Source organism: Aegilops tauschii, chromosome 7, assembly GCF_002575655.3.
Source record: "Aegilops tauschii subsp. strangulata cultivar AL8/78 chromosome 7, Aet v6.0, whole genome shotgun sequence".
In the NCBI taxonomy this organism is placed as follows: domain Eukaryota; kingdom Viridiplantae; phylum Streptophyta; class Magnoliopsida; order Poales; family Poaceae; genus Aegilops; species Aegilops tauschii.
In genome coordinates this window covers 196,655,180-196,726,581 of record NC_053041.3, presented here as the reverse complement: position 1 = coordinate 196,726,581, position 71,402 = coordinate 196,655,180, and the positions used below count along the sequence as shown (strand labels likewise).

Below are 71,402 nucleotides of genomic sequence, written 5' to 3'. Positions count from 1 at the left end.
CGCATCCGCGACGAGCCCTTCCCCAAAGGGTTCTCGCTCCCCAGAGACATGCCCAAGTACAACGGCTCAGTGAAGCCGGAAGATTGGCTCATCGACTACTCCACTGCTGTCAGCATAGCCAACGGCAACCGACGCGTCGCCGTGAAGTACGTCCCCCTCATGCTGCAAGGCACGGCGCGCACCTGGCTCAACAGCCTCAAGCCCTACAGCATCAACAGCTGGCTGGACTTCACGGAAGTCTTCGTCCGCAACTTCACCAGCACGTACAAGCGACCTCCCAAGCCTCGCCAGCTCTCCCTATGCGTCCAAGGGCCCGACGAGTCGACCCGCGACTACCTCACGCGGTGGGCCGAGCTCCGCAACTCCTGCGAGGGGGTGCACGAGGTTCAGGCCATCGAGTACTTCACCTCCGGGTGCCGAGAGGGCACCCTCCTCGAGTACCGACTCCTCTGCGACGAGCCGGCTACCCTCGACGAACTCCTTTTCATCGCGGACAAGTACGCCACGGCCGACTCCTCGATGAAGACCGAGCTCCGAGTGGACGCCTTTGGGAAGGTGATTGCTCCGGCTCCCAAGACGCCGGCTAGCGATTCCAATCGGCGCCCCTACCAGAACGATCACAAGCGCAAGGCCCCCATGCCGACTCCCATCAGTCGACAGGTGGCCACAGTTGAAGATGAGCAGCCCGAAGAGCGGCCCGCTCCCAAGAAGAAGGGTGGCAGGCCGGCTTGGCAGCCGGCTTTCTCTTACGAGCAGGCTCTTGACGCCCTCTGCAAGTTCCACAGCGGCGCGAAGCCGTCTAACCATACGACCCGAAAATGCCACTGGCTCACACGAATCTCCAAGGGCGAAGGGTTGTTGCCGCCTCCGCCTCCCGGCCCGCCGCCTCCAGCCCCCCAGCAGCCGGCGGCTCGGCCGGCAGTCGGAGCCATCCAAGACGAGTTCCCTGAAGAGCACGCCGCCTACGTCGTCTTCACCAGCCAAGCCGATGACAAGCGTAGTCGGCGCCGACAGCATCAAGAGGTCAACGCAGTCGCCTCTAGCGCCCCCGAGTTCATGCACTGGTCAGAGAAGCCAATCAGCTGGAGCCAGGCCGACCACCCAGAGGTGATTCCATCCCCCGGCTCCTATGCACTGGTCCTGGATGTTACCCTCGCGACGGAGAGGCGAGCTGCCCGATTCTCCCGCGTCCTGATAGATGGCGGAAGCAGTATCAATATACTGTACCGCGATACCATGGAGAAGTTGAACATCAAGGCGAAGCAGCTTATGCCAAGCCGAACCGTGTTCCATGGTATCGTCCCCGGCTTGTCTTGCTCCCCAACCGGCAAGATTAAAATGGATGTTCTCTTCGGAGACAAAGATCATTTTCGCCGAGAAGCGATCTGGTTCAAGGTAGTGGATCTGGAGAGCCCCTATCATGCTTTGCTTGGCCGACCCGCTCTGGCCAAGTTCATGGCTGTGCCCCACTACGCCTACCTGAAGATGAAGATGCCGAGTTCGAAGGGGATCATCACGGTAGCCGGCGATTACAAGAAGTCCATCGAGTGCGCCATGGACAGTAGCCGGCTGGCCGAGTCCCTCGTAGTGGCAGAAGAGAAGAAGATGCTGGAGAGGGTCGTGGCCATGGCCGGCAAGCAGCCGGCCCTGTCCCCCAACCCCAAGGATTGTGATGCGCAGGGCTCCTTCCAGCCTGCCAAAGAGACGAAGAAGATACCTCTGGACCCGGAGAATCCGGAGAGGTTCGCCGTCATAGGGGCAAACTTGGACAGTAAATAGGAAGGCGAGCTCGTCGACTTCCTCCATGAGAATCGAGACATTTTTGCATGGTCCCCAAAGGACATGCCGGGTGTCCCGAAGGATTTCGCCGAGCACAAATTACATGTCCGAGCTGACGCGAAGCCGGTCAAGCAGCCCCTCCGCCGACTGTCAGAAGAGAAGCAAAGAATCGTGGGAGAAGAGATAGCCCGGCTCCTTGCCGCTGGCTTTATTATGGAAGTGTTTTTTCCAGAGTGGCTTGCCAACCCAGTTCTGGTATTGAAGAAGAATAACAAGTGGCGTATGTGTATAGACTACACCATCCTGAACAAGGCCTGCCCCAAGGATCCGTTTGCTCTGCCACGGATTGACCAAGTGATAGACTCCACAGCCGGATGCGAGCTGTTGAGTTTTTTGGATGCCTACTCAGGGTACCATCAGATCAGGTTGGACCCAGCAGACCGCCTGAAGACTGCCTTCATCACACCGTTTGGAGCTTTCTGCTACCTGACTATGACATTCGGCTTGAGGAATGCCGGTGCCACTTTTCAGCGTTGCATGCAGAAATGCCTCCTGAAACAACTCGGCAGAAATGCCCACGTCTATGTAGACGACGTTGTGGTGAAGACAGAAAAACGCGGCACCCTGCTGGAAGATCTCAAAGAAACATTCGCCAACTTGCGCCGATTCCAAATCAAGCTCAACCCCGAGAAGTGCGTGTTCGGAGTACCAGCCGGCCAGCTGTTAGGCTTCCTGGTCTCCGAACGCGGCATCGAGTGCAACCCTGTGAAGATCAAGGCCATCGAGATGATGGAGATTCTCACCAAACTGCGAGATGTGCAGAAGTTCACCGGGTGCTTGGCCTCCCTGAATCGCTTTATCAGCCGACTAGGAGAGAAGGCTCTCCCCCTGTACCGACTCATGAAGAAGTCCACTCACTTCGAGTGGAATGACCAAGCCGACCAAGCCTTCCATGAGTTGAAGAAAATGCTGACCACTCCGCCTGTCTTGGCAGCGCCGACTGAAAAGGAGCCCATGCTCCTCTACATCGCCGCGACTAGCCGAGTGGTCAGTACTGTTGTTGTGGTCCAGCGCCCGGAAGAAGGCCGAGCCCAGCTAGTCCAGAGGCCGGTGTACTATCTAAGCGAAGTGCTATCCAGCTCAAAGCAGAACTACCCGCACTACCAGAAGATGTGCTATGGGGTGTACTTCGCTGCCAAGAAACTGAAGCCCTACTTCCAAGAGCACCCCATCACGGTCGTGTGCACCGCCCCGCTCGCCGAGATCATAGGCAGCCGGGATGCATCCGGCCGGGTGGCTAAATGGGCCATTGCACTGGCGCCCTACACGATCTTCTACCAACCCCGCACCGCCATCAAGTCCCATGCATTGGCCGACTTCCTCGTCGACTGGGCCGAGACCCAGTACCTACCGCCGGCTCCCGACTCTACCCATTGGCGGATGCACTTTGACGGGTCCAAGATGCGCACCGGCTTGGGAGCCGGCATCGTCCTCACCTCTCCCAAAGGCGACAAGCTCAAGTACACGCTGCAGATCCACTTCGCCGCCTCCAACAACGTGGCCGAGTACGAGGCGCTCGTACATGGGCTCCGGCTAGCCAAAGAGCTCGGCATACGCCGGATCCTGTGTTACGGCGACTTAGACTTGGTGGTCCAGCAGTCGTCTGGCGACTGGGACGCCAATGACGCGAACATGGCGAGCTATCGGTTCCTCGTCCAGCAGATCAGCGGGTACTTCGAAGGGTGCGAGTTCCTTCACGTGCCAAGGGCCGACAACGACCAAGCAGATGCCCTAGCACGGATCGGCTCCACCCGACAAGCCATACCGACTGGCGCCTCCCTCCAGTGCCTCCTCAAGCTGTCCATCAAGCCGTCTCCAGAGTCGGACTCTATCTTCATACCGCCTGTGCCAGATGCAGCCGGATCCGACTGGAGGAACCCCGCAGGCGGCACGGGGACTTCGACAACTGGCCCGGGGACTGCCGTAGTCGCACCCGGCCCGGGGACTTCAGAACCCGGCCCGGGGACTTCAGAACCCAGCCCGGGGACTGCAGCAGTCGGCCCGGGGACTGCAGCAACGCAAGAAGCGGTGGCCGACTCCAACTCCACGCCACCCAACCCACCCACCCGAGTCATGATGGCTACACTAACAGAAGAAGAAGTCACAGCTCCATCATGGGCCCAGCCCATTCTCAAGTTCCTAGTCAGCAGAGAGCTGCCGGCTGACGAGATCTCAGCAAGACTAGTGCAACGACGAGCCGGAGCATATGCAATAATCAACAGAGAGCTTGTCAAGCGCAGCGTCACTGGAGTCTTCCAGCGCTGTGTCGAGCCAGAAAAAGGAGTGGCAATCCTCAAGGATATCCATCAAGGCGAATGCGGCCACCACGCAGCCCCAAGATCACTTGTGGCCAAGGCTTTCCGCCACGGCTTCTTCTGGCCGACTGCCTTGGAAGATGCCAAAAAGATAGTCAAGAGTTGCAGAGGATGCCAAGTTTTCAGTTCCAAGCAACACCTGCCGGCTTCTGCACTCAAGACCATTCCCCTCACCTGGCCCTTTGCCGTCTGGGGACTGGACATGGTGGGCCCTTTCAAGACAGCCCGCGGCGGCTTGACACATCTACTGGTCGCCGTGGACAAGTTCACAAAGTGGATCAAAGCGAAGCCAATCAAGAAGCTGAACGGGCCGACTGCCGTAACATTCATCACCGACATCACCACTCGGTACGGCGTGCCGCACAGCATCATCACCGACAACGGCACAAACTTTGCCAAAGGAGCACTAGCACGTTTCTGCGTGACGCAGGGCATCCGACTGGACTTAGCGTCCGTTGCCCACCCGCAGTCAAACGGCCAGTTCGAGCGAGCAAATGGACTCATCCTCTCCGGCATCAAGCCCCGACTGGTTGTGCCACTGGAGCGCTCGGCCGGCTGCTGGCTTGATGAGCTACCGGCTGTCCTCTGGAGTCTGCGCACTACACCCAATAAGTCAACCGGCTTCACTCCGTTCTTCCTTGTATACGGTGCCGAGGCTGTCATCCCTACCGACATCGAGTTCAACTCGCCTCGGGTCACCATGTACACGGAGGCGGAGGCCAAGGAAGCAAGGGAAGACGGCGTCGACCTGCTAGAAGAAGGCCGGCTGTTAGCACTCAGCCGGTCCGCCATCTACCAGCAAGGGCTGCGCCGCTACCACAACCGCAAGGTCAAGCCAAGATCCTTCCAAGAGGGCAACCTTGTGCTTCGGCTGATCCAGCGAACAGCCGGCCAGCACAAGCTCTCGGCCCCTTGGGAAGGCCCCTTCGTCATCAGCAAGGCACTAGGCAACGACTCCTACTACTTGATCGACGCGCAAAAACCAAGAGCACGCAAGAGAGATGACTCCGGCAAGGAGTCGGAGCGACCATCGAACGCGAACCTCCTGAGAAGATTTTACAGTTGAAAGCAGTATGTATCATGCTACCCTTTTGTATTAAGTACGAACCAACAGGCCCCCCGAACAGTACTCGGGGACTGCCTTCATTTATCTATGAATGACGAGTGTCATATCCATGAATGTATCATTACATTTGATTTCTTGTCTGGCACCGGGTTTGACTAGTCGGCCCGGGGACTGGCGGCCTTGAGCTATATTAAAAGTTCTACCTGAAATCAGACAAGTAGTGTGCCGGCTCCCGAGTCCTCTCTTGTTGAAAGTCGCAGCTCGAAGAACCGACTGTCCGACTAGCAAGAGACAAGGCAGAAAGGATGCCCACACGAAAACGGCTAAGGACCAACGAACTTATATAGCAAAAAGACGGCCTCCAACCACGCTTGCCGGCTGTCAGAACAGCCGGCTGGCCGGCTTCCTAAACACTTAGCTCTGATCCAACAAAGTTAGAGTACTTGCCCTCCCAATTGGCCAAGCACTCTTCCAGCCACAGATTGCAGAGCAGCTGTCTGACTGGGGAGGCGGCAACCAAGGGAGGGCGGCAAAGGAAACAGCAGAAGGATGAAAAGCAAAGAACGAGGAAAAGCCAAACGCATGCATAAGTCGTATATACATATAAAGCCCCCAACAGGCCGGCAATAGACATAAGTTCGATTACACCCCCATTGGGTGGAATTGTGCAGACTTAACAGAATATTGTTCCAAAAGTGACAAGACAGGAAAACAAAAGATAGCAGACTAGACTAAGGCGCGGTGCGGGAGCCAGGCTGGTCGGTGGAGATGGCGTCGCCGGCTGAAGGAGTGGCCGGCTGGCGGGTCTCGGCTTGGTCACCACCGGTGGCAGGCGACGCACCCGCGCGTGACGTGGTGCTGGAGGCGCGGTCAGGCTGAGGCCGGTCGGCCGCTCCACCATCCGGCTCGGCGTCTTCACCCTCCTCCTCCTCCTCCTCGCCCTCGTCGCTGCAGTCGATCTCCTCCGCCGAGTCTTCACCGTCTGCCGGGTTCAGCCCGAACCACTCCTCCGGTTGGGCGACACCGTTGTCATCTACCTCAGGGGCGAAGACGCTGGTGTCGGTGTAGTCGGCGATCGCCGAAGCCCGCCAGATGATAGCCGGCCGCGCTGGCTCCAGCTCCGTGTCGGCTTGCTGCCTCCAGGTAGCCAGCTGGTCCAGACTCAGGCCGGGGTACCAGGCCTTGACGAACTCCAGCGCCCGCCTGGCGCCGGACCGAGCTGCCGAGGCCTTCCAGGCTTCGAAGCGACCGACCGCCACCTCCAGCCGGTCGGCAGTCCGACTGGGGGTGCGGGGAACCACTACGCCGGGCCAGAGGGCGGCCAATACTTGCGCCCCGGCATGCTGAAGCCGGCGGAGCAGTCGGTGAGCCGGCTGGAGACGGGCCTGGATCGCCAAGAGCTGCTCCTCCAGCGAACGGCCAGCGCTTGGTGCAATCTCGAAGCCAGCCTGCCTTCACGCTTGGCGGCGGGCCTCGATGATCTGGTTGGCGGCGGTAGAGTAGCCAGGGAAGTACTCTGTGCAAGAAAGAAAGAGAAAGAAGAGAAAACACCAAGTCAGAAAACGAGCCAAAAGCGGCAGACGGCAAGAAAGGGCAAAGAAGTAGGCGGCTTACCGTCAACCAGATCTTTGATCTGACCATAGCCAGTGATCAGAGTCTGCCTTGCTTCAGCCCAGCCAGCCGCTTCTGTCTCGTACTCGGCCTGGAGGACGGCTTTGCGGTCCTGCACCGCCTTCAGAGCCGCCTTGTGGCCCTCCTCCTGGTCGGCCAACTTCTTGGCCAGGCGGTGGCGTTCCTGCACCAAGGCGGCAAGCTCGGCCTCCTTGGCACGAAGGGCAGTCTGAGACTCTCCCAGCTGTGCCCTCAGATCGGCGTTGGCCGCTGCAGAGACGGCAGAAAAAGAAGAAACAATAAGAGGAAGTCGTCAAGGAAGATCCGACCCGACTGCTCAGCAGTCGCCCCGAATCTCGGGGACTACACCCAGTGGGTGCGCTGACGCGCCCCCACGTGAGATAAAGAACAAAGCACTTACCCCGGCTCTCAGTTAGGTCGGCGGTCTTCTGGGTCAGCTCCCGAGCCTGGGAGTTGAAGGCGGCCGCACGAAGATTGTGGTAGTCCTGCAAGATAGGCAGACGATCGAAGTAAGAACAAGAATAGCAAAGCCAAATCCACTAAGAAAGTTCCAAGCCGCCTGCTCAGCAGCCGACTCGGAACTCGGGGACTACACCCAGTGGGTGCGCTGACGCGCCCCCACGGAAGAAACCAAGATCAAGAAGAAGCAAGATAAGAAGCCTAACCCGGATAGCCGCCCGCGTCGCAAGGAATTCGTCGGTATATTGCCTCAGCGCCGTAGCCTGGGCTTGGAGCCGGGTCCGGACGTCCTGCGCGGCCACGTTGATCACGGCTGTCCCTCCGCCCGGCATCCACCCTGAGGTGGCGCTGGCCACCTCCACATCCTGGGCCGACGAGCTGGAGCCCGCGGCCGGCTGCGGCTCCGACGCCGCCTTCTGTGGCTCTGACGCAGCCTTCCCCGCGCGCCGGCTCGGCGGCATCCAGACCGCCAGCTCAGTCCTCGCGGCCGGCTCGCCCCCCGCCGACTGCGCAGGCGGCAGATCAGGCCGGCCGCCTTGAGCCGCCCCAGTCGGCGGAGTCGGCACCGGCGCCCTCTCCAGGATGACGACGTCGTCATCCCTCTCCAGCCCCGGCTGGTCGCCGCCGGCCTCTTCTGGCGGGGGCTCCGGGGCCCCGGGCGCTGCGACGCGTAGTGGGGTGACCAACAAGGCCCCCTCCGCCATCGCCGCAGCTGCAGCCTCCGCCTGGGCCTTGGCTCCGGCGTCGACGCGCGCCTTCGCCGCCTCCTCCTCCTGCGCCGCCTGGGCGGCGGCCGCCTGTTGGAAATATGCCCTAGAGGCAATAATAAAAGGTTATTATTATATTTGTTTGTTCATGATAATCGTCTATTATTCATGCTATAATTGTATTGTCCGGAAATCGTAATACATGTGTGAATACATAGACCACAACGTGTCCCTAGTAAGCCTCTAGTTGACTAGCTCGTTGATCAACAGATAGTCATGGTTTCCTGACTATGGACATTGGATGTCATTGATAACGGGATCACATCATTAGGAGAATGATGTGATGGACAAGACCCAATTCTAAGCTTAGCATAAAAGATCGTGTAGTTTCGTTTGCTAGAGCTTTTCCAATGTCAAGTATCTTTTCCTTAGACCATGAGATCGTGCAACTCCCGGATACCGTAGGAGTGCTTTGGGTGTGCCAAACGTCACAACGTAACTGGGTGATCATAAAGGTGCACTACGGGTATGTCCGAAAGTGTCTGTTGGGTTGGCACGGATCGAGACTGGGATTTGTCACTCCGTGTGACGGAGAGGTATCTCTGGGCCCACTCGGTAATGCATCATCATAATGAGCTCAATGTGACTAAGGCGTTAGTCACGGGATCATGCATTGCGGTACGAGTAAAGAGACTTGCCGGTAACGAGATTGAACAAGGTATTGGGATACCGACGATCGAATCTCGGGCAAGTAACATACCGATTGACAAAGGGAATTGCATACAGGATTGATTGAATCCTCGACACCGTGGTTCATCCGATGATATCATCGTGGAACATGTGGGAGCCAACAAGGGTATCTAGATCCCGCTGTTGGTTATTGAGCGGAGAGGCGTCTCGGTCATGTCTGCATGTCTCCCGAACCCGTAGGGTCTACACACTTAAGGTTCGGTGACGCTAGGGTTGTAGAGATATATGTATGCGGAAACCCGAAAGTTGTTCGGAGTCCCGGATGAGATCCCGGACGTCACGAGAGGTTCCTGAATGGTCCGGAGGTGAAGAATTATATATAGGAAGTCCAGTTTCGGCCACCGGGAAAGTTTCGGGGGTTACCGGTATTGTACCGGGACCACCGGAAGGGTCCCGGGGGTCCACCGGGTGGGGCCACCTATCCCGGAGGGCCCCGTGGGCTGAAAGTGCAAGGGAACCAGCCCTTAGTGGGCTGGGGCGCCCCCTTGGGCCTCCCCCCTGTGCCTAGGGTTGGGAACCCTAGGGGGGAGTTCCCCCTTGCCTTGGGGGGCAAGGCAACCCCTTCCCCCCTTTGTGGCCGCCGCCCCCCCTATGAGATCTCATCTCTAGGGCCGGCGCCCCCCCAGGGGCCTATATAAAGGGGGGGAGGGAGGGCAGAATACTACAGCCTTGGGCGCCTCCCTCCTCCCCTGCAACACCTCTCTCTCTCGCGCAGAAGCTCGGCGAAGCCCTGCCGGAGAACCGCTACATCCACCACCACGCCGTCGTGCTGTTGGATCTCCATCAACCTCTCCTTCCCCCTTGCTGGATCAAGAAGGAGGAGACGTCGCTGCACCGTACGTGTGTTGAACGCGGAGGTGCCGTCCGTTCGGCACTCGGTCATCGGTGATTTGGATCACGGCGAGTACGACTCCGTCATCCACGTTCATTGGAACGCTTCCGCTCGCGATCTATAAGGGTATGTAGATGCACTCCCTTCCCTCGTTGCTAGTATACTCCATAGATGCATCTTGGTGAACGTAGGAAAATTTTAAAATTATGCTACGATTCCCAACAGTGGTGTCAGAGCCAGGCCTATGCGTAGTTACTATGCACGAGTAGAACACAAAGCAGTTGTGGGCGTTGAGTTTGCCAATTCTTCTTGACGCTACTAGTTGTTTCTTGTTTCGGCGGCATCGTAGGATGAAGCGGCCCGGACCGACCTTACACGTACGCTTACGTGAGACAGGTTCCACCGACTGACATGCACTAGTTGCATAAGGTGGCTAGCGGGTGTCTGTCTCTCCTACTTTAGTCGGAACGGATTCGATGAAAAGGGTCCTTATGAAGGGTAAATAGAAATTGGCAAATCACGTTGTGGTCATACGTAGGTAAGAAATCGTTCTTGCTAGAAACCTACAAACCACGTAAAAACTTGCAACAACAATTAGAGGACGTCTAACTTGTTTTTGCAGCAAGTGCTATGTGATGTGATATGGCCAGAAGATGTGATGAATGATATATGTGATGTATGAGATTGATCATATTCTTGTAATAGGAATCACGACTTGCATGTCGATGAGTATGACAACCGGCAGGAGCCATAGGAGTTGTCTTTATTATTTTGCATGACCTGCGTGTCATTGAATAACGCCATGTAAATTACTTTACTTTGTTGCTAAACGGGTTAGCCATAGAAGTAGAAGTAATCGTTGGCGTGACGACTTCATGAAGACACAATGATGGAGATCATGATGATGGAGATCATGGTGTCATGCCGGTGACAAAGATGATCATGGTGCCCCGAAGATGGAGATCAAAGGAGCATGATGATATTGGCCATATCATGTCACTATTTGATTGCATGTGATGTTTATCATGTTTTTGCATCTTATTTGCTTAGAACGACGGTAGCAAGTAGGATGATCCCTTATAATAATTTCAAGAAAGTGTTCACCCTAACTGTGCACCGTTGCGAAGGTTCGTTGTTTCGAAGCACCACGTGATGATCGGGTGTGATAGATTCTAACGTTCGAATACAACGGGTGTTGACGAGCCTAGCATGTACATACATGGCCTCGGAACACACGCAATACACTTAGGTTGACTTGACGAGCCTAGCATGTACAGACATGGCCTCGGAACACGGAGGACCGAAAGGTCGAGCATGAGTCGTATAGAAGATATGATCAACATGGAGATGTTCACCGATCTTGACTAGTCCGTCTCACGTGATGATCGGACACGGCCTAGTTGAATTCGGATCATGTTTCACTTAGATGACTAGAGGGATGTCTATCTGAGTGGGAGTTCATTAAAAATTTGATTAGATGAACTTAATTATCATGAACTTAGTCTAAAATCTTTACACTATGTATTGTAGATCAAATGGCCCATGTTGTCCTCAATTTCAACGCGTTCCTAGAGAAAACCAAGCTGAAAGATGATGGCAGCAACTATACGGACTAGGTCCGGAACCTGAGGATCATCCTCATAGCAGCCAAGAAAGATTATGTCTTAGAAGCACCGCTAGGTGAAGCACCAATCCCTGAGAACCAAGACGTTATGAACGCTTGGCAGCAGCGTGCTGATGATTACTCCCTCGTTCAGTGCGGCATGCTTTACAGCTTAGAACCGGGTCTCCAAAAGCGTTTTGAGAAACATGGAGCATATGAGATGTTCGAGGAGCTGAAACTGGTTTTTCAAGCTCATGCCCAGGTCGAGAGATATGATGTCTCCGACAAGTTCTTCAGCTATAAAATGGAGGAGAACAGTTCTGTTAGTGAGCACATACTCAGAATGTCTGGGTTGCACAACCGCTTGTCTCAGCTGGGAGTTAATCTCCTGGATGACGCGGTCGTTGACAGAATCCTCCAGTCGCTTCCACCAAGCTACAAGAGCTTTGTGATGAACTTCAATATGCAGGGGATGGAAAAGACCATTCCTGAGGTATATTCAATGCTGAAATCAGCTAAGGTAGAAATCAGAAAAGAACATCAAGTGTTGATGGTGAATAAAACCACTAAGTTCAAGAAGGGCAAGGGTAAGAAGAACTTCAAGAAGGACGGCAAGGGAGTTGCCGCGCCCGATAAGCCAGTTACCGGGAAGAAGTCAAAGAATGGACCCAAGCCCGAGACTGAGTGCTTTTATTGCAAGGGAAGTGGTCACTGGAAGCGGAACTGCCCCAAATATTTAGCGGACAAGAAGAAGGCCGGCAACACCCAAGGTATATGTGATATACAAGTAATTGATGTGTACCTTACCAGTACTCGTAGTAGCTCCTGGGTATTTGATACCGGTGCGGTTGCTCATATTTGTAACTCAAAGTAGGAACTACGGAATAAACGGAGACTGGCAAAGGACGAGGTGACGATGCGCATCGGGAATGGTTCCAAGGTCGATGTGATCGCCGTTGGCACGCTACCTCTGCATCTACCCACGGGATTAGTTTTAAACCTCAATAATTGTTATTTAGTGCCAGCTTTCAGCATGAACATTGTATCTGGATCTCGTTTAATTCGAGATGGCTACTCATTTAAATCTGAGAATAATGGTTGTTCTATTTATTTGAGAGATATATTTTATGATCATGCCCCGCTGGTCAATGGTTTATTTTTGATGAATCTCGAACGTGATGTTACACATGTTCATAGTGTGAATACCAAAAGATATAAAGTTGATAACGATAGTCCCACATACTTGTGGCACTGCCGCCTTGGTCACATTGGTGTCAAGCGCATGAAGAAGCTCCATGCAGATGGACTTTTGGAGTCTCTTGATTACGAATCATTTGACACGTGCGAACCATGCCTCATGGGTAAGATGACCAAGACTCCGTTCTCCGGAACAATGGAGCGAGCAACCAACTTATTGGAAATCATACATACCGATGTGTGTGGTCCAATGAGTGTTGAGGCTCGCGGAGGATATCGTTATGTTCTCACTCTCACTGATGATTTAAGTAGATATGGGTATGTCTACCTGATGAAACACAAGTCTGAAACCTTTGAAAAGTTCAAGGAATTTCAGAGTGAAGTTGAGAATCAACGTGACAGGAGAATAAAATTCCTACGATCAGATCGTGGTGGAGAATATTTAAGTCACGAGTTTGGTGCACACTTAAGGAAATGTGGAATAGTTTCACAACTCACGCCACCTGGAACACCTCAGAGAAATGGTGTGTCCGAACGTCGTAATCGCACTCTATTGGATATGGTGCGATCTATGATGTCTCTTACCGATTTACCGCTCTCATTTTGGGGTTATGCTTTAGAGACTGCCGCATTCACTTTAAATAGGGCTCCGTCGAAATCCGTTGAGATGACACCGTATGAATTATGGTTTGGGAAGAAACCTAAGCTGTCGTTTCTAAAAGTTTGGGGATGCGATGCTTATGTCAAGAAACTTCAACCTGAAAATCTCGAACCCAAATCGGAAAAATGCGTCTTCATAGGATACCCTAAGGAAACTATTGGGTATACCTTCTACCTCAGATCCGAAGGCAAGATCTTCGTTGCCAAGAACGGGTCCTTTCTGGAGAAGGAGTTTCTCTCGAAATAATTGAGTGGGAGGAAAGTGGAACTTGATGAGGTGATAGTCACCCCTTCCGAACCGGAAAGTAGCGCAGCGCGGGAAAATGTTCCTGTGGTGCCTACACCGACTAGGGAGGAAGTTAATGATGATGATCATGAAGCTTCGGATCAAGTTACTGAACTTCGTAGGTCCACAAGGACACGTTCCGCACCAGAGTGGTACGGCAACCCTGTCCTGGAAATCATGTTGTTAGACAACGGTGAACCTTCGAACTATGAAGAAGCGATGGCGGGCCCGGATTCCGACAAATGGCTAGAAGCCATGAAATCCGAGATTGGATCCATGTATGAAAACAAAGTATGGACTTTGACTGACTTGCCCGATGAGCGGCGAGCCATAGAAAACAAATGGATCTTTAAGAAGAAGACAGACGCGGATGGTAATGTGACCATCTATAAGGCTCGACTTGTCGCTAAGGGTTATCGACAAGTTCAAGGGGTTGACTACGATGAGACTTTCTCACCCGTAGCGAAGCTGAAGTCCGTCCGAATCATGTTACCAATTGCCGCATACTATGATTATGAGATATGGCAGATGGACGTCAAAACGGCATTCCTTAATGGCTTCCTTAAGGAAGAGTTGTATATGATGCAGCCGGAAGGTTTTGTCGATCCTAAGAATGCTAACAAAGTATGCAAGCTCCAGCGCTCAATCTATGGGCTGGTGCAAGCATCTCGGAGTTGGAACATTCGCTTTGATGAGATGATCAAAGCGTTTGGGTTTACACAAACTTATGGAGAAGCCTGTGTTTACAAGAAAGTGAGTGGGAGCTCTGTAGCATTTCTCATATTATATGTGGATGACATATTATTGATGGGAAATGATATAGAATTCTTGGAAAGTATAAAGGCCTATTTGAATAAGTGTTTTTCAATGAAGGACCTTGGAGAAGCTGCTTATATATTAGGCATCAAGATCTATAGAGATAGATCAAGACGCCTCATTGGTCTTTCACAAAGTACATACCTTGACAAGATATTGAAGAAGTTCAATATGGATCAGTCCAAGAAGGGGTTCTTGCCTGTATTGCAAGGTGTGCAATTGAGCACGGCTCAATGCCCGACCACGGCAGAAGATGTAGAAGAGATGAGTGTCATCCCCTATGCCTCGGCCATAGGGTCTATTATGTATGCCATGCTGTGTACCAGACCTGATGTAAACCTTGCCGTAAGTTTGGTAGGAAGGTACCAAAGTAATCCCGGCAAGGAACACTGGACAGCGGTCAAGAATATCCTGAAGTACCTGAAGAGGACTAAGGATATGCTTCTCGTTTATGGAGGTGACGAAGAGCTCGTCGTAAAGGGTTACGTCGACGCTAGCTTCGACACAGATCTGGATGACTCGAAGTCACAGACCGGATACGTGTATATTTTGAATGGAGGAGCAGTAAGCTGGTGCAGTTGCAAGCAAAGCGTCGTGGCGGGATCTACATGTGAAGCGGAGTACATGGCAGCCTCGGAGGCAGCACAGGAAGCAGTCTGGATGAAGGAGTTCATTACCGACCTAGGGGTGATTCCCAATGCGTCGGGCCCAATGACTCTCTTTTGTGACAACACTGGAGCTATTGCCCTTGCGAAGGAGCCCAGGTTTCACAGGAAGACCAGGCATATCAAGCGTCGCTTCAACTCCATTCGTGAAAGTGTTCAAAATGGAGACATAGATATTTGTAAAGTACATACGGACCTGAATGTAGCAAATCCGTTGACTAAACCTCTCCCTAGGGCAAAACATGATCAACACCAGGACGCAATGGGTGTTCGATTCATCACAATGTAACTAGATTATTGACTCTAGTGCAAGTGGGAGACTGTTGGAAATATGCCCTAGAGGCAATAATAAAAGGTTATTATTATATTTCTTTGTTCATGATAATCGTCTATTATTCATGCTATAATTGTATTGTCCGGAAATCGTAATACATGTGTGAATACATAGACCACAACGTGTCCCTAGTAAGCCTCTAGTTGACTAGCTCATTGATCAACAGATAGTCATGGTTTCCTGACTATGGACATTGGATGTCATTGATAACGGGATCACATCATTAGGAGAATGATGTGATGGACAAGACCCAATTCTAAGCTTAGCATAAAAGATCGTGTAGTTTCGTTTGCTAGAGCTTTTCCAATGTCAAGTATCTTTTCCTTAGACCATGAGATCGTGCAACTCCCGGATATCGTAGAGTGCTTTGGGTGTGCCAAACGTCACAACGTAACTGGGTGACCATAAAGGTGCACTACGGGTATCTCCGAAAGTGTCTATTGGGTTGGCACGGATCGAGACTGGGATTTGTCACTCCGTGTGACGGAGAGGTATCTCTGGGCCCACTCGGTAATGCATCATCATAATGAGCTCAATGTTACTAAGGCGTTAGTCACGGGATCATGCATTGCGGTACGAGTAAAGAGACTTGCCGGTAACGAGATTGAACAAGGTATTGGGATACCGACGATCGAATCTCGGGCAAGTAACATACCGATTGACAAAGGGAATTGCATACAGGATTGATTGAATCCTCGACACCGTGGTTCATCCGATGATATCATCGTGGAACATGTGGGAGCCAACAAGGGTATCCAGATCCCGCTGTTGGTTATTGACCGGAGAGGCGTCTCGGTCATGTCTGCATGTCTCCCGAACCCGTAGGGTCTACACACTTAAGGTTCGGTGACGCTAGGGTTGTAGAGATATATGTATGCGGAAACCCGAAAGTTGTTCGGAGTCCCGGATGAGATCCCGGACGTCACGAGAGGTTCCGGAATGGTCCGGAGGTGAAGAATTATATATAGGAAGTCCAGTTTCGGCCACCGGGAAAGTTTCGGGGGTTACCGGTATTGTACCGGGACCACCGGAAGGGTCCCGGGGGTCCACCGGGTGGGGCCACCTATCCCGGAGGGCCCCGTGGGCTGAAAGTGGAAGGGAACCAGCCCTTAGTGGGCTGGGGCGCCCCCCTTGGGCCTGCCCCCTGCGCCTAGGATTGGGAACCCTAGGGGGGAGTTCCCCCTTGCCTTGGGGGCCAAGGCAACCCCTTCCCCCCTTTGTGGCCGCCGCCCCCCCTATGAGATCTCATCTCTAGGGCCGGCGCCCCCCCAGGGGCCTATGTAAAGGGGGGAGGGAGGGCAGAATACTACAGCCTTGGGCGCCTCCCTCCTCCCCTGCAACACCTCTCTCTCTCTCGCAGAAGCTTGGCGAAGCCCTGCCGGAGAACCGCTACATCCACCACCACGCCGTCGTGCTGTTGGATCTCCATCAACCTCTCCTTCCCCCTTGCTGGATCAAGAAGGAGGAGACGTCGCTGCACCGTACGTGTGTTGAACGCGGAGGTGCCGTCCGTTCGGCACTCGGTCATCGGTGATTTGGATCACGGCGAGTACGACTCCGTCATCCACGTTCATTGGAACGCTTCCGCTCGCGATCTACAAGGGTATGTAGATGCACTCCCTTCCCCTCGTTGCTAGTATACTCCATAGATGCATCTTGGTGAACGTAGGAAAATTTTAAATTATGCTACGATTCCCAACACCGCCTTCCGCGCCTCCGCCTCCCGCTCCTCCCGCACCTCCCGCGCGTTCCGCTCCGTCGCCGCCTGAAGGTCGGCACGGGGGTCCACGCGGCGAGTGGTGCTCCCAGATCCCCTCGGCGACTCAACGATGGAGGCGGCAGCCGCCCGCTCGAGCGACAACGGAGCTGTGGTTGTTTGGAGAAAAAGACAAGGATTCAGGAACCACCAGAGAAAAGAAAAAAGAGTACACGAAGGAGTTTGAACTTACGCCGACACCGTCTGCGGTTGCTTCACCGTCTTGCGGAAGCGACCGCCTTCGCGGCCGCCTCCTCCCGCCTGGTCGCTGCCGCCCCGCCCCTGGGCTTCTTCGTCCGACTGCCGAACAAACCCTGCGTGGCACGACGCTTTTGCCCGCCGCCCCGAGCAGGCAGTGCAGCGAAAGAACCCGCGCCGCGGCCAGACGCGGGCTGACGGCGCGGGACGACTTCGGCCTCGTCGTCGTCCGGCCAGTCGTCGAAGCCGACTCCATGCCCGGAGCCGCCCGCTTCGCCGCCGGCTTGGCCACCACCCGGCTCGGTGTTGTCGTCCATAGCGGCCGCCCCCAAGTCGGGGTCTTCCAGATCGTGCTCCGTCCGGTCGGGGGCGAATCGGCGCTCCGCGTCCGACCCGCCTGCTGGCCGAAGAAGAGGGCTCTGTCGAAAACAAGCCGACTAGTCAGAATCGGCCAAAAGGAACTCGGCAACAAAACTAAGAGAAGAAGAAGAGACAACGAGAACATACCGTAGGCGGCGGATTGGCTCGGCAATATGGCTCCTTGCCGAACTGCCACTCTTCGGAGAGTTTGCAGTTCGCAAGGTAGTTCACCATACAGGCCACCTCGTCATGCGGCATGTCCTTGGTACACATCCGGCTCGGATCGAGCTGGCCACTCATCTGACAGATCAGATGAGGGCGGCTCTGGAGCGGGAGTACCCGGCGCGTGACGAAGGCGGCCAGCAGGTCGGACCCCGACAAGCCCTCCGACTGGGTCATCGCTCGCACTCGGGCAACGGCTGCGGTTCCAGCCGGCGTCAGCGTCACGGCCCGGTAGGACCACTGGGGCCGCCTGCCAGCCGGTGGGCCGGCTACGTAAGCCGGCAGATTGACGTAGTCGCCCTGCGGGGCGACGTTCTTCACGTAGAAGTATGACTTTTGCCATAACTTCACCGACTGGATCAGCGTGATGATGGGGAAGGGGTTGTCGGCAGCCACCCTCCGCATCGCGATGAAGGCGCCAGTCTGAGCCGGCACGCCCTGCATGCGCGTGCCCAGCTTGGACTGGAAGAACTCCCCCCAGAGCTCGAGGGTAGGCAGGACGCTGAGGTAGCCTTCACACAAGGTGACGAAGGCAGACAGCAGCACCACCGCGTTCGGGGTGAGGTGGTGCAGCTGGAGCTGGTAGAACTCGAGCCAAGAGCGGAAGAAGGCGCTCACGAGCAGGCCGATGCCGCGCAAGAAATGCGAGCGGAAGACCACCCGCTCGCCCTCCCGCGGCTCCGGCGTAATCTACTTCGCCGGAGCGAGACGGACCTCCACCTTGTCCGCGCCGGGCAGCCGCCGCGTCTTGCGGAGGAATTCGACGTGATCCTTGTGGACGTTGGAGCCGTCCCAATCCCCGCCGTACTGCTCCGTGGCGGGAGGCATGGCGAAAACGAGCGCGGCGGCGGAGGAATGAGTGGTGGAAGAGCGCGGCGGCGAGGCGCTGTTGCAAGAAACGGCAGGAAGAAGAAGATGGTGGAAGGAGGAGGAGCGTGCGAGAGCCTGCCGCTCTCCCTCTCCCCCTACTTATAGCGTCGCGAGGTGAAGCCAGGGAGGCCGGACGTGGGGTGAGACGTGGGATTAACTGCACCCACTCCCCCCACGCCTCGCGATTATTACGCCCTAAAGGCGTGCCGAAACCGCCGCAGGGAGACGTGCGGGCGGTTTCGGGCTACAGAGGATCCACGCCTGGGCCCGGGCGTGGGTGGGGCGGGCCCCCGCCCTGCGGCGACGTCCCATCGCGCACGTGGGCTGGCAGGCTTTTTAGCCAAGAGAGGCCACGTGGTTTGCAGGCGGCAAGTGGCCGGCCCGTGGCCCGGTGCATGCGCTGGCGAGCTCCCGCCCTCCGACTCCAAATTTTTTGGCCAAGACGGCGCGCCTAACCAAAGCCGGCTCCCAGCTGCCGGCTTGTCAAGAAAGGAAACTGATCGAGCTTCTCAACTCCTACCCAACCTCGAAGCCCAATCAGCTTCGGGGACTACTGTCGGAGTAAATGGCCGCGGGTAGCCTAACCGACTGCCCCTGTCTCTTCAAAAAAATTATCAGGCCTTCGGGCCTTCAAGCATTTCAAGCATTGGGCCGCCTTCCCGGGCCGGCTACTTCTGAAGCCGACTCTCAGAAGGCGACCCCGCCTCAGCAACCTCCCCCCAAGATGACCACGGGATGGCCGACTCCCCGGAGCCGGCCATGAAGAACGCCGACTCCCCAGAGTCGGCCACGAAGAGCGCTGACTCCAAGAAGCCGGCCAAGACCGCACCCACCAAAACTACACCCACGTAACGGTGATAAGACGGGGCGTGGCCACAGTGCGGCCCACTACCCCCGAAGCCCGAGGCAGGCATGGCCACAGGACGCCGTACAGGACGGCCGTCTCCCGTCCGGCTCGGCACTGTAGCCATGCTAGCCTCAACGTCACCCACGACAGACGCCCGTATGGCCCACGGGCGGCGGACCCCTTTAGCCAGAGAGAGGCGCGAAGGCGGCCCGGCCTCCCCCAGTAGACCGAGGGCGTAGCCGGCCCCCAGAAGCCGGCTACCCCCTTCCTCGAAGCATCTGCCACATTAAGGAGACAAGAGGAGGTGAGGCTACAGTGAGAGCCCTCGAGGCGGCACACTGTAGCCACGCTTACCTCGACGAAGCCCTCGTCATCAGGGACGAGGCTACAGTAAGCAGCCGTCGACAAGACCCTAGGCAGTGGGGCCGGCCTGTCGACCAAGAGGCCGACAGCCGGCGGGACCCACCAGTCGGCGGGCCCCAGCAGCCGGCGGAGAAGCCGGCGAGCGCAGACACTGACGACTGGGACCAGCGCCCAGTCGGATTACAATTGTACCCCCAGGGGGTAGGCCTATATAAACCCCCCGGGGCACGCATGCAAAGGGTTGGCTTCTTAGAGTTACACACACACCATAGAGAGAGAGAAGCAAGAGCTAGCCTTGTTCTTCTTCTCCCTTGAACCCAACAGCTCTAGGAGCATTTGTAGCCACTCTCTCTGATCTAGTGATCATGCGGAGACCCCGCAGAGCAGGACTAGGGGTGTTATCTCCTCGGAGAGCCCCGAACCTGGGTAAGATTCGCCGGCGTGCATGTCTTCGCCTCATCCCGTTTCCCGGCACCGGCGACGTCTTACTGGCACCCACTATGATAAGCCACCCGTTGGCATATGTCGCACCTACCACCCGACAATAGTTACTAGAGTTCAACATATTATAGGGTACACAACCATTGTTCACAATACATAGTGGAGTTTAGATGCATAGTTCATCCTTTTCTCACAAAAGGATGAAAAGCATATTTACTACATACATACACAGCCATAGTTCATCTTAGAGAAGTTCACATTTAGTAGAGCCATACACTACACAACCATCATGCCCAAAAGGTCAGCATTGCCCACTAGCTCATATTCATTTTCTTCACTTCTCTAAGATGGCCTGGATCCCCTTCAGCTTCTCCTCTGCCTTCATCAGCTCAGCAAACTAAAGCTCTAGCTGCACCATCTCTTCACCATGCTTTTCCTTTCCCTTAAGCAAATCTGAAACCTGAAACTTCAACTCTAGCTTATCTTGGGTGAGCTTCTCCTCAGACTTTGTGAGCTCAGCATTCTTCAACTCCAAGTTCATCTTAGCTTCACTAAGCAATTGCTTGTCTATAATATGCTTCAACTTCAGGTTCTGGATGACTGTAGCTTGAGCTCTTGTCAGGTTCAGTAGCACTTCATAATTCTGCTTAAGCCTCTCAGACTCTGCATCTCTCTTTGCCATCTATGCCTTCATATCAACCACCAGTTCACTTCTGCATTCATGCTGATATGTAATGGCAGACTGCAGATGTCTGAAATCCACCACCCTCTCCTCCTGGAAGCTCATAAGCTCATGCACATCTTGGACTAGCTTGTCATAGTTGGCCTCCAACTTGTTCTTCTCTTCAGTCAGATGGTGGATAGTGAAAGAACTTTCAAGATTATCATTCACCCTAGCACTCCTGCTATCTTCAACCATTGCCCACAGCTTCAACAATGCATTTTGCATTGTTGGGGGCCACTGGTGATCAACCCATTCAACAAACCCACAATTCTGCCCTTCCTGCAAAAAGAGCAAAAAGATAAATAATAAACAAGTTAGTTCATACCACAGGTAAATAACTAGTGCACTAAGCTACATTGGTTCCTACCACTATTTTTCCTTTCTAAATTGGTAATAGTAGCAGCACTAAGCTACACTGGTAATTGAGATGTACCTACCCACTAAATAACAGCATGACAAATTACAACATCACTCAGCTACAGATTTGAACAGATTTGCACTCAATATTTAGTTCCAAATAGGAGTAAAAGTGTAACAGCAACATAATTAACAGTGCACTGTCATTAAGTACATAAAAATGCCACAACAGCAACATAAAACCTGTAGAAGTCCTAAACTGAATATTTCACATGATACCAAGAACAATGCCACTGCTAAATAAAAGTACCACTATCATGAAACTATTGCCACTGCTGTTGCAAAAGTGAATATGCCCTAATAATCAGGCCTTGTAGTCATGTTCAATATGCCACTATCAAACCAACAATAAAATGACAATATCAACCAAAATATAATATCCAACTATCACCCTACAATTCATACCGGCTCTGCACATGCTAAGAACCTTCTCCCTGTGTCTGTTCCTTCAAATGCGACAAGCCTCTCAGATGCCTTCCCGTGCTTCTCACATGGCGACATCGTTTCCAGCTCAAGCCCCTGGTAATCTAGATCTTCAACGCTGAAAGGGACCTGCCGAACCTCATACAAACAAAATGCCCAAATCAAAACCCAGCAAAATCAACCAAATCAAAAAGCCCCAAATCTGAAACCCTAACCCTAAACCTAGCTCAAGGGAAATCACCTGGTTAAGCCCGTCCGTGGATGAGGTCGAGTGCATGTACGGCAGGCTGGACGTCTCCTCACTGCTTTCGTCTTCGAAAACCATGGCGGGCGGCGGCGGTCCGGTCCGGCAACGCTGCGGGCGGCGACGAGGGCGGCGAGAGAGGAGCGAGGAGGAAGGCACGAGCGAGGAGGGAGAGACAGAGCACGGGCCGGTCCGGTTCGAGCCGGACCGCACGTATCAAGCGAGCGGGCGGGTGCCGATTCGCCAGCGTGGCAGCTGACGCGCGGGCCCGGGCGGTCAGTTCCAGCGTCAATACGTAGAAATACGAAGATTAGCTCGATTTGCAACGGTTAGACCCAAACGTGGTACTGACACGTAAAAATTTCTAAAAGTGGTACCAATTCGCCACCACCGCCCCAAATGTGGTACTATCGTGTAATTATCTGCTATCGATGAGGAACATATTCAGTGCTAGGCCGACCCGGGCTTTGACCGGGCAGGGCCGGGTTTCAGGCCAGGCCTTGCAAAGCCCGGCAACAAAATGCCAAGCCCAGCCGGTAGCCCTGAAAATGAATATTTTGGTAATACAAATTTAATAATAAAAAACCAGGATTAAATAATGTAACTTTATTCAAACATGAAAACCATTACAGGTAAAATGCTTTGGATCGAAGATCCAAAAAACACTACTTCTCTTCACTAATGTAAGATGGTTTTGGTAGTCAAATGTCTTACACTAGTGAGCAGAGGGTGTACAGAAGAATTTCTCAAATTAGAAATTAAAATCTCTTGGATGCACCTTCTTGGAAATAACTTTTGCAATATGAAATCTACTCAAGCCTTCGACAAAGACACTCCAATTAAACTAGAGTATTAACATCGTCACTTGTACACCGACTTGATTACTGCCAAAAGTGCCAGAGAGTCCCTGATTCGCCCATCCAAAAAGATGGAAAGCCTTCAACAATGAACGTACTTGGTCGAGGATGAATCCTTGAAAGTGTAGGCTGTAGAATTGCTAAGGGATTGCCTAGGGGTAAATCGACTGAAAATTCTATTTGGACAGTCGACTTGTCTCAGTCGTCCGATGCAAAACAACCGGTTCATATTGCTTCTTCAACCTCCAGCTCCCGCTTTCTTCTTCTTCCCCAACCATCGAACGTACCACCGGCTGGACCACTACCCCCCATGGCCGATGGCGCTCCTGCGTCGGCCTTGTCGCCCCGCCTTCCCCTCAACCTCGTCCCACCATCGTGCTATTGCAGGCCCCGGACATCCCTCTAACCCCCGATGACTACCAGTTTTTCTGGCGAACTTGCACCAGCCCCCACACCCCTAAGATAGACAGTGGGGTTGCCTGGCAGCCTAAGATAGATATTGGGGTTTCCTGCCATCCTAAGAGCAAGTACAATAGAGCTGAGTCAGCTGGCTATAAGAAATAAACTGGTATATTCTTACTTAGTTGGAGGAAAGAAAAGGGGAGAGAGAAGGTAAGCAGGCTCTTGGTGAAGAGTCACCTCTAGCACATGCTCCTAGGCACTTTTGTGAGAGTGAAATGTGGACTATATAATAAAAGGGTAGTACACTCTTCTAATCAACTATTATACATATTGGCTATAAAATGAGCTATAGATGATATGACAATGGCTTATAGCCAGCAGTAGACTATACTATTAACCATGCTCTAAGGTTGACGTAGGGGGCTTCTTCGAAGTGCCGGTGACTTCTTCTTCCTCCCCTCCATCAACTGCTTCTTCCTTCCGAAACCGACTGGCCCAAAATGCAATTTCAGGCAAGTGACGTGCAGCTAAACTAAATTGCAAAATCTTCACCGTAATATCGAGTAAAGTCTTCAACTTCATAAAATAAATCAAACCAACAAAAGTACAAAGACACCGGAACAAAAACTCAACGGATCCAAAGATTGGTCCCGCGAGGACAAACACTAAAACTGTGATGCAGTAGTTGCACTAATTGCGGACGGAATATAGATCCACTCTATTGACGTGACACGAAAAAACGTCACTACAGCAGCGGAAGAACCAGATTACCTTTGTTTTCAACACAGTGTGTCCCACCCCGAGCGCCAAAACGATGGCCAGAGACAAAGAGAATTAAGTCAAAGTTTCAGCTGCGGCTATCTTTTTATTCTTTGACAAACTTAATTGCCTATATAAAACCCTCCTAAATCATGTTTGCTAGGTTTTTCTAGGCTCTCGGGTCGGTTACAGCTAGAAAGTGAGGTTTGAGCCGAGCTCTAACATCGGGCTTTTTGGCCGGGTTGCCCGTGGGTTGGTGTATTGGTTTATTCAACGCTATTATGGGGTGCTGCCGTTCCTTCCTAATGAAAAAAATTCTTGAATATTTCCTAGGGAAAATTACAAAAAAAAATTGGAGTTGTTGATTTTTTTTAGATAGACGCGGATCAATATAAGATGTATTTGTCTCTATTTGAAAATGTAAACTTTAAATTTGATTAAACACATCTAAGTGGTATGTGGAGAAGATTATAAAAAAATAAGTGATATGTGGGGATTCGTTTTGACTGGGGTTGATATGAGTATGGGAACCAGGGGTTTGAACGTACGGTTGGTTCCGAATTAGTGCTCCCAGAAAGCGACGAGCTAGCCGCAGACATGTTTGGCTTGGAACCGAAGAGGAGGGCCATGATCGATCCGGTGAGAGCTCGCGTGCGCGACAGCCGAACCCGAACGTGGCCATTCTTTTTTGAAATAAAAACGTGGCCATTCTTGCCGCGTGAGCTTTTTGCCGTGCTCAAAGAAGTCAGAAGCCACCCTAGCAAGTCGTGCGCACTCTTTCTTTATTCTGCTATACCCTATACTTATCTTCCTCCAAAGTGTTCAGCAAAAGGATTCGACTCGCTCAATTTCTTACATACACCATCTACGATCGGACTCCTCAAATTAACCATTTCTTACATACACCATCTACGATCGGACTCCTCAAATTAACCTGACGAACGCCGTACCACTGATCAGACAGAAGAAAGAAGAAAAAATTGACTCAACCAGACCCTCAAAGCCTCTTTAAATGCCAGGCTGTCTGACACTTCTCATATTAGCCTCGTATATGAAATTAGTATGCTTTAGGGTCACTACACGTAGAAAAAACAATAGCCCTGGTTTACGACCTCTTGGCAAAAACGCCTCTCGGGTCACACGCGAGTGCGGCTCCGGAGGCCCCCGAAACCCAAGCCTAGCAAAGCCCTAGATCTCCTCCGATGACCGCTGCCCCCGCGGCCGGCGCTGGCGGTGGCGGCCGCGCCTGGCCGACGAAGGTGGCGGGTGCTGGCAGTGCCCCCCCACCCACCCTCGACAGGTCCTTTCGCGCTGAGTGGAACGTCTTCGGGGTTGCCATGGTGGCGGGGTGGCCGGCGGCGGGATTCGCGGTTGCAGTTACCGGCGCACAGCGGGGAGCGCGGTGGAGAGGCGGACCCAGGCCAGGTGCGCAACAGAGTGGTCGAAGAGGGTGGGGCGACGGCGTGAGCTCAAGGCCATGGTGGTGGCGGCGTTGAGAGGCCCAGCCAGGAAGGAGTCCATGGCGGGCAGCGGGCGACTGGCTGCCTATGTGTGTTGGGCGCGTTGTGGTGCTCTCAGAGGTGGTGGCGCCGGAGTGGTCGAAGGAGGTGCGTGCGTGTTAGATTTGAATCCCGCCAGGTTCGATCTGGGCCTTGGGGCTGATTTTGTTGCGCGGCAGTCCCCTGGTGTGGGTGAAGGCCGTCGTGGCGGATTTGGCTCTTGCACGACGTGGTTGGCTGTTGTGGCTCCTTGTCTGGGTGGATGGTGCTTTTGTGGGTCGCGTTCTTTTCGGCAGCGAGGGTGAGAGAGGACCATATCTGCGGGGCTTCGACGGCAAGTTGTTGCGGTGATGCAAGGCTTCATGGACGGTAGTGCCTAAACCTTGGAGGCGTGGAGATGCGTGGCATTACGGGTGAAAATCCAGTCATGTTGTGGCTAGGCCGGCGGCGATGGCATCCGTGGGTGTCGTTCCCCTCTTTCGAGGCGTAGCCGAGTGTGTCGCCACCTCCCTCTCTTGCTTGGTGTTGGCAATTGTCTTCGAGCGAAAGCCTTAATTCGGTGCTGGATCGACACGATGGCGTCGTCCTCAATGCGGTCCCTCTGTTTGGGAGCACCGTGCCGAGGCACATGGTCTAGACATCCTATGTTGCGCTTCTTCGGTGTTCGCCGCTGCCCATGATCATTCTTCTCATGCGCAATGTACGGTCGTCGCTGATGATTCCAAGACGGCGCCTTCCTCGAGTCAGATCGAGTCCTGCCATCCTCTTGTCACCTCATTTAGGTATTATAAAGGGGATGGTGCATCGACAAGGGATGCTTGGTGGAAGTTGCTGCTCTCCGGTGATTACCAACGTCGGTTGAGGCACGGCGAGGTTTTTGGTTTTAGGTAAGCTCTTTTGCTTTGTAGTTATGTTGTTGTAGATGGCTATCTTTGGACTAGCTGGATGTGGAGTGACGTTATACTCGTTGTTCATAGCGAGTGGTAGTCACCTTGTACTTCTAATTCTCTTCTTTATAAAGTTATGACACACAATTTGCGTACTTTCAAAATATAATATGAATATGAAGAGTGACCGTACGTGTCTAGTCAATGATCCTGCATCCGTCACATAGGATTGAACCCATCACAGAACATCTTTTTTTGTTTATTATTTCTTTTCTTTCTCTCTGCTTCTCCGTCATCAACCAGATGTATAGAAAAAAGCGAAGAACATGACACATGTGACCGGATATATAAGGAGAAAAATGAGTAACATGACTACAGTGTCCCCGTTCGGATGTTTTCTTTCTCTTTGCTTCTCCGTCATCAATCAGATGTATAGAAAAAAGTGAAGAACATGACACATGTGACCAGTGACCAGACGTATAGGGAGAAAAATGAGGAACATGACTGAGGTGTCCGTCCAGATGTGTAGGAAAAAAATTGAGGAACATGACTATGTGAATGGACAAATAGGGAGTCATAGCACATGCGTCCGGACAGTGGACATCGAGGGGGCCCCCGATTCCGGCGCCCCTATGACTTTATCCATCTTTTTTATTTTATATAAAAATTAGGACGACCAACCACATGACAGCATGCTGACATACTCCGTGTATATGTTCGTACAATAGACTAAGACTAGTTATAATGGATAGTAATATGCCCATGTTATTAGTCTATGTTACTACCTCTATAGTGGGAAGTAACATATGTATGGTAATATGGAGCACTTCATTTATTAGGCTATAGACACATCTTGCCTTGATATGAGTGATGTTACTCATACTAGTAGTAACTAGTTATGTTACCACTTTCATCTATTTCTTCATTTATTGCATGCCACATCATCAATTTAACCTAGATATGTGTGATGTTACTACCTATGTTACTCCCACTGTGGGTAGTCTAATGTGTGTAGCTCATATCTTGCAGATTAGCAATCATCCAAACCTAAGACTAGCCACAATAAGAGTAACTTCAGCAGTAATATCGAGTTCAACTCAGTAAATTTGCTTATATGGCAATGAGTTAATAAGAAGAGAGGTAGTTTAAGTAACTTAGCTATACTGTAACATCATATGTCCCAATGCAATATGAGTCTATGACCTAATAAATGAGGCTTTGCATGTTACCATACTTATTGTATTACCCACTATGAAGGTAGTAACATAGTCTAGGGATATGTGTATTGTATTACCCACTATGAAGATAGTAACATAGTCTAGGGATATGTGTATGTCAATAGTGTATGTGGGATGGGCTCTAGGCCCATGTAGCAATTTCTGAAAAATCTCTAAGGGCCCATGTGGGTTATATGGCACTAGGTGTAGTGGGAAGTTTAGTCCCACCCCGGAAGTGGAAGAGGAGTTGGACCTCCTTATAAGGGTTTGTCTTCTACATGCTATTGGAGCTTGAGAAGAGAAGAGGCCCTCGCGCACTCCTCCTCCGCCGCCCGCCTCGCCACGCCACGCCACGCCTCGTCACGACGCGCCGCGCCGTGGGTTGCGGGATTGAGCCGAGCCGAGCTTACACCTACGCGCTTATTTTTGCCAGTCACTAACGGTGAGTTTTCTGACAGCTGGGCCACGATCTGAGACGACTCGGACGTGGGTCGAGCCCACGTCTCTCCACGCGGCTGCGCCTATATAAGTGTGCGGTGTCTCCTAACCCTAGCCGCCACGAACAGATCACATCTGCTCCACGCGCACGCCCACCGTCGTTCCCTTGCTGCTGCTGCCGCCGGTGACTCCATCCCGTCCGCCGCGTACACGGTTGACGGGAGAGCAGGTCTCCGAAACCACGCCCTTCTGGTTCCTGTACGGGGTGAGGGGCGAATAGGTTTTTGGACAGCGATTACGCGACTGCTCACTTCCGATCGTCTACTTCCTCTACGTCCGCGTCGCCTTCATCATCACCATGTCCACCGACGCCGAACGTGCCGCCGCCGAGAAAGCTGAAGCTGACAAGAAGGCCGCCGAGGACGCCGCTGCTGCCACCAAAGCCACGGCCTCTGCATGGCCTACTGGAGGGTATAACTCGTTTATCCCGGTCCTACTGTTTTCTGTTTTAGCCATGCTAGCGTTATACGTAGATCTTTCTGCAATTAGCGTAGTATGTGCTACTTTGACTGAATATCAGTATGCGATCATATGTGTCAATGCCATGCTAGTGATTTACTCGTGGATTAATTTAATCGAGAAATTGCCTATTTACTCAACAATCCAAAAACCTATTATGTGTAGGAATTTTTCGGCAAGTGGCTTTGCCGCTGCACTGAAACCGGATAAGTTTACCGGTACATACTTTAAGCGTTGGCAGACTAAGACCACGTTGCTCACGGCTATGAACGTGTTCTGGGTCACCGGTGTCTCCACGGGAACGATTGCTCCTGAACAGGAGAAGGCGTTCAAGGAGGCTACCGTTGTGTTTCTCGGAGCAGTTCTTAGCGTGATCGGAGATAAACTGGTCGACGCATATTTACATGTGCATGTCGCCAAGGACTTGTGGGAGGCGCTCGAATCTAAGTTCGGGGCAGCCGATGCCGGAAGCGAGATGTATATTATAGAGCAGTTCCATGATTACAAGATGGTTGAAAACCGTCCTGTATTGGAGCAGGCTCATGAGATAATATGCATTGTTAAGGAGCTTGAACTTCTTAAGTGCGAGTTACCGGGCAAGTTTGTCGCGGGCTGCATAATCCCTAAGCTCCCTAATTCCTGGAGGAACTTTGCCACCACTCTGAAACATCAGAGGCGTGAATTCTCTGTGGAGGATGTCATTGGCCATCTGAGTGTTGAGCAGAATTCAAGGGCAAAGGACTCGCACGGAAAAGGGGCCGAAGGGACTTCTGTCGCCAACATGGTGAACCAGAAGAACTTCAACTCCCACAAGCCCAAGGGAAAGAACGGTGTCCAACACAATACCGACTTTAAGAAGAAGGGTAAGAAGACCTTCAAGAAGAACAAGAAGGACGAGGGCTGCTTCACTTGTGGTTCGGTTGAACATTGGGCCAACAAGTGCCCAAATAAGTACAAGAAGTCAGGACAGGACTCCAAGTCCGTCAACATGATTGTGGACAACAATGAGAATGGTGCACCTGGGTACGGTAATTTATTTACTGTTTTTTCAGTGTTTCAGCCCACCGATTGGTGGGTGGACACAGGTGCAGGTGTACATGTGTGTGCTGACATGTCATTGTTCACTTCTTATCAGGTCACAGGCCACGGGTCCGTATTGATGGGGAATGGCGCGAGTGCTTCTGTTCATGGTGTTGGCATGGTCGATCTGAAGTTTACTTCGGGAAGGATCGTGCAGCTGAAGAACGTGCAGCATGTCCCCGCCATCAAGAAGAACCTCGTTAGTGGCTCCCTTCTATGTAGAGAAGGGTTTAAGTTGGTTTTCGAGTCTAATAAATTAGTTGTTACGAAATATGGACTCTTTGTTGGAAAAGGTTATGAGAGCGGAGGGATGTTCCGCCTTTCCCTCGCAGATTTTTGTAATAAAGTCGTGAACCATGTTCATTCGAATGTTAATGAATCTGAAGTTTGGCATTCACGTCTTTGTCACATTAGTTTCGGTGTTATGACGCAGCTAGCCAAGTTGGATTTAATCCCAAGTTTTACTTTAGCCAAAGGCTCTAAGTGCCTTTCATGTGTGCAAGCTAAGCAACCTCGCAAGCCTCACAAGGCCGCGGAGGAGAGACACTTGGCACCATTAGAACTCATACATTCTGATCTTTGTGAGATGAATGGTGTGTTGACTAAAGGTGGAAAGAAATACTTCATGACATTGATAGATGATTCCTCTAGATATTGCTATGTGTACCTGTTAAATACTAAAGATGAGGCTCTACACTACTTTAAAATCTATAAGGCAGAAGTTGAGAATCAACTTGAAAAGAAAATTAAACGAGTCCGGTCAGATCGTGGTGGAGAGTACTTCTCGAGTGAGTTTGATTCCTTCTGTGCGGAACACGACATTATTCATGAGAGGACGCCTCCCTATTCACCCCAGTCAAACGGGGTTGCCGAGCGGAAAAACCATACTCTAACTGATTTGGTTAACGCCATGTTAGATACATCGGGTTTATCCAAGGCATGGTGGGGGGAGGCTATATTGACGGCATGTCATGTCCTGAATAAAGTTCCGACAAAGGATAATGAGATCACTCCCTATGAGAAATGGGAAAAGAGGAGGAAAACACTCTCATACTTGCGCACTTGGGGCTGTCTGGCGAAAGTCAATGTGCCGATCCCCAAAAAGCGTAAGCTTGGACCCAAGACTGTGGACTGCGTTAATTTGGGCTACGCTAAGAACAACGTTGGCTATAGATTTCTAGTAGTGAAATCTGAGGTACCTGACCAGAAGGTCGGTACAATTATGGAGTCTAAGGATGCTACATTCTTCGAGGATACTTTTCCTATGAGAGATATGCAAAGCACTCCTAGACAGGAATCTGAGGAGACTCCTGAACCTGCCATCCCTATGGAATATTATGAACAAACACATGATGAAAATCCTGAGGAGGATGGCGAGGAAACCCTTGGTAGGGGCAAGAGACAAAGGACTGCAAAGACCTTTGGTGATGATTTCTTCGTGTACCTCGTGGATGATACTCCCACTTCTATTTCAGAAGCGTATGCCTCTTCAGAAGCTGACTACTGGAAGGATGCGGTCCGTAATGAGATGGATTCCATCATGGCTAACGGGACATGGGAGATCACTGAACGTCCCTATGGTTGCAAACCATTAGGATGTAAGTGGGTGTTCAAGAAGAAGCTTAGGCCCGATGGTACGATTGAAAAGTATAAGGCTAGGCTTGTGGCCAAGGGCTATGACCAGAAAGAAGAGGAAGATTACTTCGACACTTATTCATCTGTAGCTAGACTGACCACCATTCGAGTATTACTCTCGTTGGCAGCCTCGCATGGTCTTCTCGTCCACCAGATGGATGTTAAGACGGCTTTTCTGAATGGAGAGCTAAAAGAGGAAATCTACATGCAACAGCCAGATGGCTTTGTGATAGATGGTCAGGAAAGAAAGGTGTGTAGGTTGCTGAAATCTTTATATGGCCTGAAGCAAGCACCTAAGCAATGGCATGATAAGTTTAATACAACTCTGACATCTGTTGGTTTCGTTGTTAATGAGGCTGACAAATATGTATACTATCGCCATGGTGGGGGCGAAGGAGTTATACTGTGCTTGTATGTTGATGACAAACTGATATTCGAAACCAACCTCAAAGTCATTGAGGAGGTCAAGTCGTTTTTGTCTCAGAACTTTGAGATGAAAGACCTTGGTGTGGCTGATGTTATCTTGAACATCAAGCTACTGAGAGATAATGAGGGTGGGATTACACTTCTGCAATCCCACTATGTTGAGAAGGTGTTGAGTCGTTTTGGATATTCGGATTGCACACCATCTCAAACACCATATGATCCTAGCGTGTTGATTCGAAAGTCCAAAGGCACGGCTATAGATCAGTTGAGATACTCTCAAATCATTGGTTCACTGATGTACCTAGCGAGCGCAACGAGGCCCGACATCGCGTTTGCTGTGAGCAAACTGAGCCGGTTTGTTTCCAAACCGGGTGATGTACATTGGCATGCTGTTGAACGAGTCATGCGCTATCTGAAAGGTACTATGAACTATGGACTTCACTATACCGGACACCCGTCGGTACTTGAAGGGTATAGTGATGCAAATTGGATCTCTGGTGCTGATGAGATGAAGGCCACAACTGGGTATATGTTTACTCTTGGAGGTGGCGCTGTTTCCTAGAAGTCTTGCAAGCAAACGATCTTAACGAGATCGACAATGGAAGCAGAATTAACGACATTAGACACATCTGGTGTTGAAGCGAGATGGCTTCGAGATCTTTTGATGGACTTGCCATTGGTTGATAAACCGGTTCCGGCTATCCTTATGAACTGTGACAATCAGACTGTCATCACCAAGGTGAAGAGTTCAAAGGACAACATGAAGTCCACCAAACACATAAGAATGAGATTAAAAGCTGTCAGAAAATTAAGAAACTCCGGAGTGATAGCGTTGGACTATGTCCATACGGCTAAGAATCTGGCAGATCCCTTTACGAAAGGGCTATCACGTGTTGTGATAGATAATGCATCGAGGGAGATGGGTATGAGACCCACATGAGTTGCCATGGTAGTAACCCAACCTATGTGATCGGAGATCCCGTGAATTAGGACCTGAGAAAACAAGCCAGTGGTGAACTGAGGAGAGTAACTATACTAACCCACTCCGTTGGAGATGCAATACTCTCGATACTGTATGGTAGGATGACTACTGTCTTAATGTGTTCCGAAGCTTATATAAGCAAGATGCTATCCTACAGAGTGATCTTTGGAGGAACACACCTATATGAGTCCGACTGCTGGTCACAGTCTATGAGATTGGGGTGATCTTTAGTAAGCTCATGAATAGGCCAGGAGTGTGACTTATATGCTCCACCCGAGGGGTCAGCCTTCGGCAGCCCAGTACTAGTGAGACATGTGGTGAAACTTCTTTACGCCAAACTGACAATTCAAGGCATAGTCCATTGTTCAGTTGTGAAGGAGTGTAGCTACTTGCTCTAGGTGAAGCTCAACCTTAACAGGTCTTCACTGAAACACTGGTATATCGAAACAGTAATTGGAACAGAGGACACAATGGGCCCTCGAGATCTGGTGGGGGATTGCTGAAATTTGAGATGGGCTCTAGGCCCATGTAGCAATTTCTGAAAAATCTCTAAGGGCCCATGTGGGTTATATGGCACTAGGTGTAGTGGGAAGTTTAGTCCCACCCCGGAAGTGGAAGAGGAGTTGGACCTCCTTATAAGGGTTTCTCTTCTACATGCTATTGGAGCTTGAGAAGAGAAGAGGCCCTCGCGCACTCCTCCTCCGCCGCCCGCCTCGCCACGCCGCGCCACGGGTTGCGGGATTGAGCCGAGCCGAGCTTACACCTACGCGCTTATTTTTACCAGTCACTAACGGAGAGTTTTCTGACAGCTGGGCCACGATCTGAGACGACTCGGACGTGGGTCGAGCCCACGTCTCTCCACGCGGCTGCGCCTATATAAGTGTGCGGTGTCTCCTAACCCTAGCCGCCACGAACAGATCACATCTGCTCCACGCCCACCGTTGTTCCCTTGCTGCTGCTGCCGCCGGTGACTCCATCCCGTCCGCCGCGTACACGGTCGACGGGAGAGCAGGTCTCCGAAACCACGCCCTTCTGGTTCCTGTACGGGGTGAGGGGCGAATAGGTTTTTGGGCAGCGATTACGCGACTGCTCACTTCCGATCGTTTACTTCCTCTACGTCCGCGTCGCCTTCATCATCACCATGTCCACCGACGCCGAACGTGCCGCCGCCGAGAAAGCTGAAGCTGACAAGAAGGCCGCCGAGGACGCCGCTGCTGCCACCAAAGCCGCGGCCTCTGTATGGCCTACTGAAGGGTATAACTCGTTTATCCCGCTCCTACTGTTTTCTGTTTTAGCCATGCTAGCGTTATACGTAGATCTTTCTGCAATTAGCGTAGTATGTGCTACTTTGACTGAATATCAGTATGCGATCATATGTGTCAATGCCATGCTAGTGATTTACTCGTGGATTAATTTAATCGAGAAATTGCCTATTTACTCAACAAGTAACATAGTCTAGGAATATGTGTATGTTACTCTCCATTGTGGATAGTCTAAAAGCAAAGAACGAACCAAGATCTCCTCTGAAGGATCGACTTGCACGAGGCTTTATATTATGAGCAACCAGTGGGAACTGACAATTCTGTTACAGGAAAGGCGCCGTGTGATCATCAACACTTGCCAGTACCAACATCATGGCCTGACAACTCGGACAAACTCCAGCTTCGTACTAGTGATCGTGCAATGATCAAACAGGCCGCAAGCGTCGCCGAATTGCCGTGATATTACAAGCCACTTATTCTCCACAAGAAAGTGTCATAGGACTCTCAGATGGAGGCCAGGATATCCGGCTTTCGTCTTGTACTTCTCAAACAGTTCTTGCAAGGCGCCGACGAACTGTCCGTGCACTTCGTTTATCTGTCGACAATGAGGAAACTTGTTTTTAGACGGCTGAAAACAATGTGCAAACATGCTTTTCTTGGTAATGAGATGGTAAAAGAAGTAATACTGCTACTGTTACAGTGTAGGGGAACATGCAGAGATGAACTATAAGATTAGTCCTACAAGTAATCAACTTATTTTCCTCTTCTAGCTTTTCAGTAGATTGACAAAATTGTTCCTGGCAGCAGTTGCGTGATTATGAGTTTTCACCTCATCAATGGTAGGCAGAGGATTTTTCTTCAGCTCAATGGGTCTACCAACAACCACATGCATAGGTGCCGAGAAAGCGATCGGTGTCCTGCATTCAGATGTGCAGGTAGATGATGAAGAGCCATCCAAACCGATATTGCAAATTCAACAATAAATATATTAACACGCAGGGAGTTACCCATATCTTCCCCAGAAGATAATAGGAGTAAATTTAAGTGCTCTAGCAATGTTCACAAACAATTTGCCTCCCGGCCTCCACCACCTGTAAGCTTTGCTCTGACCAGATGATAACAACAGATAATCAGGATTGGTAATTCTTCAGGAATGTATTCAACGATAAGAAACGAAGAACAGGGTTGACTTTGCAGGGACATGACCCTAAGCATATTCCATAGCTTCCTTGTGTGAGTGGCATATGTTTTCAAGTTTGGGAAACTCAATTTTCTTCAAGTTTGCTTTCAACATTTTACAGTTAAAGCAACCAAATGTTGCATTTTACCTGTCCGAAGCAGAAAACAGGGACTAAAGGGCAGCCAGCCTGCATAGCTATCTTGACAAACCCTTTTCTTGAATTAAGGAAAGCAACCTGCAAAACACGCAAGGGTTGGACAAACTTAACTTTGGAAGAGTGAGTAATAAGATTATTTTAACTCAGAAAGTCAATGCTCCTCGTCAATGGATGATACAAGAAAGGATGTCATCCACGTGTCACAAGCACAAACCTCGGAATCATGATCCATATGAAGAATCTCCTGTATACCGCCAGGCACTACAACGCAGCTGTAACCAGCTGCAAGGTAGGAGTAGAAATTCTTCCTCGTTGCAGCAATCAATCCTATCCATGTCCATATTTGCCTCAGGAATGGGGTGTGGAACACCTAACACAAATGGACCATTGAACAGAGTAAAGAACACAGCCCTGATCGATTGAATTAAATTAATCAGCCGCATTGTGCTGCAAGCAAATTCAGGGAGCTTACCGCACTGCTCGCAAGGACTTTGAGCTTAGGCAGAGGCATAAACCCGACATGATTCGCCAGAGCCGCCACGCCGATCGGCAGCACAGAATGTGGTTCATAGCCAAACACTGCAAACATAGCACACAAGTTAGCCAGGCACAGACTTTCTACCAAACAGATTTCTGTTTCTTTGCCCTTTTGATATCGTCAGCAGCAAGACTGCCGTTGAATCGTCGGCTGAAGACCGAATTAGCCCGGGAAATCTAGTAAAGAGCTAGATATGATGATCATTGCATCCATATATGGAAACTGATTCAGAGGAAGCTCACCGTAAGCCCTGCTGGAATCGAAGGCGTCGTAGTCCTCCACATGCAAGCTGATCGGGAAGTAGCCCATGGCGTACTTGCATATGAACCTGCGACCGCAAGCATAGCAGAGCCATCGGTTGAACATCCAAGAACGAATAAAACCGAGCAAATTGTAACAATTTGCAGAATAATGGAAGGAAGTCGGTTGAGAGAAATGGACCTGCCGATTTTGCGGCCCAATTTGTCCTCGTCGTTGAGGGGGATGAACATGAAGACGAGCTGCAGCGCCACCACCCTGCATCATAATCAAGAAAGGAGTCAGCACTGACCCATGGAAGATGAAAGAAGCAAGGAAAGGAGATGCTCTTTGGCCTCCTGCTATGCTAGTGCTAGAAAGAAAAGAGAATAAATAAAGGAAAAGGAAGGATTGGAAAGGGACGGGACGCACAGGGCGGCGAGGCGGAGCGGGAAGAGGAAGAGCGAGGCGAGGATGAGGAGGACGTTGAAGTGGATTCCCCCGAGCCAGAGCGCCAGCGCCGCGATCGTCCGCGGCAGCGAGTAGTTGGTGCCCCGGAACACCGTCGCCCCGCCCTCCTCCTGCTCCTCCTCCTCCTGCTGCCCCTCGGCCAGCGGCCTCTCCTCCTTCCCCACCACGCCCGCGGGCACGTCATCCAGTGCGCCATTAGCGCCCATGTTGCAGAGGCGGGACGGAAGGGGGGAGAAGAAGAAGTTCCTGGTCTCCGCCGCTTCCTGCGCGGCGCGGGCGGGTGTTTCTTCCTTGCTCACGCTCCGCGGAGGCGGGCGGATCCGTCCGGCAAAGGTGCTGCTGCTGCTGCTTACGCGTTTGGTGCGGTTGCGCCTCGACCGTCGGATATGCGGTGCGGTGCGGTGCGGTGCCTCGGATGGAGCACCGCGTCGCGTCTTATAAAGCCGATTCCCGTCTCGTTGTACGGGTGTCGTGTGCGCGCCGCATGCGCTCGACGTGGCGGCCCGCGCCCCGCCGCGCGGCTCGTTTCTTCGCCCCCGCGGGACGTCACGGGTTGCTTCGCCCCGCCCGTCCGGTCGTGCGTGCCGCTGCTATCTCTGAACGGCGGGGTTGCCCGCCAGATGCCACCGCTCGCATGTCGGCCGCCTACGCGCGAGCACGAGAGGTTTCGGACGACCGGAGTGGGCGTGGCTGCCTGTGTCCAGTCGGGTCCTGCCGAGCGCGCCGGACGTCCGGTCGTGCGTGCCGCTGCTGTCTCTGGACCGACCTCTGACTTGCGGGCTGCCACTGTGGTGGTAGAGTACTGCGCTGCTAGTGCCGTGCCTCGCGAATCGGGGTGCACGAAAGCGGGTGGGACGGGAGGAATTTCGGAGGAGCAAAAAACGTAAAAGCTGTACGCACACAAAGACGTTCTACTCCCCTCCACGTAACATCTTTGGAATTCAACGCGAATTTGGGAGATACGATTCTTTTTTTCTCATTTTTGAAACCAGGGAGATATGATTCCAACGTGCGCGGTCGTAGGATTGAAGCACAAGAATGCCGTGAAGAATAATTTGTCGACTAGAGGCGTTCAGAAACGGTCTCTATAAATTAATAAACCAAGAAAATAATCGCACTGTTCCTGTGTACGATTTTTTTCCCCAACTGGCCAAGGCGCCAAGCTGCCAGCGGTGGAGAGGATCAAGGTGGTGTGGAGTGGGTTTTCTGGACCTAGGGGACATCTGAAGACGTGTATATACGGCTAAAACATAGTCGTTGCACTCTTCATTGGCCAGTTTGTCAATTTTTTGTACACGCCGTATACAGACGTGTTTAATTTTCAAATTTTACATGCATATATTTCTATATCTATATAATCCTCTACGCGCATGAATTTTTTTATTTTTCAAAAATAAAAATGTACTTACATTTTTGAAAAAATCCTTGTCGGATTTGGATGGTCCGGTGAGATAATCTGAGGTGTTGTCGGGTTCGATTGTTTCTTTCCAACCTGTTTTTGAAAAACTACTAGTGTCGACACACAATCTTAATCAGATATACTTCCTCCGTCTCAAAAAAAGTGACTCGGCTTTGTACTAGCTTTAATATAAAGTTAGTACAAACTTGAGTCATTTATTTTAAGACGGAGGGAGTATTTGGCAAAGACCGTTTGCATTAGCATATCGCAATCACAGTTTTGAAGAGCAGGATTAGCTATCATTCTTCTACAAATTTCTTTCTGTCTTTTATGACCTTTGATGCGGCTTTGGATAAGGTGTTAGGCGAGGTTGGCGTGGGTGTATTTTTTAACAAGGACGCAAAATTTGCCTCTTTTTATTAAATATAAGAAGAGAGTATAATAAGTACATGACCTAGATCATAGACAAGGAAAAACAAATGATTACTCTTGTGACGTGATGTAGACCGACCCCAGCTTATGCTTTAATACATGCAATAATGATCGGTGTCATTGTGAAATTAAGCACAGTAAAACTGAGCCTAAAGCGAGCTCTCTCACACCCTCAATGTCTTTGGCCAACGGATTTCGTGTGTGATTAGTTTCTGGCCATCAGATCTTTCTCTAAGGATAGTTTAGCGCGATTTGGGCTGGCTGTCCTAATAGGCCGCTATTCTGGAGACCTTTTCGGAGGCCTGTGCTTAATTGGTTTTCTACGGGCTGCTATGCAAGCCCATTTGTGTAACCCACGACGGTCCAATTTTGTGTTGCCTTCTCCGGAATAAAACTGTTTGCTCCACGCAGCACGAAACGGATCAGTCGTGCGGCAGAGAGGAGGAGATCCTGCGAGGGGAACCAGGGCGTGTTTGGTTTGAGGCCTGGGGGCTGCACGTCTGGCCTGGGCTTTGCCTGGACCCTGCCTGGTATTTGTTTGGATAGTCCTGGGAAATGAAGCATCTGCCTGGCCTGGGAGTCCATGCAAGGTGATTAGCCTGGTCTAGATTTATAAAATAAAAGAAAGAAACATGCTTGCTCCAGGCAACCTGGTTAGGCTCGTCCAGGCTAGCGAATTTGGACGCCCGGGCCTGCCTGGAGCAGCAGCATGGGCTTATTAATCATAGGGCTCAAGGACCGAGGCATTTGAGAAGGAATCAATTCGTTGTGTCAGACAAAAGATTGACTTTTTAGCGCTCATCAGGCGAGGTCGTCATCCAAACGGGGCTTCGCTCCACTTGCCTAACCAGGCAATTTTTTCCAGTTTCTCAGGCATGTGCCAGGCACGAATATTTCCCAGACGTGGTGTTGAGGACACCAACCAAACTGACCCCCAATCCACGAGCGCACGAGGCGGGCGATTGGTCTTCTGACCAAGATCCTTTCCGTTAAATCCAGCTGATGCGCGCGGTGCAGATGGGGATCCAGCGGACTCGTGCGATGCGAGTGACTCAAGGGCCAGCCGAAGCAGGCGATCTATCTGCCATGCCAGGTGGAGTACAAGGGAGGGGATGATTGTGTAAGACGTGTGTATTTCTTTCGATCCATATCTTCCGAAAGACTAGCATGGTGAGGGTGGTCTTGACTTTACTCTGGCTCCTAGAGGATGAGTCATCGCAGACCACCTTGTCATGACCGAGTGAAGTTGGCCCAGTAGTCAATACTCAAAAAATCAAGCCCAAGCCAATGTGAACCATTTTCCAAATGCAGATGCAGTGGTGGTCTTTGGTTTCTTTCTACATAGCTCAAAACTCATATTTGGCTATCCTCTTCTTTGGAGCATAGTTAAACAAACCGAACCAGTTAGATTCAGGTTTTCACCGGTCGACCGCCGGTTCCTCGGTCAAGTGGTGACAAAAATGAAATATTTATGTTATTTTTTCAGAAAAATTGACCTCAAATCAAATGAATACACATAATATTGAATGTAACCCATTAATAAATCATAAAGTGTTGCTAGCCTAGTTGGTTATCGGTCCTTTAGCGTGCCTCGGCTCAAGGTCAGGGGGTTTATGAATATTTCTCCATATTTCTTTACTAAAATACCAATGCATCCTACAAAAGGGATAGGGCGCCGATTTTCAGTTATTCCGGTCGGACTGCATGTCCTGTATGGTTATAGAAACTATGCTTTGGAGATGTCCAACAATCCAGACTTTATCTTGCATGATAAGCCATGCAAAGAATTTCCATTTTGGCAGCGTCCAATTGTTTCAAATGACGGGCCTGTTGTCACAACAATTCCTTAAAATTGTGCATGATATGCCGAAGAGCTAGATAAATTGCCACTAGAGGTGAGATTTCAAGTGTTAGTGTTAGTAACTTTATCACTGAGGTTAACCTCCTGTGGAATTGTCCAAGGGGGAAAAATCTTACAATTGGGCTACACTGATTTCGGTGGAGGTGTTTTTGTTTCTTATCCAAGCCTCTCCCCACCTGACACACTTAAAATTCCGATTAGTTTCCTTTGATACTGCGAAGATGTCCAAGGCAATGTCCTTTTGCTTGTGACCCCAAGCCATGGTGCATGCCATATTTTATTGTTTCACCATCTTCAAGATTGGGGGTGGCTATAAGAGAAGAGGATGACTTGTTGTTTCTATTGTCTTGGAACCACATCTACCGTGAGCACCTGCATGCGTGGAAGAGTTGGAATTTGCATTAGTGTGGGTACGGAGAGAAACCATATTTGGAATCAGTTTGCATTATGTAGCATATGAGCTTGCGCAACTTGCAAATCATAATAGGCATTTTGCAATGTGGTATTTACCTTTTCCATCACTTTGGAACGTCAACTAAGAGAGGATTGTCTCATCAACGCCGACCGAATAAGCAGGCCTCCTACAGGACGCAACCCAGCTTGGCAGGAAGGCGCACATTCTACTGTTACCATATCGGAGAATTAAGAAACCTTAATTTTTAGCGCTTCAAAGACTCAACGTCACAACATGAACACCGTTAACGGCGGTAAAGTGGAAGCACATAGCTCGTCAAGATGGAAAGCGAGCTCGTTTTCAACTACAATGCTGAAGACAGACTCGCATAGGCCGGCGCGCAAGGTAGTGTCATAAGAGTAGAGGGCGACATAGAACGCCTGGCCCTGATCTAACTCCACTTGCCGTCCTAGAACTTGACGAACTGTCCGGTAGCCGACGCGACAACGTTGATTTGATGGTGTTTGTCGTGAACTCTAAATTTTTGAATTTTTTTGTTAAAAATAGTTCAATGTAATGGCGGTTACGATTTGAGGATATGTCTACATAAAAATTTAAAGAGTAGTGATAGGTATATACCAGTGACGGAGGCAAAAGACTTTTTTTTTGCGGGAGGAGGCAAAGGACTAGCTGTAGCCAGGCTCCCCCATTATCCCGTGTATGTGTACACATGTGCTTGTTTTGCTTTTACCTGTCGGATTTTCGGAAAAATATAGGTATTCATATATAATTTGGACCATGCTGTCAAAAATTTGACTCATTTGCTTCCTTTATTTATTTTTACGAAAATGATTCAGATCTATTATGAAAGTTCACTTGAAGTAAAAAGCACCTCAAATATAATAAAAATTACATCAAGATTCCAAAACCACTGAACAAGCCCTACTGCCGGCAGAACGAGCCGCCGTTGCCCCTATCTTTGATTTGGTGTATACTAGCACATATGCCCGTGCGTTGCAACGGGAGAGAAATTATTGTGCCCACTGTACATGGAAACGACCGTCATCATGGTATAATAAAATCTGAAAGTGCCACCTAAATATGTTTGTACGTTGCAGCGGGAGAAAAACTCACCTCACTCTCCCATCCTAGTAAAAAAATGATGATTTAAGCCTAAACACGGCCTAAAACATAAGAGATGATTTGATTTACGATACACATAAATTATTCCCAGATGAATAAAAATTGGGTGCTTTCAACAATCAGTACTATAGAAAAGCTAACCTTGATTGATCAATGTGAGCTTGCACGGGTAGTTGTTCAGTTACTTCTTTGCATATACCAAGATATGCAAATTAGCACAAGTAAGTGTCAGTTTTCCTGAAAGCACGATGAAATTAATAATATGATTTTGGCCTTGAAGATGACAAAAAAAGTAATTCTCCTTGAAGATGAACAAAGAAAGGTAACATGCATGCCAATCTGTATTGCACTGAGAGGGTCCCAATCCTTGCAAAATATTTCTCTAGCACATTTCGAGTTATGCAAAATCCATATCATGTCAGATAGAAATACATGAGCCGGCGAAAAAACAGAATTGAAGGAATATGAAAATACCTCATTTTCTCCTCCTTGTAGAACAGTTATTTATTGTGTAGTCAGTTAAGCTATGAAAACCTGATGCATGGACGCTCAGCTAGGAAGAGCAGAAAAGAAAAAAAATCAAGTAGCTATTAATAAAAGACTAACTTGACTCATTGAAGCTAGGATTGTGCACCTATTAGTTGAATCAGTGCAAGTTCTCAAGGAGCAATTAATCCAGCCATGTAGTCACCGCCGGTTCGATCCACCAACCTGCTTGATATGTACTCGTGTGTTTAGCTGGGAAAGAATCAAGGTAGCCGGCACCCTGCAGCTCGTAGCTAGTTTGGACTCCCATGTATATATTTTTGGGTCAGGTTACGACGTGTGGCAGGCCACTTCGCTTTTGTTTCAATTAAGTTTCCTTTAAAGGTACGTCCTGATTTTGTTCGTAATGTCTCGGTTTTCTTTGTTTGCACGTATGTTTGTCGAACGGACAAAACTAAAAAAATAGTGCACGTAAAATACTTAAAACGGGACGAAAGAAAGCGGAACCAAATCAAGAATATCTATTTCCTTTAATAGTAGGTGTAGGTGTATAAGATGTAATCGGTTTGGATGCACTCCATCCTAATTTATAATAAGACATGCAAAAAAACTGGACCGGCCATTCTTTCTTATGCGGGAGAAATCAAGAAAGTGATGATGCGAGAGCGAGTTAAGAGTCGGGCTTTGCCCCATAATAGACACTGCAACCACGAGTAATACATAGAGCTGGCTTTTAAAAAACATGAATTGAAATTGTTTAAGAACCTAGCACCTACGTACTTCACATGGTCCAGGCAAATAGGATCGGCATTGAATACAAAGAGGAATATCTGAAGGACGCGTGATCTAGCGGAAGCAGATAAGGGTTCGCACATTTTATACGCATCGTGTCTTCGTACGAAAACAGGGTCACACCTCACCGTCGCTGGACGGTGACATATTTTTATATTTGTTTTCTATTTCTTCTTCAGGAATAGGATGTGTACAACTTATTCCTGTGATCTTATCTGATGATATCCTTTTGATCGGAGACACGAGGGCATTAGGTTGTTTGCTTTATGTTTCATCAGAGACAATGGATAAAGTTTTAGAGTTTTATTTTAAATGTTTTTGCTTGGTCTTAACTTCAATTTCTTCACCAGGAGGATTTTTCAAAATAAATAAGTAAACTTCCTCACCAAGAATCGAGTGGAGTAATACGAATAATAAGTTGACTCAAGTTCGTTTCTTTTGGAAGGCTGCTACAGATACAGAGTAAACACGGATGGCACTTTTAAACAGTCTTAGGTTATTTTCCTGTTGCACGCAAATTAGCAATTCAGCACGCCACGACATGATACCTGGAACAATGACTTCTTCATCTTCTCAGGTTGCCAAAAGTATCTAGCAGAGGCCAGCATGACTGAGAGCATCTCCATCCATTCGGCCTCCTAGGACGCCGAAAAAGAACAGTCTGAAAGCGAGCCGGCGTTAGATTGACACGTGGGGGCGACCTAGCTCTCAGTCGTCGGCCCACAGGTCGCCCCGGGTTCGGCGACTTTCCGTACGAAATATGCGCAAACTCGGCGATTTTTGAATGAACTCGGCGAAACTTCATTAAAATTTGTAAAAAAAGACGAACACATGCAAACTACGTCTGAACTAGCCTAAAAACTACGCCAAACTACGTCTAGCCGCCACCGCCATCACCGTCGCCACCATCTACATGCCGAGGAGCCTGTAGAAGCGGGTGTAGTCGCCGCCGTCGCCATCATCGTCGGCGGCGGCGGCGGCGCGCGGCTTGCTCGGGCTGGCACCGTCCCTGCTGCAGCCCTGGCCTGGGTCGCCGAGGCGCGGTGGCGCGCTGGACGGCCCGACCTCGTCCTCCTCGTCGTTGTCGAGGACGATGACGCCGCCTTCCTCGCGACCGCGGCGCCTGGCCTGGAGCTCCGCATATGCCCGGGGCTGCCGATGCACCTGCTCCCGGACGTAGTCCTTCTTCGCCCACTTGAGGGCGGACTCGTCGTCGGGGGCTGCCATCTCGACGTGCTCCGGCTTCACCGGGAGCAGCCCAGGCTCGGGCTTCGGCCGGACCAGGCGGAGGGAACGCCTCCCCTCAGCCGGAGCAGGCGGGGAGGGCCGGGCACCCTCGTTGATGACGAGGGCGCCGATGCGGGTGCGGCGCCCGAGCGGCGTCTCCTCCGGCTCGGGTTTGACGGGGCGGAGCGTGGCAGGCGAGCCGGAGCCCAACGACAAGGACGACCCCGGCTCCATCCGCCGCGACGTCCAGGAGCTGCCACGGCGGCAAGAGAAGGACGGTCGCGGCGGGTACTCGAGGCGCGGCACGTTGCCGCACTCGATGTGGTCGAGGACGGCCTCGAGGGTGCAACCTTGAACGCCCCACCACTCGCGCCGCCCGTCGGCGTTGAAGCGGCCCCGCGGGATGACGCTGTTGGCGGAGGCGATCTGCTCCTCGCAGCGGCGCTGGAAGTACATGGTCCAGAGGGTGTGGCTATCAACGGCGTAGCGCGGCTCGTTCCGCTGCTCCTCCGTCAGGGAGGAGCGGATGCGGGCGATCTCGGCCCGCCGTGCGGCCCCTTCGGGCACCGGTGGCACCGGGACACCGCCGGCGCTCAGCCTCCACGTCCCCGGACCCGCATGTCCGGGGGCGCCGGGTACTCCGCCTCGTACAACAGCCGCGCCTCCGCCTCCTGAAGGTGGCGGCGGCCGAAGCCGTTCGCCGCCGCGCCGTCGCCTGGGTACCTCTCGGCCATCTTTCTCGTCGGCGGGAAGGGGGGAGAGCTGCTTTCTACGATGGGGAGGGGGGGGGGGAATGAGAGCTGCGACGTCCACCGGCGGGAAGGTCGCCCTTTTATAGCCGTGGCTGGGCGGCGACGGGCTGCATGCCGGGCGACGCGTGGCTGGACGCGCGCCGCGGTGTGTTCACTGCGCCGCCCGTGAGGCATCAATGGAGGCTGACCGGCGCGGTAGCGCGGCAACCTTCGCATTGATTCCCGCGGGAATCGAGGTGATGAGGGCGACGAAGCGGTGTGTCGCTGACTCGGCGGGCCCATCCGCTTTCATGCCAAAACGCCTCGCCCCGGCGCCCCCGGGCGCCCCCCAGCGCGCCAGGTTCGGCCTGGGTCCGCCGGCGTCAGTTTCGGCCTAAACCGGCGAAAAACGGGCTCCCGGGGGTGCGACTGGACCGATTTTTGGGCGCCGGCGCGGCAAAATCGCCTGGGGAGGGCCTGTTGGGGACGCAGCTGGAGATGCTCTGATATCAGGATAGAACCGAGCGTTGCTTGGGTGCCCACCAGCGTTTGAGTCCTCACATAGACGCTATGTTCTCACGTGTTTCTTCTATAAAATTACGAAAATGCAAAAAATCTGACGTCGGATTTTTAAACATTGCAAATCAGATATTCTCCATGGCCATTTATATTAACGCTAGGATGACAAATTTAAATCAAATGGGAACAAGAATCCGGACTACACCTTTTCGTCAAATGTAGATTCACCCTTCGTCTTTGAAATTTGATATATGAATGGTTCCACCTTGAAAGCCTTGACACATCAACATGGCACCTCGAGGACTCGATGAAGGGATGGCTAGTAAACCGATCAAGCAAAAGCACTCCCAACCATAAAGCCATGGTCTCCCTCACAATGCTAATTGGTTGGACCATTTTAAACGAGAGGAACACACGGGTCTTCCGACAAAAGGGCAGGCCTCCAATATTATTGCCCAACAACATCAAGTGTGAGCCCATCCTTTGGGTTACCGCCGGGGCAAAGAAATTGTGCACCATTATACCGAGAGAGTAACAACCTTTTTGGTTCAGGTTGTGTAATTCAAACTCTATGAGGCAAATCTTTTGCCTCGGTTTTGAAAAACAAAAGGATGGCAAATTTAGTTTGCAAGCCAATTTTTTGGCGAAAAAATGAACTGAGATGGATATACATGCTCACGAACTAAACTTGCCATCCTCGATGAACGTAATTTATCATGAAAAAACGTTCAATTTGCCATGCCCAAAAATCCGACATTCGCTGAATATTCGGGTCCTACTAAAACGAAGGGCTGGTCTTAGTTTTTGATATCTTAGGGGTCTCTTCCATCCGTGCTAAGAGCATCTCCAACATATGCTCAAAAGTTTGGTGCCCTAACAGTGATTGTAGGTGATGATAGAGAAGGTTTTGGGGTGCCAGAGAATTTTCGCCATAACTGATGCCTTCAAATTGGTGTCGCAATGAAGGAACTCAGGGGCGGGCGACAATCATAGTCAAACAGGGGCAACTGGCGGTTGGAATCGACGGACCCGGTGGCAGGATCACGGATCGAATGACAGCGGACAACGGGGAGGCTGGTTTTGGGCGACAACTGTGGTAGGGGCGACATCAGGATGTGGCTCGAGGGTGGAAACGGGCGGCAGGGTGTCAAGATGGCTTGTGGCATCCAACAGCATAGGGTGGTTGGAATCAAAGGCTGCGGTGGCGGATATAGGTGGGGAATGATTACCTGTGAAGTTGAGGGTTCACGGGGCTGCGTTTTGGTTTTGCAGCAGCCACTAGCGTTGGTAGGAGATAAGGCAGCTGCTGAAGCTGCATTTTTTGGGTCAAAATGCCCTAAAAGACAATCTTTCGGGCACGGCCGCAGTTATTTTTTTTGTCACGATCACAGTTTTTGGGTGTTTGTTGGAGATGCTGTAAGTTGCAAACTCTACATCTCAGCCTTGATAGCATCAACAAAGAAATTTGACGTAACACACTATCGCATCAGGCGGAGATGACACTCAGAACTGTCAGCTGACACAGTTGAAGCAGAGAAAAACTTCAAGGAATTGTTTTCCTTTGCTGCACAGCTAATTCTGATTTTTAAGTTTGCTGGTTCTCCGGTCATCATCTCACGCGTACGACTTGAACAATTAGGTACCACGAGGTCAAAGAAGTAGCAGCCAAGCATAGACCATTTGGCTACTTCAGGAGTTCCATCACGTCAGCCTCTTCCTTTCTTGGGATACAAACTTGTATAAGCTTGAATCTAAATGGCTTGCAGGTTAAACTATTCAACTCATGTCCACAGACAATTATATCTCAAATCATCCCCTCATGGTTCTAGAACGTACGTAGCAATATACTCACGGCTGAAAATACATGAACTGATCATATCTGAACGGATCACAGGTTAAACATCGAAAGATAAGATGCCAAAACTTTTCTACAGCTAAACAGGTCCAGCAAAATATAAATCCAGCTCAGCGTCCACCGAGACTTGGTGTGCCAGAAAGCAAGGCACAATTATGATCAGACAGGTTTGACATAGAGCACCAGGCATGTTCTTTCTATTAAAAGAGAATGACGGGCAGTGGCACTCATTTCTCGATGAACTCTCTCATGTTCTTCAACCAAACCACGTACTCCTTCTCATCCTTGCTCATCATGTACTCGTGCAGCCAGTCATGCAGCGAGTGCTTGATCCCCCTCACCTCAAGATACCTGTGAAAGGACTTCTGCAAGCTCTCGTCCAGATCACTGTAGAAAACAATGAGCAAGTAAACGTCAGAAGAAACCATAAGATGCAATGCAGTTTACTAGTAGTCATCTAAGTACTTGAGCAAACAGAACATTAGGGTGAATAATCAGCCAGGGGAGAAACACATACAAGAAAGTAATGTCATGCTTGAGCCATTTCGTGGAAAACAACAAGAAATTTGTGACCAGGGATCCTTGAAAGTATACCATTTTGTTTTATTATGATTCAGCAACCATTTGGTTGGCTTATTTTGATGCTTGAAATTGAAGAAATAATATAAGTTAGATAAGAAAAATTGAACTTACGAGAATTGTGGCCCCTCATATGCATTCTCAGTAAACTTGGCATCGCGATTCAGCAACCTCATATTTTCAATTGCCAGTTCATCATCATTAAAGTTGCACTCAAATTCCAGGATTGAGCCTCCTGGTTTCTCAACAGTGACAACCATCTGAAGTGCTGGCTTAAATGAGTCATCATCATTCTCAGCACCAGAGTCCTCATTGTTCAAATCTTCCTCAGTATCAAAATTTGTGTAGACAGTAGCTTTAATAGTCTCTCCTGCAAGCTCTCTTTTGAGAACGATGGACTGATCACCAGGGTTATCAATTATCTCAAAGGGGAAGTCTTCTGGTGGATCAATTTGCTGTTAAAAACAATTCAAAACAAATATTTTGGTCATGTCCTTTTTCAAAAATATCAGAGTAGTGTTTTACAGACAAAGGTTCTTTTGAAGCAAAACTAAAGCATTTCTTCCTATTAACAAGATGAAACAATCAAGTACTTGCAAAGCATAAGTATAACACAAGGTATAGTACGCGACATCAGTCTATGAAACCCATCTTTACATCATCGCAGTATAACACTTTATCACATTGACATATACCATATACTGGAGTTTATGGACCTCAGAGAGCAATTAATACTACGCAAGGTACATTTCAAACGTTCACTTACCTGAATAAACATTTCAAATGTGCACAAACTTCATCTAATAATGTCCAATTGACTCATAAATACTCCCTCCGTCCCATAATGTAAGACGTTTGTGTCAAAAAACGTCTTACATTATGGGACAGAGGGAGTAGTTTAGAAGGGGAATGACTTGAACATCTGAAAAGTTGAGCTATCAAAGTCAAGTTTGTGAACCTATTGGATTGAGCTGGAGCCTGGAGCATCCAGCACCGGCCAGGATCTCGCAACCAGGTTTTGTAATATACCAACAATATTTCCTTTTTACTATCCATACCACTACCATTTTAATTCTTCAATCCTGAATAGTCACCATTACTGACTAATTTGAGATGCGGGGATGAGAGATTCCCAGAGTAGCTGTTCACTGCAGGAGCAACAATCACGGGCATAGCTAGTACTACTACTTTACCACATAAAAGACTAAACAGTCTTGCATCGACAACCTTAATTTTGGTTATGTTCCTAATATTTCCCAAATACGCGGTATCAAGGCATTTACTCCGGTATTCACACCACAAATAATAAAGCCCGATCGTGGATAAATGGAGTCATACTACTATCTCGAAGCAACCAAAAGGAAATGCACGGGCGGTGGTTAAGGAAGCCAAGATACCTGCGCGGAGCCCTCCTCCGATTCGACGACGCACTCGATCTCGGAGTCGATGACCCGCCTCAGGTTCTCGTCCGGGGAGATCTTGGAGGAAGACGCCGGGGACTGCGACGACAGGAAGCGGCGGGCAGTGGTCCCTGAAGGGGAGGCGGCGGCGGGGTGGAAACGGGCAAGCGAAACGGGCGCGCGGGACGTCGCGGAGGAGTGGGCGCAGCGTCGGGATAGGGTGGAGGCCCGCGACGAAGAGGCGGCGCGGCGGAGGAGCCTGGCGGCGAGGGACGCCGACGACATGGCTCGGGCTTTGGTGTTTCTGTGGGGATCGGACGACGGCTGCTCGCTGCGAAGTCTAGGGTTTTGTGGGGTTTAAAGGGCTGGAGGCCGAATGGAGAAGACTTGGGGAAAAGGTAAGAAATAATGGAGCGGTGGCCCAACCCAGTGCACTTGAGAATGACCCTCCGGCCCATAGAGCTCAGTCTTCATTGTCTTTTTCTTTTGGTGGGCACATAGAGTCGAGTACGCAGAGCCCCTCAAAAAGAATAAAAAATGGAGTGGAGTACGCAGGTTCCAAATAAAATCCGCATGTTTATGTGGCGTCTGCCCGAGAATCCATCCTGACGTGCGAGCTTCTTCACCATCGTCATATTGCAACATTTGCGGCATGCTTGTTGTGCGGTGTGGTAGATTCCTGGAGGCACGTGCTCCTAGAGTGCACAATGTCGCGATGCATATGGGCTCTCTCCTCTAAAACATTGGTGGAACAAGTGAGTCTCCATGATGATCTAAGTGCCAAGAGTTGGTTGTTCAAAATGTAGGCCGCATTATTGCATGCAGAGTTTACTCGTCTAGGAGTTATTCTTTGGGCAATTTGGAGCTCGAGGCGGAAGGTCATACATGACGACATATATCAAACGCCGCACGCCATTAGAGCTTTCATAAACTCTTTTATACCTGATTTGAAGGCTCTGGAGAAACCTACTGATGGAACTAGAAGGGTTGCACCGGCCATGCCAACTCGTTTGATTGCACCACCGAGGGGGATGTGTAAAACAACGTGGAAGCTGCTCTTACTCGGAACATGCAAGCAGGTGTTGTGTTGTTGCTATTGTGTGTAGGGATAGCCTCGGGAACTATATGGGGGCCTCGACGATCACATTTGTTGGGATTTCAGACTCCACAACTCAGCTCTAGCAGTCTTAGAGGGATTGACACTGGCGGACGATCTCTATGAAACGGGCATTTATGTTGCATCTAATTGCAAGGTTGTTGTCGAGGATATCAAGAAGAAGAGTGGACTTTCTTATGGAGCGAGCATACAAGAAAATATTGATCACTGCAATTCTTTTGCTACATGTTCGGTTAGCCATGAGTTTAGGAGCTCGAATACCGAGACTCGCAATTTAGCGAATCATACTCTCTCACTTGAGGTTGGCCGCCATGTTTGGTTAGGCACTTTGGGTGATCTTACTTTCGTCCCTGTAAACGTCGTGACGAGTTAAATAAAAGCTTCGTGAGATTTCAAGGAAATATGCCCTAGAGGCAATAATAAAGTTGTTATTTTATATTTCCTTATTCATGATAAAGGTTTATTATTCATGCTAGAATTGTATTGATCAGAAACCTAAATACATGTGTGAATACATAAACAAACACCGTGTCCCTAGTGAGCCTCTACTTGACTAGCTCGTTGATCAAAGATGGTTAAGGTTTCCTGACCATGGACATGGGTTGTCATTTGATAACGGGATCACATCATTAGGAGAATGATGTGATGGACAAGACCCATCCGTTAGCTTAACATAATGATCGTTCGGTTTTATTGCTATTTGTCATGGGATTATCACGGCAGATGTCCTAGTGCAACGACTTAGTCGTGGAGCCATCACAATGAGATTAGCTTAAAGGGGTTAAGCGGGACAAAGGACACAGGGAGTTTATACTGGTTCGGCCCCTTGCGGTGAAGGTAAAGGCCTAATCCAGTTTGAGGTGGTATTGCTTATGTCTCGATTACTAGGGAGCGAATACGCTTGACCTAGCTTTCGATCTCTCGTTTCTTGCCCGTAACTCGCCGCCAGGTCGTCCCTTTATATACACAGGTTGACGCCCGGTGGCTTACAGAGTCCCGGTCGGCTCATAAACGTGTCTGGCCCGGTGACTAATTACAATTGCCTTATGACATGGTGGTTTACACCTACGGGCCTTAAGTCGCCTTTGGGCCTTGAGCTCTTCATAAGTCATCCTCATGAACCGCCATCTTTGATTCCTTTATGGGCTTTGTCTTGTGAGTCGCCATAGGTATAACCCGGCCCCTCCTGGGCGGGTTAACTATATAGCTATATCCCCAACATTAGGCCCCAGGTTGATTTGAACTTGTTCACATCAATCTTCAATCACTTAGAAAAATTTCTTCTTCATTACCTTCACGAAAACTTGTAACTCGCCGTGACGTCATCTTCTGGGATCACGGTAACCTGTCGTGACGTCACCTGTCATTAATTTTACACAAAGCCAAAATCTTTAATGTATCTCCTCATTTTTAATGAATCTCCAAAAATTGAGGTGTCTGCACTATCACATATCTGTTTTTGGACTCCTCGATTCCCGCGCTTGTCACTTATCCATTTGCCTTATAAATAGGGTCGGGGGTTTCTTTCACTCCCCTCCCGTGCCTCTTCGTCTTGTCTTCCACCTTGCGACGCCCTAGCACTCGTGCTCTGCCGCCGCCGTCGACCTTCGCCTCTGCTCCGACAACGGCTGATGAGGACATGTACCTAGGGTAGGGTCACAGGCCTGACCTAAATACCCTCCCCAAGGACATCACTCTAAAGCCAGAAGCATTCAAGGGGTACCATCACCCACTCGACCAGAAACATTTCCACTCGGAGGAATCAAGATCACTCGACCGTAACAAGAAACACTCGACGGACAGAAGACCTAAAGTCACTCTACACAGCAACGGTCGAGCATTAACTCCTAGAATTAATAGCCATTTATAACACTTTATTACGGACGTTACCAGTAACGCCCCCCTCTTGATGTACCTTAAATCCCTTGTAACGTGGGCTGGCCGGGGTCCTGGCGCACTCTATATAAGCCACCCCCTCCACATGCACAAGGGTTCGCACCCCCAGTAACACACACGCATATAATCCAGTCGACCGCCTCCAGGCTCCGAGACGTAGGGCTGTTACTTCTTCCGAGAAGGGCCTGAACTCGTAAAACTCGTGTGTACAACTTCTCCATAGCTAGGATCTTGCCTCTACATCCCTACCCCCCATTCTACTGTCAGACTTAGAACCACGACAGTTGGCGCCCACCGTGGGGCAGGTGTCTTAGCGACTTGTTGGAGAAGTTGCAATTTTTCCGATCCCCGTCAGCATGGTTTCAGGCGGAGGATTGGCCGAGGGCCGCGAGATCCGTCTCGGCGCGCTCGTGTTCATCGCCGACGACTCCGCTTGGCTCCAAGAAGCTCCACTCGATGTCGAGGCGCTCCCCGTCCGCGGGGCAACACACTTTCGCGCGTGCGTCCGCGGCGTCCTCCTGCAGCAGCCGTCGACCCAATATCGGTCGACTCCGGTGGCGTCTTCACTCCCTGCCGCCCGCCGGCACAAGCGTTCCGGTCGGTCGAGGCTCCAGCGGTGGGTGAGGCACGCGGTGGCTCACCAGTCGGCCACCCCCCAAGTCGCGACAATCGAGCCCGACAAAACTCTCTATGGCCTGTTCGACTGGCTCTGTTGAGATCGCATCCGAGTGCGACAGCAGTGACCCCGCGGCGGAAGTCCTGATGGTCAACGGACCGCGCAGTCCTCCTGGCTTCCCCCGCGACGACGGTAGTGATGGCGGAGGCGATCCGTCGCGTGTCCACGAGGAGTACCGCCCCGAGCCCCTCTCTTCGCAGCAGAGGGAAGAGCTTCGCCGCCGTAACATGGATGCACTTCACACTCCTATCGTTGGAGAGACCCCCGAGGCCCGGGCCTTGGAGGAGGTGCGCCTGGCCAACTTGGCTGAGCGCACTCGACTGGAGAATCTCCAGCACGCACTCGACGAACATGCTCGGCAGCGAGTTCCTGAATCCAGTAGACGACAACTTTTTTCGCCTCCAACCCAGGTATATCGAACTCCGATCCAGAATCTCACAGCTGGTGCCCGAATAGCAGAGTCGATTCAGCCTTCCCAGTCGGAGGCTGGTAGGGGTTTGATGCAGATCCGGGCTTTGCTCCGGGCGGCGGGGAGCAGAACACAACAGTGTCACAGTCTCGGAATAGGATTCATAGTAGATCTGTAATGGCAGACACAGTTCAGTCGGCTCACAGCCCAAGATCACCTCCAAGGCGTGAGGGACGTGGAGATCGACAGGATCAGTACAGAAACCGTGAGCAGTATGATCGTCGTCGAGTACCCACGCCTCCCCCAAGGAGTGGGTCATACGCGCCTCGGCAACACGATGACAGGCGCCCTCACAGTGGTGGGCAAAGGATTCCAGTCGACCCCCGGGAGCCGGGCTTTGACGCGAGATCCATTCTCGTTCAAGGTCTGGTTGACAGGAACAGAGCACACAGAGATGGCCACGATAGAGATTACCTGACCGGCAGCAGGGTGCATGTTTCAGGTCCCGAGTGTTTCAGCAGAGCCATCAGAGCAGCAGTGATTCCTCCCAACTTCAGGTTGGCGACTGGAGTCAGCAAGTTCACTGGTGAGTCCAAGCCTGACACTTGGCTTGAGGACTACCGAGTGGCTGTGCAGATTGGTGGTGGCAATGATGAAGTGGCCATGAAGCACCTTCCTCTGATGTTAGAGGGCTCGGCCAGAGCGTGGTTGAATCAGTTAGCACCTGGAAGTATTTATAGCTGGGAAGAGCTTGCCCGAGTGTTTGTCAGAACATTTGAAGGTACATGCAAACAGCCAGCAGGGCTAACAGAGCTACAGTCTTGTGTGCAGAAGTCGAATGAAACTTTGAGAGATTATATCCAGAGATGGATCACGTTGCACCACACGGTGGAGAATGTGTCTGATCACCAAGCAGTTTGTGCCTTCAAGGAAGGCGTCAAGTATCGAGAATTGAATCTGAAGTTCGGTCGGACCGGAGATATGTCTCTGAGTCGAATGATGGAAATTGCCACCAAGTATGCTAATGGTGAAAAGGAGGATCGGCTCCGGAGTGGCAAGCACAAAATAGTCGCCCACAAAACCGGGGGAGGGAACTCCAGTCGGAAGCAGAAGCGTAAAGCCGAGCCAGCTGCTCCCGGAGAAGCCTTAGCCGTGACTCAAGGAAAGTTCAAGGGGAAGCCCAAAGGGCCATGGAACCCCAAGAAAGTAAAAGATCAAGATGGAAATGATGTGTTGGATTTACCATGCCACATTCACACCAAAAAGGATGAGGAGGGTAATCCCATTTATCCGAAACATACCACTCGACAATGTCGGCTCCTAATCCAGCAGTTCCGAGAGAAACAGCCCAAAGAAAAGGAGAAAGAATCGGACAAAGTTGAGGATAAGGAAGAGGACGATGATGGTTACCCCCACGTCAATTCCACTCTGATGATTTTTGCTGATGTTGAGAGCAAGAGTCGACTGAAAGTCATCAACAGAGAAGTGAACATGGTCGCTCCGGCGACGCCCAGTTATTTGAAGTGGTCTCAGACTGTCATTACATTCGACCAGTCTGATCACCCAACACACATAGCCACCCCTGGGAGGCAAGCGTTGGTGGTCGACCCAGTCGTCGAAGGTACTCGGTTGACTAAGGTTCTGATGGATGGTGGCAGTGGCCTTAATATACTGTATGCGGAGACCTTGAAAGGAATTTGCATTCCAATGTCCAGACTCAGTGAAAGCAATATGAGTTTCCATGGAGTTATTCCTGGCAAGAAGGTTGAGTCACTCGGCCAGATCGCCCTCGATGTGGTTTTCGGTGATTCCAAGAATTACCGCAAAGAAAAGTTGACATTTGAAGTTGTGGATTTCCAGAGTGCTTATCATGCTATTCTGGGCAGGCCGGCTTATGCACGTTTCATGGCTCGACCATGTTACGTTTACCTCAAATTGAAGATGCCTGGTCCTAAAGGAGTGATCACTATCACTGGCAATCGGAAGAAGGCAGAAGAGTGCTTCCAGAAGGGCTCAAAGATCGCCGATGCGCAAATGGCAGTAGTGGAATTACAGGAGTATCAAAAAAATGCAGATCCGAGTGATTTGTTGCGAGCTAAGAAGCCTGCCACGGATTCAGCATTTCAGTCGTCTGGTGAAACGAAGCCGATTCATATTCACCCGACCGATCCCAATGCTGCTCCGACTCACATTTCGACAACACTGGACTCCAAATAGGAAGAAGCGCTCATCTAGTTCCTCCGTGAGAACTGGGACATCTTTGCATGGAAACCTTCTGACATGCCGGGTGTTCCCAGGGGGCTGGCTGAGCACCGTTTGCGAGTCGACCCAAAAGTGAAACTAGTCAAAGAACATCTTCGACGGTCCACCGTACAGAAGATAAAAGCAATCGGTGAAGAAGTGGCTCGGCTCCTAGCAGCTGAGTTTATCCGAGAGATTTACCACTCCGAGTGGCTAGCTAATGTTGTCATGGTCCCCAAGAAGGACGACTCACTTCGCATGTGCATTGACTTCAAGCATATCAATCGGGCCTGCCCGAAAGATCACTTTCCTCTCCCCCGCATCGATCAAATAGTTGACTCGACTGCAGGGTGTGAGCGCTTGTCCTTTTTGGACGCTTATTCCGGGTATCATCAGATCCGACTGTATGGACCCGATGAGATAAAAACAGCTTTCATCACTCCGTTTGGGTGCTTCTGTTATGTCATCATGCCATTCGGCCTGAAGAATACTGGAGCCACATTCATGAGGATGATTCAGAAGTGTTTACTCACTCAAATCAGTCGGAATGTGGAAGCATACATGGATGACATTGTGGTCAAGTCGCGTAAAGGTTCCAATCTGTTGGCTGACCTTGCTGAAACTTTTGCCAACCTCAGAAGGTATGATATCAAGCTTAATCCATCAAAGTGCACATTCGGAGTTCTGGGCGGAAAATTACTCGGTTTTCTCGTTTCCGAACGAGGGATCGAAGCCAACCCAGAGAAAGTTGGTGCCATTCTCCGAATGAAACGCCCTGTGCGTGTGCACGATGTCCAGAAGCTTACAGGGTGTTTGGCCGCCTTAAGTCGATTCATTTCTCGCCTCGGTGAAAAGGCATTGCCTCTTTACCGACTGATGAAGAAGTCTGATAAGTTCGAGTGGACTCCTGAAGCTGATGCAGCATTTGCAGAGCTCAAAGCCCTGCTTTCCACCCAGCCGGTGCTTGCTGCCCCAATCAACAAAGAGCCTTTACTGCTTTACATTGCAGCCACTGGACAAGTCGTCAGTACAGTACTTACGGTCGAGTGGGAAGAAGAAGGAAAAGCCTATAAAGTTCAGCGCCCAGTATATTATGTTTCTGAAGCTTTGACTCCATCAAAGCAAAGATATCCACATTATCAGAAGCTTGTTTATGGGATTTATATGACCACAAAGAAAGTTGCACATTATTTCTCTGACCACTCCATTACAGCCATCTGCGACGCTCCATTATCAGATATTCTGAACAACAGAGATGCAACTGGTCGAGTAGCAAAGTGGGCGATTGAACTCCTTCCCTTGGATATTAAGTTTGAGGCAAAGAAAGCTATCAAGTCCCAAGCAATAGCAGATTTCCTCGCCGAGTGGATCGAACAGCAACTGCCGACTCAAGTCCACTCGGAGCACTGGACCATGTTCTTTGATGGTTCCAAGATGCTGAATGGTTCCGGTGCTGGGGTGGTATTGGTATCCCCCCGAGGAGACAAGCTCAGATATGTTCTCCAGATTCACTTTGATTCCTCCAATGACGAAGCAGAATATGAAGCACTCTTATATGGGTTACGTATGGCCATCTCACTCGGCGTCCATCGCCTCATGGTCTACGACGACTCAGATTTGGTAGTCAATCAAGTGATGAAGGAGTGGGACGTCAGAAGCCCAGCTATGACTGGTTACTGCAATGCGGTGAGGAAGTTGGAAAAGAAGTTTGATGGGTTAGAGCTCCATCATATACCCCGACTGAAAAATCAAGCAGCCGATGATTTGGCAAAGATAGGTTCCAAGAGGGAGGCCATTCCCAGCAACGTGTTTTTGGAACACATTCATACACCTTCAGTTCAAGAAGATCCTTTCACTGAAGAGCCCCCGCAGCCTAAGAGTGCCACAGATCCGACTGAAGTCGAAGTCCCAGCCGTGGTCGACCTGATCATGGAGGTTTTGGTCATCACTCCCGACTGGACAGTGCCATACATTGCGTATATCCTTAGGAAGGAACTCCTAGAGGATGAAGAAGAGGCTCGACAGATCGTCCGTCGATCCAAAGCCTTTACTGTGATCAGAGGACAACTGTTCAGGGAAAGCGTAACCGGAGTCAGCCAGAAATGCATAACACCAGAAGAAGGTCGAGTGATCCTCAACGACATCCGCTCGGGGACCTGTGGTCACCATGCGTCCTCTCGGACCATTGTGGCCAAAGCATACCGAGCCGGATTTTATTGGCCACGAGCAAATGAAATGGTGAAAGATATAGTCGACAAATGTGAAGGCTGCCAGTTTTACTCAAATATGTCCCACAAGCCTGCGTCAGCCCTGAAGACTATTCCACTCATCTGGCCCTTTGCTGTTTGGGTATTGGATATGGTTGGACCCTTGAGGACTGGTAGGAGCGGCTTCACTCATGTGCTTGTAGCAGTCGACAAGTTTACCAAATGGATTGAAGCCAAGCCTATCAAGAATCTTGAAGCCAGTACTGCCGTCAGCTTCATCAGAGAATTGACATTCAGATATGGAGTTCCGCACAGCATCATCACTGACAACGGGTCAAACTTCGATTCTGATGAGTTCAGAGCCTTCTGTGCTTCCCAAGGCACACGAGTCGACTATACTTCAGTCGCCCACCCCCAGTCGAATGGACAAGCAGAAAGAGCAAATGGCTTGATTCTCAAAGGACTGAAACCCCGACTGATGCGTGATCTCAAGCACGCAGCAGGCGCCTGGGTCGATGAACTTCCATCAGTTCTTTGGGGATTGAGGACAACCCCCAATCGGTCGACTAGCCGAACTCCATTCTTCTTGGTTTATGGAGCTGAAGCTATTCTACCGAGTGACTTGCTTCACAATGCACCCCAAGTCGAGCTCTTCTCTGAAGATGAAGCAGAACATGCCCGGCAGGACGCAGTCGATCTCCTAGAGGAGGAAAGAGAGATGGCCTTAATCCGGTCGACCATTTATCAGCAAGACTTGCGTCGATTCCACGCCAGAAACGTGAGGGGTCGAGCCTTTCAAGAGGGAGACTTGGTTCTTCGAGTGGATCAGCAGAAACCACACAAGCTCGCCCCTGCTTGGGAATGTCCCTTCATTGTCACCAGAGTTCTCCACAATGGAGCATACCATCTTTACAATGTCGAGCATCAAAAAGACGAGCCACGGGCTTGGAACACGGAGCTGCTCCGCCCCTTTTATACTTAAGTACTCATTCGGATGAGATGTAATAAGAAATACCTTTGTAGTTTGTTCATCAAAGACCAGAGCTTTACAGTCTTCCTAAATGGTTGTTGTTGCTTTTTTTGCGTCTGAAATCCCCCAGTGGGTGACTTTGCCGCGAATCCGTTTCGCCTAAGTTTGAAAAATCCTACCGAGTGATGAGGAAGCCTCTCACTCGGGGGCTTAGCCACGAATCCGTTTCGCCAAAGTTTGAAAAATCCTACCGAGTGATGAGCAAGCCTTTCACTCGGGGGCTTAGCTGCAGTCCAGTACTTGCCTAAGTTTGAAAAATCCTACCGAGTGGTGAGCAAGCCTCTCACTCGGGGGGCTTAGCTGCAGTCCAGTACTTGCCTAAGTTTGAAAAATCCTATCGAGTGGTGAGCAAGCCTCTCACTTGGGGGCTTAGCTGCAGTCCAGTACTCGCCTAAGTTTAAAAAATCCTACCGAGTGGTGAGCAACCCTCTCACTCGGGGGCTTAGCTGCAGTCCAGTACTCGCCTAAGTTTGAAAAATCCTACCGAGTGGTGAGCAACCCTCCCACTCGGGGGCTTAATTAGCTGCAGTCCAGTACTCGCCTAAGTTTGAAAAATCCTACCGAGTGGTGAGCAACCCTCTCACTCGGGGGCTTAGCTGCAGTCCAGTACTCGCCTAAGTTTGAAAAATCCTACCGATTGGTGAGCAACCCTCTCACTCGGGGGCTTAGCTGCAGTCCAGTACTCGCCTAAGTTTGAAAAATCCTACCGAGTGGTGAGCAACCCTCCCACTCGGGGGCTTAGCTGCAGTCCAGTACTCGCCTAAGTTTGAAAAATCCTACCGAGTGGTGAGCAACCCTCTCACTCGGGGGCTTAGCTGCAGTCCAGTACTCGCCTAAGTTTGAAAAATCCTACCGAGTGGTGAGCAACCCTCTCACTCGGGGGCTTAGCTGCAGTCTAGTACTCGCCTAAGTTTGAAAATCCTACCGAGTGGTGAGCAACCCTCTCACTCGGGGGCTTAGCTGCAGTCTAGTACACGCCTAAGTTCGAAGTCCATCCCCATTCGCAAGGACGACGAGGTGCAGGTCGACTGCAACCTTCTCCTTCAGAGCTGCGCCACAAGTACAACGTGCGCTCCATCCCTATCCGCAAGGACGACGAGATGCAGGTCGACTGCAACCTTCTCCTTCGGAGCTGCGCCACAAGTACAACATGCACACCACCCTTATCCGCAAGGACGACGAGGTGCGGGTCGACTGGAGCATCAACCTCAGAGCTGCATCTCAAGCACAAAGATTATTCCGTGTGAAGAACAAATTCCACTCGAAGACAAATACAAGCATATTCAGAGATAAATCAAGTTCAGATAAATCCTAAAGTTCAAGACCACGTATCAAAGTACTCGGGAATTCAGCCCGAAGGAGTTTAACGGTTACAAAATCACTCGGCATTCCGAGGCAAATTTAAGGCAGAGCATAAAAGTTTGTTCACTCCGCAGGAGGAGGGCTGGCAGGCTCGACGAATTCGTCCAGGTCGATCCCGTCAGCAATCCGAGTGGCGGCAGCAATGAAAGTCTCCATGAAGGACTGGAAGTCATGCCTCTTGGTGTTAGCAACTTTAATCGCCGCCAACTTCTCTTCCCAAGCTTCTCGACAGTGGACGCGAACCAGAGATAGAGCCACATTAGCGCCGCACCGGGCAGAAGACTTCTTCCATTCTTTAATTCGACTGGGAGCTTCATTGAGCCGAGCCATCATAGACTCGAGGTCATTCTGAAGTGTTGCCATGGGCCAGAGAGCTGTGTCAATTCCGCGACATCACGACTTTCAGTCGGGCGAGATAATCGACAACACCAGTGATGCGGGATTCCAGTCGGAGCACGTTCATGGCAGCTTCATCCTTCACTGGAGAGTTGATGGGGTCCAAGCTTGGTTCAATTCGCCCGGTCTCTTCCTCGAAGTCCCGGCAAAACTCTGCATACACAATTCAAGGGTAAGCCAATGATCATATGTCAAGTCGACAAGAACAAACCAGTCGGATCAAAGGAAACACCTTCAAGCATGACGAACAACTTCTTAGCAAGGCTTCCCAAATAATTCTCCAGATCGTTCCTCCCGCGGGCAATACCTTCCATCTTCTCGTTCAGATTTTCCTTGTCCTTCTTCAGGCGAGTCGCTTCCTTGTTGGCTTTGTCAAGGGCAATTTTCAGCCTGGAGTTTTCTTCCTCCAATTTGCCGTCTGAAGCCAACTTCTGTTCAGCGAGCGCAGTTTTCTCATCAGCTTTTTTCTGCGCGGCCGCCAGATCTTGATCCTTTTTCGCCAGAGCGTGGTTCAGTTTCTCTGAAAGAAATAATGTTGGATTCAGAAAAAGCAGAATGAAATCCAGTTCAGAGAAAACTCAGTCGACAGGTCTTCCTTACCAGCGGCGTCATCCTTGGCTTTCTGCAGTTCTGTCTTGGCCAGCTCCAGTCGAGGTTGAGCTAAATCTGCTGTTTCTCCAGGTCAGCAAAACGAGCTCCAAGATCATAAGATTTCTGCAACCAAAGGACAGGTCAGTCGACTGGTGAAAAGATTGGTTATTTCGGAGAGGTAAAAGGATAAAGCCAACAAATTCTAAGACTACTGCCGAATCAAACATCCAACAGTAGTCTCGGGGACTACACCCAGTGGGTGCACTTAGCGTGCCCCCACTGGTTCAGTTTACACTCGACAAGGCCCGTCCAGCACGAGTGCAAAAAAAACCACTCATTCAAAGTTCCACTCGACATGGCCCGACCAGACCGAGTGAAGAAATTCAAATTCTGATGCTCAGACCATAGCCGACTGCCCGCAGTCAATTATGGTCTCGGGGACTACACCCAGTGGGTGCACTCAGCGTGCCCCCACTGGTCAAAAGATCTACACCTAGTGGGTGCACTCAGCGTGCCCCCACTGGTTAAAAGTTCCACTCGACATGGCCCGACCAGACCGAGTGAAGAAGTTCAAATTCTGATGCTCAGACCATAGTCGACTGTCCGCAGTCAACTATGGTCTCGGGGACTACACCCAGTGGGTGCACTCAGCGTGCCCCCACTGGTCAAAAGATTCAATCGACAACAACATTATCAGCTCAAAGTGCGAATCTGTTCAGTGACAAAGCAAAACACCCAGTGGGTGTACAGATGCAAAGCGCAGACAGATGCAAAGATTCTTGGAAAGAAAGTTTTCAGGTACCATATCCTAACAGACAAGCCAGAAGAGTCAGTCGACGATCTACTAACCTAGACGTTGCTCTGGAGAGTGGAGCTGGCATCATAAGCAGCTTGGCTGGCTTCCCGCACCATCTTCATCTTCTCCATCATAATGCCTGCCTGGCGTATAGCCTCTTTTGCAGCACCCACTTGGTCCTCTAGGACGTGACGTGTAGCAAAAAGTGAAGGTGGATCAGTGGGAGTCTGTGCAGCTGACGAGGAAGGCCAAGCACTCGACAGCGGTATGTCGAAGGAGATGGAAGTCCGATTAGCATCGCCAGCGTCCTGAATTACCGGTTTCGCCACCGGTGTCGATTGAAGCGTCTTGCCAGTGGACGTTTTCCTGTTTCTTCTCCCCAAGGGCCTCTGTGGCTCATCCTCGTCGTCGTCGGGGAGGTGAATGACGTTGAGGGCTGTAAAAAGATCAGTCGCCAAAGTTTCATCACCCGATTGGACATATCGCAGTTAAATCGACAAATCGAAGACAAAATCACAAGGATTGTACCCGGATTGGAGGTCACCGCATCTTCCATTTCCTCATCCTCGTTCTTATAAGCAGAGGTCCCAGAGGTAGCGGCACTGCCAGTTTCAAGATTCATTCGGTCAAACCAAGGGAAAAATAAACAGCACATAACGTCGAGTAAAAGCGAAAGAAGAACACTCACGCAGAAGCAACAGGAACGTCAATTTTGATTCTCGACAGCACCTTCCGAGTCTTCTGCACTACAACCTTGGACTGCTTTGGAGCCTTTTCAGTTGGTGCTGGAGAGGACGTCCGAGGACGCTTTGACGACTGCCCGGTCTGAACGGTCGCCTTGTCACGGGCGCTCGCTGGGTCGTGAGTAAGTTTGGATCGCCTTTCCTTGTGGGGAGGAGAGTCGACCTCTTCTTCGTCACTCGGGTCGTCGCTCTCCTCGTCCCCCTCTCCGTCGGAATGCCACTCGCCGCTTTCACCTCCGCTTGCCTCCCCCTCCGGGTCCTGCTCCTGCTCTCCGTTGGGCATCGAGTACATTTCAGTAAGGGCCTAGAAGAAAACAAGCAAGACAAAGTCAGCCGGTGAAGCATAAACAGTTGCATGTTAAATCAGGATGACACTCGGTAATTCAGAATTGGACCTTGTCTGGTTCGTAGGATTGGTCAAGTGGAGGGATTCTCCTGGCTCCTCTGGGGTTATCCTTGTTGCCAGTGATACTCATCAACCACTTCTCCACCGTATCCTCGTCGACTTCTTCTGGGTGCACCCGAGTGGAATCTTCAATGCCCGAATACATCCACATCGGATGGCCGCGGGCTTGAAGTGGCTGAATGCGTCGTCTAAGGCAGACTTCCAGCAGATCCATTCCAGTTACACCCTCATGGATGAGATAGACCACTCGCTCAACCAACACTTTCACCTCCGCTTTCTCCCCTGGAGTCACTTTCAAGGCGGAGGGCTTCTCTACGCGAGCCATAGAAAAAGGAGGAAGTCCAGTCGACTGACTTGGAGTCGGCTGGTCTTTGCAGTAAAACCAGGTCGACTGCCATCCTCGTACTGACTCAGGAAGAGTTATGGCTGGGAAAGAGCTCTTACCCCTCATCTGAATCCCAAGACCCCCACGCATATGGATCACCTGAGTCCTCTCGTCACCCGGGTTAGCCTTTTTGACCGACTGGGAGCGACACATGAAAATGTGCTTGAAGAGACCCCAGTGTGGTCGACAACCCAAGAAGTTTTCGCACAGAGACACGAAAGCAACAAGATATATGATGGTGTTGGGGGAAAAGTGATGAAGTTGTGCTCCAAAGAAATTCAAGAAAGCCCGGAAAAAAGGATGCGGAGGTAGAGAAAATCCACAGTCGATGTGAGTGGCAAGGAGGACGGACTCACCCTCCCGCGGTCGAGGTTCGGTCTCATCCTCCGGGAGCCACGCCGATCCGTGAGGAATCAGCCCCTCCTCTGCCAGATCATCGAGGTCATCCTGACTGATCGTCGACCGGATCCAGTCGCCCTGGATCTAGCCGCGCGGCAAACCGGACCGCGACGAGGATCCGCCCCGGCTGGACTTTTCCCCTTCGCCTTCGCCGTCGCCTTCTTCGCGCGCTCCAGAGCCACCGTATTTTCTTTCCCCATCGCCGCGAACGGAGCTCGAGCGGAGCGGCGGCGCTGGAGGAGGAGCAGGCGCAGTGGGGAAAACTGAGAAGAGAGAAGAAGAATGAGGACGCACTGTTCAAAAACCCCGGTCCAGCGCCTTATATGGGGTTGCTTCCGAGTGACTGACCTGTAGGCCCGGGAAATCTTATCAAATCCCACAACAGTCGCGCGCGTGATACGTGGCAAAAAAGGCGGCATGGGAATCGAGGCGGCCTTGCCTTATCCAGCCCGATTACCGCGGCCTCCTCCGCCCTGCGCGCTTCCTGAAATTCGAATCCCGCGAGACCCGCGGGCAGCAGAACAACTTGTCAGACGGAAGATCTCTACCACATTAGCACTCGGACCTCTTCCAGCAAAAGTTCACTCGACAAAACCAGGAATGGATCAAGGCGACTGAAAAAGAAGTTGGTGTCACCACCTCGGTTCGTTGATCCAAAAAAAGACACACCCGAAGCGCGAAAAATGAGTCGGAAGTATTTTCAACTCCTTCTCCACTCAAACCCTGATCCATTCGGGGGCTAATGATGAGGACATGTACCTAGGGTAGGGTCACAGGCCTGACCTAAATACCCTCCCCAAGGACATCACTCTAAAGCCAGAAGCATTCGAGAGGTACCATCACCCACTCGACCAGAAACACTTCCACTCGGAGGAATCAAGATCACTCGACCGTAACAAGAAACACTCGACGGACAAAAGACCTAAATTAACTCTACACAGCAACGGTTGAGCATTAACTCCTAGACTTAATAACCATTTATAACACTTTATTACGGACGTTACCAGTAACGCCCCCCTCTTGATGTACCTTAAATCCCTTGTAACGTGGGCTGGTCGGGGTCCTGGCGCACTCTATATAAGCCACCCCCTCCACATGCACAAGGGTTCGCACCCCCAGTAACACACACGCATGTAATCCAGTCGACCGCCTCTGGGCTCCGAGACGTAGGGCTGTTACTTCTTCCGAGAAGGGCCTGAACTCGTAAAACTCGTGCGTACAGCTTCTCCATAGCTAGGATCTTGCCTCTACATCCCTACCCCCCATTCTACTGTCAGACTTAGAACCACGACAACGGCCGCTGCATCAACCTGTTCGGATCAGATTTCATCCGCGCACCTCCGCTGCTCAACAGCCCTAGTCAGTTCTTCTTCTTCCTCTCCTCATAGATCCATTAGGGTTTCGACGAAGTTCATCGAAGGTCGTCCTTGTTCTTGGCTGTAGTATTTTTGATTCACACTTGGTACTCCTCCTACACCGCGGCAATTGTAGCAATCCCTTTTACTATTTAGAATATCTCCTTCATAGATGAAAATCGATCTGTACCCATGAACTGCTCGAGCACTGATACTTTTAAGTCTGAATATTTTTGTATTTAACTGAAATGCATTAGATCTGAAATTATAGCCTCAATCTGCGAAAACTGTTTTTCTGAACACTTAGCCATTTTGCTTCATCCGTAGATCTGCTCTTTCAACAACGATATAGGCGGCTTAACTCAAAAATAGTAACCCGCCAAGTATCATTAGTCCCCTCTTAAGCCACCAATAGTTCTTTGGTAACCTTGTGATATCAATCTCCATCTTAATACCTATTCGTGTTTCATTATTGTTTGTCCTTTAACAGTAAGCCGGCTTAACCATGTGACCTTGAACCGGCATAATCTTTTTTCGGATTATTGAGATAATGGCTAAAACATATACTTCTTGCAATTGGGTCAAATCCCAGATTACCGAGGAAGAACTGAATAATTTTGTCGCCACTGGCGCCTTAGCCAAAAAAGGAGGATATCCACTAGAGGGCTCCTGGTGATGAAGTCCTTCCTCAACCCAAAGATGGAGAAGTAATTGTTTTTACTGATCACTTGGGTCGGGGATTCAGCCCTCCTGGCTCAATTTTTTTTCGTGATGTGCTTCATTTCCTCCAACTGCACCCTCAAGACATCGGACCCAACTCCGTGTCTAACATTTGCAATTTTCAAGTATTCTGTGAAGCCTATCTTCAAGAAGAACCCACGGTTGATCTATTCAGGGAATTCTATTATTTAAACCGCCAAACTGAGTTTGTTGATGGGCCATGCCAAGAACTTGGTGGAGTCATTATTCAGAAGAGGAAAGATGTCAGCTTTCCTCATGCCAAGCTGCATAGTCACCCCAAAGATTGGAACCAGACTTGGTTCTATGTTCAAGATACATCCCCAGCTGGTGAAAATCCTCTGCCGGGTTACCGCGAGCACCGGCTTAGCAACAACCCCAACCCCATCCACTTCCCCAACGGCTTGATGCAAAGGAACGGGCCAAATATGCGCCTGCCTTTTCAAAGCTCAGAGCCTTTATGGCCAACGGCTTAACTGGCGTCGATTTTTCCGGTGTTGGCTGTCTTGGAGTATCTTGCCATTAAGCCGTCGCCCCGGCTTAATGTGCGAATATACTGGTGATGTAAAAGATCCTCAGCGCCATTGTGATATTCAGTTATCTGATGCAGAAATTACTGAAGCCACCAAAAATTTGTTGAATGAATCTGTAAAAGAGTTCAGCAAAACTGGACTTAGTCCTTTCTGCACTGTCAACAAGCCACCAGCTGTAAGAAATGCCCAACTCCTGCTTAATCCATGTTCTTAACATTCCCTTATGATCTTTTCAATCTTAAGAGGCTGATGATCCATTTTGGAAGAGGAAGCCGCAGGATAAGCCGGCCAAAACAGCTCATGTCAAAACCAAGGCCAACAAGAAGCCCACCAAAAAGAAAGCCGCCGAGTCTTCCGAGTTAAACATTGACGATGACGATGATAATCATGAGTCGGAGGTAGAACTTGATTCACTTGGCTCCTTTTTCATACATCTCATTGACAGTAATTGTTGTCAGGACGACGTAGAGGCTAGCCGTGCAGGTGACGCAGAGGTAATTATTCTTTCCTCCGGCTCAGAACCTCTGCCAACACAGAAAACCCGACAAGCAAGCCGGAAAGTGAGATTTTCTCACCCTCTAGCTCACTTGGATCCAAACTTTCTTTTGAAGAAACAACAACATGAAGCTCGCCGCATGACCCGGCATAGCGGCAACGTGATTACTTCTTCTGGTTTACCAAACACCCCGCTTCGCAAACGCCGTCCAGAGGTCTCACATATTTCTGACATACTTTACCCCAAGGCGGGTTATTTTTGACAACCTCTTAACCCGTCTGATTCAAACTACCAGGGGACGTCTCATTCCTCCTCTGGCGAGTCAACAGGAACACAAATTCCAACTTTCAAGACTGTACCTGGGTAAGACTATTTTCAACTATTCCAATTTTTGTGCTTGATCATCACCTTGACTTCTTTTTATTTCTTGTTTTTCAGGGGCCAAGCTAAACCCAGTGAAAAGGCAAAACTAAGTAAGGCGGTCAATGATCCCAACCCGTCTGAACTGGAAAGACAACAACCAGAATCTTCTCACCCAATTGCTGATAATATTGTTGATGATTTGCCACCAGAAGACCACAACGTTGACCTTCACACGATGAATGCTAACCCGACTGATACCAATCCGCCGAGCCCTATTAGAACAACCAGTCCTGTTAAGCCGGCAGAAAAGGATGATGATGTTACCATTAATGGTCATGGCTTCACCATCCCGGATCGTCCTACTGCCTTATCCAGGCACAACACCAAAGAAGAAATTTCTGCTGAGGATAAAGGCAGGTGGAAGGTAGACTTAGAACGCTACTATCGGTGTCAAAACCGGCGGATCTCGGGTAGGGGGTCCCGAACTGTGCGTCTAAGGCGGATGGTAACAGGAGGCGGGGGACACAATGTTTACCCAGGTTCGGGCCCTCTCGATGGAGGAATACCCTACTTCCTGCTTGATTGATCTTGATGATATGAGTATTACAAGAGTTGATCTACCACGAAATCGTAGAGGCTAAACCCTAGAAGCTAGCCTATGGTATGATTGTTGTTGTCCTACGGACTAAACCCTCCGGTTTATATAGACACCGGAGGGGGCTAGGGTTACACAGAGTCGGTTATAAGGGAGGAGATATACATATCCGTATCGCCAAGCTTGCCTTCCATGCCAAGGAGAGTTCCATCCAGACACGGGACGAAGTCTTCAATCTTGTCTCTTCATAGTCCAACAGTCCGGCCAAAGGATATAGTCCGGCTGTCCGAGGACCCCCTAATCCAGGACTCCCTCAGTAGCCCCTGAACCAGGCTTCAATGACGATGAGTCTGGCGCGCAGATTGTCTTCGGCATTGCAAGGCGGGTTCCTCCTCCGAATACTCCATAGAAGATTTTGAACACAAGGATAGTGTCCGGCTCTGCAAAACAAATTCCACATACCACCGTAGAGAGAATAACATTTCCACAAATCTAATCTGCTGACACATTTTGCAGCATGACATCACACCACAGCCCGGTCATTATTCGAACCGTCTTTCACAACCAGCCACAACACGTATTGCGAGGCGGTTTCCTTGGCACGTCTTGTCGAAGCAGAGATTGTGTCCCCTTATCATGGGATTCTCATCAATACGGGTGTGCGTAACCCAATCGCGCCATCAATTATGGCGCTTGGGGAATAAGAGGTTTTACCAGGCAAGTGGGAAGGCGCAGAATCCCTGCTGCCTTTATAAGGGGATAAGGACTCCCTTTCGCACCCATGCTTTCTACTTCCCGATTCATTTCCTTCCGCTCAAGCTCCAGCGCCCAAGCGTTCGTCTTCTCTGCCCACAAAAGGTCTTCCGAAGATGTCCGGATCCGGAGCAGGAGGCAAATGGATGGCCTCTACCGCCCGAGAGAAGGATATCAAAAAGCTTCGGGAGGTCGGGTACCTGGCCAAGAAAATCAGCCACCGTGTCCCGACGGCGGGACATATCGTCCCTACTCCGGAACCCCACGAGAGGGTTGTATTCCTCCCTCACTTTGTCCGTGGGCTAGGTTTTCCCCTCCACCCGTTCGTTCGCGGCATCATGTATTATTATGGGATCGATCTTCACGATCTGTCCCCTAATTCCTTCCTCAACATCTCGACATTCATTGTCGTGTGCGAGGCTTTTCTCCGCATTTCGCCGCACTTCGGTTTATGGCTGAAGATTTTTAATGTGAAGCCCAAGGTGGTGGGCGGCGAGCACGCCGAGTGCGGGGGCGCCATGGTGAGCAAGATGCCCAACGTCATATGGCCAACGGGAACCTTTAATGACTCTATCAAGGAGTGGCAACAGCAGTGGTTTTATATCACTGAGCCACGCGGCAGAGAGTGGGCCGCCTCTCGAGTTCTGATCCGGCGCCCCCCTGCGGCTTACATCCTGGGTCAAGAAAGGCCTGGAATAGTCCTCATACGACGAACTGTCGGTGCTCCAGACGCGCGTTGAAGATATGGGAGACAAGAACATTGAACTTTTCAATGTGGTCTAGGTGATGTTAGTTCGCCGGATCTTGCCTTGTCAGGACCGGACTTGCAATTTATGGGAATTCGATCCGGCCAGGCACCAAACCTTGCGAGAGCTTTTCGGCTCCTCGCATAAGGACATTTGGAAGGTGCTTTTCAAGTCCAGCAAATCATGGCCGAACTCCGCCGAGGACCGCGGGTACCAACTGTCCCGCCCTGCAAGTTCGGTAAGTCATCAAACTTTTCTATCCGCGTAACCCAAAGGAAGCGCTTAATGTTATACAACTCTCCCAGGGCTGGACGAAGAAGGCGGAGCAGATCCATTGTCCGGCCCCGCTACCCGAAGAACCGGCCGTCCCACTTCTGACGAAGATGCTGGTCCCGGCGCCTTACAAGGTGCCGAAGAAGACGGCCGAGAAGGAGGCCAAAAAGATCCGGGGCGGCCTTCGTCGGCGCGGCACTTCGGACACAATATCCAAAGGCTCTGATGCCCGTTCTGCCTCCGAAGAGGACAAGGAGGAGGAGGAAGATGAATCCCCTGCGGGGGGAAGAAAGAAGAGGACGGCCTCCGTACACTTGGAGGTCGAGCTGCCCAAAAGGGGCAAGGCTCCTCTTCCGGAAGAGTCCACTGCCGCCGCCGACAGCGGCCCGACATGGGATCCCAGGGCCCAGCCCCTGGTGAACTCATACGTATATAAAATCCGAGTACGTTTTAGGCGTCCGGACTTATTTAAAAATGAAATAGTATTTTAACCTAAGCCATATTTTTTGTAGTCCGGCGAGGTCCCGTACCAAAAAATCCTCATCAGAGGACTTGCTATGGAGAGCGGGACGCCCCCAAAGGCCCCTTCCTCCAAACAGGTGCATAACACCGAGGCTTCGTCCCAGAAGGACCCCGGCCAAGGAGGAAATGGAAAAACCATGAAGGCGGCGCCTGGAGGTCAAACCTCAGGGACCGGACACGTGGGGGAAAAGATTCCCATGGGAGCTGACGGCGGGGGCCATCCTGAGTTCGGCTCCCAGCCGGATGCGATTCCAGAGATCTATACGGCTCCAGAATCAAGCAGGCAGCCTCCCTCGGCTGGAGGGGGCGTGCCTGTTCGATCGGCGACCTCTGTCCAACCAGAAGTGTCGGATGGTTTGTTGGTGGCGTTGAAAAACGCCTCCATCGTTGATGAACACCGTGCCCTTATGGGTGCAGTGATTGAGAAGATTCAGTCAACTGAGAGTGGACTGAACGAAGCCTGTATCAGCCTTATAAGAGGCTTTGAGGTATGTTTTATGAGTTTTCGAAGAGTGTCATAGTATAGATAGTAGCCCCTGATACATTGTTCGGTGAAAGAAAGAACCAGACAGGGGATCGAATTTATGATCGCAGGAAGACTCATTGAATGATATCGATTTCTCTTCTGTTATAAGCAGGCGTCTGTAGCGGCTGATGCCTCTTGTACTGCAGAGATCTCCGGACTGAATGAAAGTCTGGAGCGGGCCAAAGAAGAACTTGGCAAATTGAGAATGGAGTTGAGAGATAAACAAGGTATGCACAAGCCTTGCTCGCATTTATTGCGAATGAATTTTCAGTATGAAATAAGCTTCATGATTTGTGCTAGGGATTGTGACCGAAGTCGAGGCCCTTAAAAAGGCCGTGGCCGAGGCCGAGAAAAAGGCAGCCACAGAGCAGGCTCTTCGCGAGAAGCACGAGGCCAGGGTTATTAAAGCTGAGCAGGAGCTGCAAGAGGCCGTAAGGGAATGTGAGATCTTGGAGCAG

The 71,402-nt window shown here is 50.5% G+C and overlaps 2 protein-coding genes across 2 annotated transcripts; both read right to left on the bottom strand.

Annotated features, from left to right (window-relative positions):
* Nucleotides 1-34,246: 34,246 nt before the first annotated feature.
* On the bottom strand, nt 34,247-37,085 carry LOC109763503 (diacylglycerol O-acyltransferase 2D). Its single transcript, XM_020322351.4, has 9 exons — nt 36,534-37,085; nt 36,306-36,380; nt 36,107-36,192; nt 35,799-35,905; nt 35,541-35,696; nt 35,318-35,404; nt 34,997-35,094; nt 34,819-34,906; nt 34,247-34,584 (listed from the first exon to the last, which is right to left on the bottom strand). Exons 1-9 carry the CDS (start codon nt 36,776-36,778, stop codon nt 34,483-34,485), a joined length of 1,044 nt encoding a protein of 347 aa, XP_020177940.1. The 5' UTR covers nt 36,779-37,085; the 3' UTR covers nt 34,247-34,482.
* A 10,268-nt stretch (nt 37,086-47,353) lies between these two features.
* On the bottom strand, nt 47,354-49,766 carry LOC109763506 (uncharacterized protein At2g39795, mitochondrial). The gene is made up of 3 exons (XM_020322354.4): nt 49,388-49,766; nt 48,105-48,445; nt 47,354-47,798 (listed from the first exon to the last, which is right to left on the bottom strand). Exons 1-3 carry the CDS (start codon nt 49,673-49,675, stop codon nt 47,639-47,641), a joined length of 789 nt encoding a protein of 262 aa, XP_020177943.1. The 5' UTR covers nt 49,676-49,766; the 3' UTR covers nt 47,354-47,638.
* Between the last annotated feature and the right edge of the window lie 21,636 nt (nt 49,767-71,402).

Bases quoted from the DNA above. Each gene is read 5' to 3' on its own strand.
- LOC109763503 (XM_020322351.4), bottom strand. From the start codon at position 36,778: ATGGGCGCTAATGGCGCACTGGATGACGTGCCCGCGGGCGTGGTGGGG. The intron at 36,193-36,305 runs GTCCATTTCTCT...TTGCGGTCGCAG, and splicing joins TTGGGCCGCAAAATCGGCAG to GTTCATATGCAAGTACGCCA. The intron at 34,907-34,996 runs GTAACTCCCTGC...ATCTGAATGCAG, and splicing joins ATCTTCTGGGGAAGATATGG to GACACCGATCGCTTTCTCGG.
- LOC109763506 (XM_020322354.4), bottom strand. From the start codon at position 49,675: ATGTCGTCGGCGTCCCTCGCCGCCAGGCTCCTCCGCCGCGCCGCCTCT. The intron at 48,446-49,387 runs GTATCTTGGCTT...TGTTTTTAACAG, and splicing joins CGGAGGAGGGCTCCGCGCAG to CAAATTGATCCACCAGAAGA. The intron at 47,799-48,104 runs GTAAGTTCAATT...TGTTTTCTACAG, and splicing joins TATGAGGGGCCACAATTCTC to TGATCTGGACGAGAGCTTGC.